Below are 65,863 nucleotides of genomic sequence, written 5' to 3' on the forward strand. Positions count from 1 at the left end.
AGGGATGTGTTTCAGCTCTACCTCTTTTCTGGTCAGACTTCTTTCCCCTTTAATCTGAGGGAGACAGTACTATTACTTATTTATACACACTATTATATGTTTGCATAACCCTAGCATCTCAGAACCTGTCAGAGAACTGGGGACCATACTCTGCCACAGAGAGTAGAAATACAGAACATCTTGACTGGGGATTGGGCACTAATAGAGGTGCAAAAATGTGTAGAGAACAGATATCTGCTGCAAACAAAATCAGATGAAGTTTCGTCTATGTAATTCACAACATCTAAAGCAGACCATGCTCATCATAATCCGAAAGGCTTGTCACAGGAGAGGACGATGAGATGCTAAAGGCTGGCAGGCTCTGACCCTTGCTGTTTGTTAAGTGAGTATATTGAGTTCTCCCTCTGGGAGGTTTGATACAGATACAGAAGTGAACACGTGATATTTCTTCTTCCTGCTTGTATATTTTGGCTTCTATTGCCCTTCCATGAATCTGCACAGACTGCTGGCCTTATCTCTTTGTAACATTTCAGGATTGTTGGCAGATTTTTAAACTCAGAAAAAAATGGAAAGCTGAAAACGAAGCCAAGGAGCTAAGCAGAAGTGTCACGGGGATGTGACAGAGGCACTGTGCCAAGGCAGAAGGGACCAGAAGGTCCCCCTTTATTCAGAGGCAATCACATGTAGTAATATTTCTTTCAGCTATTAGCTTCCTATAATAAATTACAGTGGAAAATCAGCCCTTGGAAAACAATCTTAAAAAATTCTGCCAAAAACTTCACAACAAAGTCTTGCAAGTTTCCAAAATATGATGGAAAATATCCTTTGGGGTCAGCAAGCTGAACTGCAAGCCCTTCCCAGGACTGCAAACAGAAACACAGAGAGATGGAGCCATTCCAACAGAGGCTGCTGGGACCAGAAGCAGCAAGGGAAGAGGCCACAGCAAACTGCTCTCGCTTCAGGCACGGCACTGTCTGCGGGGAGGGCGGCAGCCGCTCCCGAGCAGGGCTGCTATGGCCCAGGTGCCGTTCAACACCTGGCTGATCCTCTGCGTCTTTGCTGGATCCCAGAGGCTGACAGGTAGGAAGGGCACCTGCTAGCGATGTGGCTTCTTGGCTTGGCAAACATGTGTGCAATGCCAGTGGCACTTTGCCTGCTGCTTCAGAGACGGCCATATGCTTCAGCTACCTGTGCTGACATGGGAGAGAGGGTGGTAGCTCAGGTCCCAGCTGGGCTGTTCACTGTGGGAGACATTTGTACTTACTTGCAGGATGAAGACCTGTTGCTATTTTTGGTGGTAGGAGGAGTTTTCTTGGTTTGTTCCTGCAATAATGTTTGTGGATTTTCCAGATGCTTTTCAGAAAAAAAACAACAGCTGTTGAATGATAAAATAAGCAAGGGATATTTTCCCATCTCCAAAGGATATTTATGTTATTATTTCAATACATTATTTGTTATGTTTTAATTTTTGTGGTTTTTTTGTTTTTTTTTTTTGTTTTTTTTTTGTTTTACTCTACTCAAAAATCTAACATTGCATATATTTATAAGACAGGACAGACAGTTACTAATAGCAGCAATTTGGTGGCTATTCAACAGATTCACTGACTTTGCAGCCGATCAGACATCTCTCAGTAGAGAGATCTGCGGAATTAGCAGATCAGTTAGCAGAGAGAAGCAAAGAAATTTTCAGATGATGTAGTATCTTCACCTGAGCTAAAAGCTTTGCTGGCACATCCATGGAGGAGTAGGAAAGGGTAACTACATCCCTGCTCACATTCCAAAGCCACAGCTGGCTTGGATCAGGAAGCCTGCAGCTGTGCAGAGAAACAAACCTCCGCAGCCTGGGAGGTGGCAGGGCACTTCTTCAGGCAACTCGTTCATCTCCCTGAAAAGCTTTCACCAAGAATGGAAAGTTGGAGGGGTGGTTTGGTAGTACTCATCACGCACAGAGAGTATTAAATCTTTATTATGCTTTTTACAAGCACGTGCTGACCTTAACTCTGGAGTACTCAACATAAATTCTCTCTTTTTTATGTAAAAAAGCCTTCATCCATATAAAAATAAAAAAAAAAAAGTGTCAGAGATCTTACTATTTTATACAAGCTTTTTCCGTCTCATCTTTCTTGACCTGCAGAATGCGTATGTAAGAAGTAGAAGAGGGTCTTGATCAACACAGAGAAGGGAGGGAATGCAGCCTGCCTCTCACAGTCCTGGACTGAGGCTACTTTTTCTCCTTTTTTTCATGAAGAAAGAAGTAATAAAGGCAAAACAAATACAGAAAGTTGAAACATTAGAAAAATTAGTAAGTGAACATGGAAGATTTTTTAGGATTAATGTGACCCTTGGTATTAATAAACTCGCATCCCTCTGGCTTCATATCCACTTTTCCCAGTTTAAATAATGTCAGGTGTCCCAGCCATAATGGATCCAGCCAGGTTATTTTGGCCTCACACTCTGCCCCTGCCAGCAGCAGATGCTCAGGGGAGAAGTATGAAAGCAGGAGAAGCATCAGGTTATGTTTCCACCAGCAGGCTGAGGAGCATCCCAGTACGCTCCTTCCGTTGGGCAGCATTACTTTCTTCAGCAAAAACTGCCAAGCAACCAAACCCCATCAGTTCAAAACCCACCCTTGGGCTTTCGTGCTGCCTGTCAAAGCAAGTGCCTTTGCTGCTGTACGCTTTAGCTTTGTTGGCAGGACTAAGGGCCATCACATCCAGAACTTACACTTGTCTCCCTTAACCACTTCTGCTTTTCTTAAAAAGCTTGTTTTGCTCATCAAAATGCCGTGCTCAGCATTTGTTATGCTTGGCAAGCCTTGAGTGACAGCTCAGAAATGTTAAAGATGTTATTGACAACCAAATGACAAAAATAAACAGGAAGGGCCATGGTCTTTCTCTATCAAAATCTGCCTGATATCTTCCAGATGAACATCTTCACAGCAGGGACGTTACTGGTGCCAACACACCCCATCGTAGCCCAGAGGACGCCAACGTCATGTTAGAGGTCTCCTGGGCACTGGGGGCCCGTGGGCTGAGTCACTGTTAGTGCCCATGCTCCCACTGCCCTGCATGTAAAACTCACATGTTCTGCTTGTTCTCATCCCCGCTGGTTTTTGGGAGTGCCTGGAAAATGCATTGTCAATGCCCTAATTGTATTTGTACTCTCTCCCATCATGGGGGGCTCTGACCCTCTCCACAGCATCTCACAGCTCTGGGGTGGGACAAGGGACTCCCCCACCCAAGGCGGCTGCGCCAGGGAGCTGCTGTGGGCGGGACTGCAGTGGGACGTGCAGGGCGGGAGGCGAGAGCTGGATGGCTCCCACAGGGGAACCAAGGCGTGGGGCTGGTCAGAGAAGGGGTGTGGGGCTGACAGAGGAGGACATGGAGTGGGACTGGGCGGGCTGTGGGCAGTGAGTCAGGGAGGGGCTGCTTCTCGGTCCAGCCAGAGATTTGGCAGCATTGCAGGTGGCTTTACAGCTCAGTTATAACTGGAGAAGGGTTTGCGCTGGGCTTCCTGTGCACATGTTGATCTTCTCTTTCAGATGCTCTGGGGAGGGCTGGATATTCAGGCCAATGGGACAATTCGGCTGCAGGATGAAGAGCTGGCGTCCCTGCGTCCGGTACGGCGCTTCATGCAGATTTTAGAGGATGAAGTTCCCAAAACACCATCAGAGATTGAGCATTATCTGAGATATTACTCACTGACTGATAGCCCCTTGCCTCTAACAGAGTTTGATCGTCTCCTTTTCACCAGCCTTTACTGTGCCTATCAGGTTCGCTCCGTACAGGGTTTGGATAAAAATCTCTGGATTAGCTTTTTCTCTCAGCTGGTTGATGAAATATTTCGTGACCTGTGCAAGGGGCTCTGCCCTGCAAATACCACCCTCCTCCTGGCCTCCTGGCCCTGGAAAGAGAAGCCTTTGCACTTAGCATCCCTGAAACATTTCTATCATTCTAACTTGGGAAGGGCCAAGAGAGACACTTAATAGAGAAACTGCCATAGGAAAGGACACACCTGACTTCAGTATTTTGAATGCTTTCCACATTGTTCAGGACCTTGTACAAATATGCCACACCTTTTTGTCCTGCTTTTGGCGTTGCACTGGCAAGCTTCTAAGGTTTTATACACAGTATTTTATTTTTAAATCAAATAGGACAAAACTATAAAGTGCATGTCAACCTTTCCTGTTTTTGTTTTGTTTTGTTTTGTTTGTTTATTTTTGTTTTTAGTGGGCTGTGCTGAAGGAGGCAGTGCTATTTAGATGTTTGATTAATATATATCTTGATCACTGATGCTTACTGAGGAGATGCCCTGGCAATTTTTTTCCAAGATGTTACACTGGTGTCCCAGCTGACTTCAGTTCAAATAATTAAGTTCAGCGTCCTCATATTCCCTGTGTGGTTTCAGCTGAATACAGTATCTTTTTTCCTCTTCAGTAACCAGCTAAGCATATGCTGTTGTGTTTCATGATATAGGTCACATATTTCAGCTTTCTGCTCATGTGGCATCAAATTTTATGTGTCCACAGTAATTTCCCATCTGATGTATTCATTTTTCTTTAAAAAGCAACCTGAAAATGTATGTATTCCATGAAGCTTTCTAGTATTTGCCTATCATATTTACACACATACGTTGCTTTGTGTCGGTTATCAGTTTGGAATATACTTCCTTAAATCTCATTTAAACTCCTAAGGATTGTGACCTAGTTATTTCTTCAGCAGATTTTACCTCCTCTATGAAGTTTTCTGTACAGCTATGACACTTTACAAGACAAATATAATAAATGTACAATCTCTATCCTCAAAATCAGAAATACAACTGTTTTATGGAAAGAGATTATTAACTTTTCTCTGTCTTACATATTGCAGTGTGGAATTAAACAAATTACCTACTTCGGTAGGGTTTTGATTTTATTGTTGTTGTTGTTTATTTCTACTAGCTTTCCTGCTGCCATTACAGGTACATTAATTCTGAACATTCGTTTCATGTGTTTAGATGATGGGATCCATAATTCCCTTTCTATCTTAATTTTCCACGTTCAGCAAAGGAGGCATGTGTGACATTCAAAGTCGGAATTGCTAGCTTCTGACCTAGTTAATTTTTTCCAAGCTGTTGTTCCCCAACAGATGGAAAGGAGAAGTGGTGAGGCAGGAATAAGAATCCTGGAAGCAAGATGCTACAGAGAATGGTTTTAGAGGTCAGGTTAGGGCTGTGACAGGATAAGACAGATTTATGCAGTTCATAAAGCAGGTTGTTTGTTGCTTGGTGGTTTTCTTTTCTGGGGGGTGTGTGTGGTTTTTTGTTTGTTTGTTTGTTTTGTTTTGTTTTGTTTTTCCAAAGGATGTAGGAATTAAGATTAGCATTTTATTTGAAGTATAACTTCTAGTAAACTAGTGTCCCACCCAATGTTTTTCTATTCTTACACTCTTTTTTCACACACCTCCAACCTCTACCATTCATCCTTTTCCCAAGTATGCCCGCAGTCTTTAATGTTTTGGATATGTACGGAGTGATGGAGGTGGGGAGTGGCTGCAGACAAGCCCAATTTGAGCAGAGGACTTCATCAAAAGACTGAGCTGGGATGGCACTAGTGCATGAAGTTATCGTCTTGCTGGAGAATATATTGTCGAAGCTATATGAATGTCTCGCTAAAGGTTGAGGGGGTTGGCTTGGTGATTCAGATGCAAATACACTGTTTTGAATCCAGGATTTTGTTTAAAAGCATTGCTATCTGTTGAGCAGATTACAAATTAGACTCAAGTGATGTCACAAAGTTTTGTGCATGCTCAGGATGATGCACATTTGCAGTTTATGAGACAAACCAGAGTTTAACTCAACTGGAACAGCACCAATCACACTACAATGAAGCCTCCAGCCTCCTGGTTTCTTACTACTCACCTCGGTGAATCCTGCTGTCCGTCGTGACTGCCCTGTAGGAACACACCAGTGCCCTTGACAGCCATACCAATCTCTCTACAGCAGCACTACGGCTTGGTGGAACACAGTGTATGAGAAACCACTGGAACACAGATGCTGAATATATCACTTAATGGTACCTTTTTCCCCATTTTTCACTATGTTACCAATATAGCATATGGCAGGTTAACCATATCCTTGTATTCAAGGAGCTAATTTCTGGAGAATGTAATGCCCCTGAAGTCAACAATGCCATTGCATGGCATGAACCTACTGACACACATGATGAGCCTGCTCCTACCCAAACATTAAGAGATTTAAAAATACATTTTTTATTCTTATGTACCTTACTTCTGAGCTTTAAGAGGATGGTCTGTTCATAGATTTGAGCCCTCATCCTTTATTACAAGACCTAGATGCCCGCTTTTTTGTTTGTTTCTAAATGTATTATTTTGCATTAAATGGAAGTTGAGATTCTCTAAACACAGGTTCTTGATTTCAGCAACTTCAGGTTAAGAAAAGCACCAAATTTCATGAAACTTGCAATAAAATCGTAAGAGGTAAAAACACTTCACACACATGAATGATAAAGAAAGTGTACACCGATGCAGAGTGGCTCAGTGACACATAATGCAGCTCATATGATCACCATGCTTCTTTCTCTCCTGAACTGGTACCTCGGGCAGTGACAAGCACATCAGTCTTAAAAGTAATAACAAATTCCAGTCTGAGAAAATGTTACATATTTTGTATTTTATTACACTCATTTTCATTACATTTATTCCCTCCCCAGATGTGCAAGGAAAGTCACCACATCCCTTGACTTCTGGATGCTGGGGTTCTGCAGTAACATTACTGCAGTGGTTCTCTGATCCTCAGCATCTCACTACACTGCCCCAACCCTGCCCCAAAACTACCTCATGCTTTATGCTTAAATCAAACACCAACACAGGAAACACACATACAACCTGTAGAGACCTTTCTACGGATGAATGGCAGACATAGCAGTGGCCCTGCAGACGGCACAAGCGTGCAGCATAAGGAAAGCACTGGACAGATGATAGCATGCTCAAAGTAGAGGATGATTCTAAAGAGGAGCTACACCCAAGTTCGTGACACCTTGGCTTTTCTTGTGCTCCTTTCACATTGCACTTCATTATTTGACCCTTAGGGTGAGCCGGCACCTGGAAGCCACTTTGGCTGAGCCTCTGAATAGATCAGGAAGCCCGTGAAAGTGATGTACTTGCCATGGTTGCTGTAGGCACCGTAGCCATCGTGCTGATGGCTGTAGAGCCAGACAGTGTCCCCATATTGCAGAGGCAGCATGATACTCTGGCTCTGCATCTCCCGCCTCTTGGAGTGGTTGTCATCATAGATCATAGCCTGCACCTCATTGTGATTCTTCATAAGTTTCACTGACATAGTCTTAAAGGGCATTTTGCCAATGGTGAAGGAGAAATAGTATGCACCTGGTATACGGCATGTGAAGATGCCAGTGGAGGAATTGAAATCTTTTCCAATGTTCACAAACTCTGTGTCAAATGTGATTGGCTCATGCTGAGTTTGCTTGTCATCTGTCCCCAGGACACTTTGTGAGCGGGCAACAGAAAATGCAGACCGAGGGTCTTGTTCCCTGCTTGGTTGATCAGATAACACATGTTGCTGTGAAGCTTCATTCTGCTCTCTGGGAAGTTGCTGAATAGTGTTATGGTGTGGCCTCAGCTCTTGAGAGCTAAGAGCATTCTGGAAGAAGGCAGAAGTGTCTGGATAGATTAGGTAGCCGTTGAAAGTTGTGTAGGGGCCCACGTTGCTGTAAAGAGCGTACTTGGGGTCTCCATGTAAACGCAGCCACACTGTGTCACCATAGTCAAGCTGCAGCATGGCACTTTGGCTGGCTACTTTCCGTTCCTTGCGGTGATGTTCATCATACACAATCACTTGCACCTCATTCTTGTTTCTCATCAGCATGACTGACAAATTTTTCTTTGGATATTTCCCAACAGTGAAGGAGAAGTAGTAGGCTCCAGGGATTCGACAGCGGAACAATCCAGTCTTGGGATCAAAGTCATTGCCAATGTTCACATACACTTTGTCAAAGGTAATGACCATCTCAGAGCTCCCTTCCATGCTGCTGGTTCTGGCCACAGAGAAAGCGGAGCGAAATTCAGTACTAGTGTCTGCTGGAAAGCCATTTATAGGCAGAAAAATCATGCAGCAAAGGAAGCCAAACAGGATCTGAACCTTCAGTGTCATCATTGTATCTGAAAGGAAAAATAAGCATATTTTAGCAGGATTCCTATTAATTTCCAGCTCATGCTCCAGTTGAAACTCAGACCCAGATCTTGCTAAATAGACATGAAGGTCTATGTCCAAATATTGAGAAGTTTCTAGTGCATTCTCTGATCAGTGTTAGGCACCATACCCTAATTCAGATGCCAGCATAATTTTTATGTTTTCCTAGCATGAACTGGACCTCTTTTCCCTCTACTTGTAGGAAGAAAAAAGATCTTCTCCCTTGAAAGCCTGGCTGTCCTACAGTTTGTCTGCAAAACATTGTGCTGCTCACACTGCAGAAGGATCTCAGAGCTTGCTGAGGCTTTGCCAGAGCTCCCTTTTGTAGTGCTTTTATTTATAAGACCAAGGATGAAACAAAGCCCTACACAGACCCTGTATTATACAACTGAGATACAGAGGGGCAGGGAGAAGAGGACATATGCTCTAGAGATTGCCATGCAGACGCCATTCCTCTGCACTGCACGAGCTGTCTCACAGGATGATACGGAAGCTGAAGCCAAGTGAGTGGGTAGACCCCATTATTCAGACAAATTTCACCATCGAACTGTGAAGAGTGTAAAGAAACCAAAAGAGGAGGGATTGCTTAGAGAAGGAAGAAAGACAATCGAGAAAATGAAAGAAATGAGAAAAAAAAAGGAAAACAAAAGATAAATAAAATGCGAGTCTCCCAAAGTCTAGAATCCCTGAGAGAGAACTGAAATGCAAAAAACAAGGAAACAATTCCCTATCTGGATAGAAGACCAGAGAGAAAAAGCTTCTTGTGCTAATAAAAAAAGTGAGGTAAGTTAGGAGCTAATGAGATTTTCTGCTTCGAGTTTCTCTGAATTTTTTTTTGGACTAAGGCCAAAAATCATCTATTAGGGCTTTCAGGCTGAAAACAAAACTGCCAGTCATTGCAGTGAGAAGCTTCTCTCTCTGTCACCTCTCTGTGCTTATTAAAATATCATTCAGGCTGGGAGGCAACTGCCTGGTTTGCAGTCTCCCCCATCTGTCACCTCAGAACTGGTCTCTTGCCAGCCTGCAAACAATGAATTCACAGACCAGCAGAACAGGAGCAAAACATGCTACTCATTGCGGGGAGGAGTGAAGACAAATCCTGAATTAAAAAGCATAAAGAGGTAAATGTTTGAATCAACTGGGATGGCCTAGTAATAGAAGTAAAGCAAAAAATACAAGTAAAGCAAATGGAATGCACATAGACTGTGAAGCGGCAATGGGATCCTGTTTTGGCAAGATGTGATACCTGAATTACTCACCATCAGGAATTTAGCGTGACATACAGTCCATGCTCTTTCACACTTGAGAATAAAACTGAAATCTGAAATGCAGCTCTAATATATATGAACCCAAGAATGAATTAGATTCTTAATTACATGAAAGTGACACACTAGAAAAGACAAAAAGAAATCTCCATCCATGTCCTAATTTTGCATTAGATCACTTCTCTCACAAACATCTCAGTATTTTCCTCTATGCCCCTGAATTCAGAATGTTTTTTTGACTCAGCCTGCTTTTCCTGAATATATAGATGAGACCCCATGGGCTGCACTGAAGAGTGTTGAGAGAGCTGACTGATGTAATATTGAGGCCACTCTCTATTATCTTTTAAAGGTCATGGAGATCAAAGGAGGTCCCTGGTGACTGGAGAAAGGCAAATGTTGCACCTGTCTTCAGAAAGGACAACTGAGACAACCTGATGAACTACAGGCCAGTCGACCCATTAGTCCATTACTTTGGTCCCTGGGAAACTCATGGAGTGTCCTTCTTGGAACACTTTTCTAGCAAAAGGACATGATGTTTAGCATGTGTTGATCAACTAAGGGTAGATCACATCTAACCAAACTGATTGCTTTCTTGTGAGAAGACACCAGTGGATGTCAGCTATCTTTTAGCAAGAGCATTCCTGTACCCAAGTTGTGATGTTACAGTCTAGATAAGTGGACTACTATATAGGTGAAAAACTGTCTGGGTTGCTAGGCTCAAGGGCTAGTGTTCAATATTTAATTTCAAATGTCCTCTTTAATATTTTTTGTCAATGACGTGGAGAAGGAGACAGAATGCCCATACATCAATGTTGCAGATGACACCAAAACAGGGGCTTTGTCAATACACTTGGAGCCACAGCTGCTATTCAGAGGCACCTGGATGGGCTGCAGAAATGGACTAGAAAGGAAATTCAGCAAGAATGAATGCAAATTCCAGTATGCGAGATGGACAAACCCTGTGTATTGGTGCAGGCTGGTGATGAACTGGCTGGGAAGCAATGCTACTGAAAATGATCGAGTCCCGGAGAACAACAGCTTATACCTGAGTCAGTGCTGTGCCCTGCAAGTAATGAAGGCTAACAGCCTACTGGGGTGCATCAACAAAATGTAGCCAGTAACCACAGGTAGTCATTATTGCCTGTTAGTTGGTACTTCAGTGACTCCAGAAGAGGGCAGCCAAGACAATTGGGGTCTGGAGCTCTTGCCCTGTGAGGAGAAGCTGAGGGAACTGGGCTTGTTTAGCCTGGAGAAGAGAAAGCTTTGGGGAGAACTAAGAGTAGCCTTCTAGTACTTATGAAGAGGTTACTGAGACAACAGTAAACAAGTGAAAATTCACTTGCTACTAACACAAGCCATGACACTTACATGGAACTAACCAGCTAATGGCACGGCTGACAGACAATCTTTCCTCCAGTAAATGAATTTAAGAAAGCATGTTCAATGGAACTGTTAGCCATGGCTAATTGCCATGCATCTGCTTCCATGCTGTCTTTATTTTTCCTCACTTTGCCATTTAGTTTGTGAGCTCCTCAGGGCAAAGACTCTTCTGTTCCCATGTCTGTACAGCATTTGGCCATTGCTGCCATTTAAACAATACTAATAAGCCCTAACATCCCACCGAGAACTAAATCCCAAACAGTCCTACTGCGAGCTCATCCTCTGGTTCAGCAGTATTATTTTTGCAGAGTGCAGAGTGCTACATCTAGCATGGCAGCCTCACTTCATCTTCCAGCTTAGAAAGCCATACCCCGAAGGCAAACTTATAAGGGCTATTAGATATTCCTGATTCATACCCATCCATTGCTACCCCAATGATCACCATGGTATGGTCACATGGAGAACCAGGATGACTGTGATACGGCTGCACACTCTTGAGAGAAGAAATTACAGGAAAGGATTTGGCATTTGCATTTTTAGCTACACTAACCAGTCTGGTTCTACAGCACTGCCTGTTCTCCAGAGCTTGCTGAGCGTATAGAGGAGTTAGGGAATATACTGCAACCACGTCACTGCTGACCAAAAAAAAAACAACCAACAAACCAAAAAAACCCACAAAAAGACAAAACAGTTTAATAAACTCTGTAGCAAATCTGACCCTATGTTCCTTCAAATGACCACTATCCTTGTTTCTGTCCCCAAGCTAATTTCTCTGTAATAAGGTCACTTTGAAAAAGGTTGGATCACCCAGTTGCAAAGACTCTCTGCTGCTGCAGTCCCTTATCATCTCTACCCAATAGCTTACTGGTGTGTCATTTAAATAAGGCAGTTAATTATGCCGTGTTTCCATTAGCAAGTTGCTTCCTTGACAGCTCCCACTCACCACTCTCAGGACTATTCAGGTTCTTCATCTATTTAAAATTATTTAGAAAGTATCTAATAACTGCCTCTCACATTAATCTAGTCTAAGAATAATTTGCCAGTCATTAAGAAGACTCAGCTAACTACAGAGCTGCCATAAACAGAGGCAACTCACAGCAACTCTTGGACTCGAGTATTAGCATAGTAACTCTGAAAGATAAAGCTTCCAAAATGCTCTGTTGCTCCCTCAGCAAATGTGTCTGGTCCCCAAGTCTTTTACTAGGATAGCTTTCTTCCAGCATGGAAAAGACTATGAACACTGTGGTATCGGCCTTATGTTCATGCTATGGCATCAGTTTTAAAACTGCAGAGTGAGGTGAAAGACCCAGGCCAGAGGTGCAAAGTGGGTCTTCAGCATGGGTCATGCACGTGTCAAATATAGCAGCTGTTTTATTCTCATTACGTTTACATACAAATCAGGGCCCTTTGTCCCCTACTCTACCATTCCTTATTATGGTAACACTACAGAAGTATGCAATGAACCTAAGCAGACTCAAAGGATAAGCAGGGTATAATACTGCTTTTACATTAGGTAGTACCAACAGGGACATCAGCCCACAGGGAAGTCGAGAAACTAATTTTGGAGTAGGAAGCACAAAATGTGATGGAGCTAAACAGTTCTCAAAGGCACTGACATTAAATTAATGACCTGAAAAGAAGAGGCTAAAATGGTAGTGACTCACATAGCAGAACAGGAGTTGCAAATCTTTTTTTGAAAAGAAAGAGACAGAATTCACCATTTGCATGACCCGGAAATTTTAATAGCTTTGTTCTTGCTGGAGGTGATTTTTCTGTCCTGGAACAGAATCAATCCACCAGTGGAAAGACAATTAGCTTCACTCTTTGACTGAAATCCATGGATTTAGGAAAGGACTTTCAATAATAGAAAGGTCACCCATTTCTAGATTTGTAGGCCAGATATTCTTGTAAAACTCACAAGGCTTTTATTTTTATTCTAAAATATTGAGCGAGCTTCCCTAGTTGTATCTTAGGCAAGAGTTCTTGAATTTCAGAGGGTGTTTTACCCATAAGATTACTGAAGAATGAGATGTAAACCAAAAGTGAAGTAGTGCAGTTGGATTAACTGTTAGTAAAATTTCTTAAAATCCTGTAAGCTGCAAGAGCAAAGCCCTGTTCTTCCTAGATCTCACTCTCATATTTAAGGACAGCTGCAAATGTTTCAATTATCTGAATCACTGAAAGCCTGTGTAATGAACAGCCTTCTTGGACTATGGTTAGCAAGATTTTTTTTTTCCCCAGATACCACATACTGTCTGTTCCACTCATTGGATACAGATTAAGAGCATCAGATAATAATGCAAATGTATCACTTCTTCCAATGTCAGGGAGAAATTAATTGTAGCAGATCCTCAAAAGCAAAATCTGCATAAAGAGTACTGTACAACAGAACCAGGGAATCACTTATGGCTTTAGCCTTTCTCTGCTTTTGATTAATGTGTTTTTTTAACTTTTGGACAATCCTGAGAGGTGAAACATTGCCTGAAGCATTCAAGATGGTTTTTTGGAAGCTATGAGCCACACTTTGAAAGACAGATCTGTATGGTATTACTATAGAAAGTACTTCATTTTAAATGTCTCTTTGATTCAACGGAGACCTTTAACATAATAAACCAGCTTCCGTGTACACAAAGCTGTGGAGAGACAAAAATTCTTTTGAAGTGCTTCCACTCTAGCCATACTCAGGAAAAGGAAATGAAGAGACTGTGTTTTGGCAGAAGACTCTAATGTTATGCTGCACTTCCCAATATTAATTAAACCTGCTATATTTCAACCAAAGCCCTAACAACTCTATTTAAGCTATAATGATGATATGTAAGATGGTAGATGTTCATGGATGAAAATGGAAATAAAATAGTTCTGATATTAAGATTTTTCTTCCTATAATGGCATTCAGATAAATTTGTTACACACATTTGAAGTGCCAGAGTGACACACCGTGTCTTCTGGTTTGGCTACTATGTATATTTTAAAATATATTCATTTAGATAAAGTGATATTTTAGTAGAGAGGATAGCTGAATAAATCCTAGGTGGGAGCAAGGAGTTATTCTAACAGACTAATGCTTTAAAGTGTAATATAATTATTTTTTTTACATCCTTTTCTAAATGAACAAATTGCACAAATCCAACTCTATACCACATGCACACTCCTCAAACAAACAATAAAAACTGTAAAGCAAAGAAACATACACTAACACTGATCAGAAGTGAAAGAACAGAAAACATTGTTAGAACATTTGAGTTTAAACTGTAGTTCATAAAATGTCTTGAATACCTTAAAGTTGTTCTGCACGTGCAGCTAAATAAACTGTTGATAAGCCATCATTGAAATGACACCAGCAGTAAGCAGTGAAAAATCTAGCCATGGAGGGAATGAGTTCAGTGATAAATGTTTTCTGTGAAAGCACAGGCTAGAGAAGATTGGAAACCACAGCTTAAGAAAGCCAAAAGTCTGTTGCTATACAGTGTTTACTTAACATTGCGACACCTAGACAAAAACCACCAAGACCATTTCAACAGCAGGAATTTTTACATGGATCTGGTCACAGTTACAGTAATGCCAAAGTAAAACCATCTCTTTTCCCACCCCCAAACCTTTGGTTTTTTTCCTGTTTTATGTGTGCATTTCTTTCTCCTGGTGTGCCCAAGAGATGCTGAGCCTGTGGAACAAGGCTTTATTGAAGCATCCCATCTCTCCAGGAGGAACTGATTGCTGTGCCAGAAGGCAGATCACACTGGCATAAAGGATTAACAGAGACAGTCTGGCCTGAAATACCAGGTATTATTTCAATAGACAAAATAAAGTAACTGACACTTTGGCATCATATTCCATAAAGATCTCAGTTAAGACAGAAAGACAGGAAGGCTCCCAAAGACAGAGTGGCCAGTGCAAAAGCTACCTCTAAAGAGACAGAAAGGCACAGAGACCTCAGAGAATGGAGTAGAGGGCAATTTCATTGCTCCAGGTGGCTGGGCTGGAAGTTATGTAGTGAGAGGACCTTTCACCCGAGTCCTTTTTTTTTTTGCTTTGGCTGAGGAAGTAAAACCATATGAAGCACAAGGACACTGCCAGACAGACTGCCCTGGCAACAGACCTACTTTTTATTTAAAAATGAACAAGACTCAGTTACAGGAATAGTTTTATTTTAAACTTCTGACCTGGCTTAAGATAATCAGTTACGGTACTTTGCAAAGAAACTGGTAGCCTGCTGAACAGCCCATTGCTGGATTCTGCAGAAGAGCTTTTAAAAGATGCTGACAGTCTAGAAGTCATAGGATAGGGGACATGGCTAATAACAAGCAAATGTATCATAGGATTTCTTACTTTTGCTATCTTATGATAAACTCTGAGGAAACAACAGCACCCCTCCCCCCCACCCCCAAACCTAAAACCAAACCCTGCCAGATTAAAGGTGCTAAAAATGAAAGAATCAGAAAACATTTTGGTTCCATTTTATCATACAACCAGCTGGAATCAACAGGCAAGATCCAGTTAGTACCATAGCAGTGCTAAAGGAGAATGTGAAGAAGGTAAAAGCTACATAAACCATGAAAGGTGCTCATGAAGCAGTGAGGGAGAAAGTTTAGAAGTGTTTGCAGAAGATATTTCTGGGTTGGTGACAAAAAACGGTAACATAAGGAAGGCACAGATGGGTTCAACATCACAGTCTACTCTTTTAATATTTCTTTTAGTAATAGTTTGAGCAGGAAGAATACGAACAGTTCTTCCAAGAACTAAAGAAGCATGGGGACCTTAGAGGGTTGATAAAGAATGAAAAAGCTTTTCAGACAGCCGTGCTGAACACAAGCTGGTTCTTAAGTTTTCCTGAAGTGGTGGTGTAGCTAACATCCTTAGGGATACTTTTTAAAAAAAAAAACATCTCTACATTATCATCAATAGGGTAAACTGAACCGTGAGTGACAAAGTCATAGAGTCATTTAATCATAGAATAATTTGGGAAAAATCTTGAAGTGATCATTTCATGTTTTCCTCTTGTGCCCTCATTAAGAATGAAAACAACTGTTAATAGCAGGTTTATTTGTCCAGGAGCTAATAGGAACCTGTGGAACCTGCACCCATGAAGGTGAACTAAACAGAAAAGACATTTTGACTGTCTATACATTACAGGAATCACAACTTCTGTGTTACACCTTCCTGTTGAAGGTTGTTGTACACGTGATTGTGGAGGTCTTATAAGAGATACTGGAACCTATGGTGTATTCTCAAGGTGTGTTCATTGTCCTCGCTGTAATGGTTTTATGTCCTCAATTTCCTTTCTGTGATTCTGTGCTCCTGCACTTTCATCAGCCAATACATGATTTTCACTTAACTGCTATGTAAGGTCCTAATCAAGAAAAAGGAACATGTTCTAGATTTTTCTTGTGTGTTTCCTTCTCTAGCTGCATAGCCACACCTTCTCTTTCTTTCTCTCCCTTGAGTGGGCATGTAATTTTAACTTTTCCTGGAACTCTGTGCCTGCAATAGTCGCTTCCAACTCATTCCCCCACTCACTGGAATGCTGCCCTCCAGTCATTGCTCCAAGACCTGCCACATCACCCACCTGGGTGAAAGCTAGAGGGAATATGCTGATTCTTGCTGGTTGATCACCAAATTGCAAGTTAGGATGAGCCTGTGGAGCCCAGTAATCGGACCCTAAGGGAATTAATGGATTGCTGAGTGCCAGCTGGGATTACATGCAACAAAAACAAAAAGCATTTTTGTTTCTTAGTCACGTCTGAGCTCACTAACTGCAAAGAGCTGACTTAGTAATGCAACCAAAGATGTTCACAAATTGGGTAGCTCTGGCCCCCGTCTCGATTACCTGCAGTTAACAGGAAACTTTCAGAAGGGATGAGATTCAGTTCCCTTTGCATGATATATCAACTTGTAACACTGTTTCATAAAGGGAAACATAATTGCTCTGATCTTTTTATCCATCAAATGCTGCACATTGAGAAAATGTCACATGCTATTGACTGGTATTTTCTGACAGTAGGCTTTGCAAATTTATCTGAAAAAACTCTGACTGTACTGGGTCATTTGCCTACAGGAATGCTGCTTTCCTTGGGACTTTTTTTCTTGTTTTGACAGGTAAGGCAGGAAAGCATGCGGTCTTTTAACATCTGCCATCACACTCAGCTAAGGATCACCTTCATTTCTTTTCATGCCCTGCTGTTTCATTACTGTGAAGGTACTCAGAGAACACTGTTAATTGCACTGCAGTGCTGCTTTTCACTGCCAACATGCTGCAACATCTCAATTTGGAAATTCACTGAGCTCCAGTTAAATGAAGAAAGTGATCAAAGGCATTAAGATCTGTGTATCTTCCATCTCTGCTCTGTCATCTTCCTTTCTGCTCCTGGTCTCCTTTCAGACCTGGAGCTGGAGACCTGAGAAGAAACAACCACCACGTGCTTAGCACCAAAGCAGAGGCCAATATTATTTCAGAATGAAAACTCTGCTCTGTCAGACTCTGGGGAAAGGGAGGTGTCAGTCAAAGTTCACATACACTAAGGAGTTCTGTTTTCTGGTCCTGTTCTCTAATTGTCTGACATGACAATCCTGTTGCTTTAATTTCCAGTGAATTGGTAGACAGATCAAGAAGCAACCATTCAAAGACTAATCATTGCAGGTGACTACACCCATTTTTGTCACCAAGACTCGTCCCGAGTGGTACAGAAGTTCTTGACTAACAATGAAATTCTACAAAGTGTTCTTTAGTATCTATTTCTTTTAATGAATCAGGTTTATCAAGTTACAGGCCCAGTAGCATTCTTTCCTTTATGTCTACAGTTACACAGTTAAAAGTAGTAAAATAAGTTAGCAAAGTTAGTCATTGTCACATTTATTGGTACTGACCCTTCACAATCAGCAATGTGCAGTTCCCCATTTCCAGTGACTTTTCCTGTCTAATCTCTTGTCATGAGACCTCTCTGAGGAATGCCTATAGATAGCTGGAACTTAGGCCTTTTCAGTTTTTCAGCCATTTTACTAACAACAGTTTCTCAGAAGGCTATAGCTGGTGCAAATGACACATCCCAAAGCTGTGAATTCATAACTGAACTCTTCAGGAAAACCCCAGTTTCTGTTTCCACTTTTAAAACTCTGAGTATATTTTGGTCCATGGATTTAATCAGCTTGTCATCTTCTTCAACAGGGAGCTGTGAAGTTCCTCCCTTAAACCCTGTACATGTCAAGTTTTCACAGTTGTGCTTTGAAACTTGTATTTTTCTGTGACAATCTGACACAGGGGTGCTGCTGCCCACAAGGCAGAGTCTACTACCCTGGCTGGAGGGACAGAGAGAAGCATTTGTTGAACAATCTCCTCAGTACACATAAGGTTTTACAAAGTTTTCCCATATCTCCTTTCTGGCTTTATGTTGTGTCCATTATTTAAGAAATGCCAGTATCCTCATAATGGCAGTAGAAATCTTTGTGTGACTATTTCTGTAAATCTACCATCTGCACTGGGAAGCTGCTGGTAAAAGGCTTTGGCATTACCATCAAAAAGCGCTGCTGGACACTGCTGTTCACTCATCAGTTCCTCATTCACAGTGAGAAAGTGTTCAGAGCCTGTCAAGTGTTCACAGATTCCAGGCTCATCAGCGTGACCAGTCAGTTTCCTCCTAGGCAAAATCGCTTTTGACAGCTTGAAGCTGCTGCCTCTGATTTTTGCTTATAGGAAAAGAATTTTGCTAAAATATGGAAATAAAGACTGCAGTAACCCACTGGCAGGTTTTATGTAACTTTTAGTCCTTAACTAGGCATAACATAAAAGAAAAAAAAATAACAAGAAGGATATAGCTGTTCTGAACACTGTTATTGCAGATGCTTTATTTAAAGCAGGCTTGGATATTGTTACATTGCATTAAATATGCAGCTCATACTGACAGAAGTGCCATTTGCAATAGCCTACACACTTTCCTCACAACCACACTGAGAAATTTCAAGCATGCACCCGAAACCCAAATATTCATATTCAGTTCATATTTCAAACCAGTGCTCCCTCTTCTCAAATTCTTTCAGTCCCCTACCTTCCTTCTAGGTACTTCTGTCTAACTCCTCCAACAGGAGATCACCATTTGAGGAATGCCCTCCAGCATGCTCAGTAGTTTTCTGCCCAGCGTGTCTCAGATTTCCTCACAAGTTTCACAGAGAGCAACCCCTCCACCTACTAGTAAAAAGGAGACTTCTTACTTTAGCTATGCTTTGCTTTATCACTTTCCAGAGCCACCTTTTTCCAAAGCTGAACTTCCTTTGGGTCACGGCAAGCCTGCTTTTGGACACCTTTTCTCTCTCCCAAATAAAGACTGTGTTTCACATACTCATAGGAGTAAAGAAAGCAAAGGGAAGGATGGGAGAAGGAGTGATGAAATAAACTCAGGAAAAGCAATACAAGCTAATGTGAAGCAATGATCAGTCCTTGGGTGGAAGGAACGTGAATTTACTTTGAAATATCTGGGGCATCAAGTGACCGGCTTTCTAAACACATCATTATTTTTCCCAAAAGTGTCCAAGCAGCAAGGGAAGATGAGGGCAGGGGAAAAAGCAATCGAACTTATATAGTGTCACAGTTTGTTCGCACGTGTCCAGAGTAAATAAAAATATGAGGATTTCCATCAATGTATGGATAATTCCAGTCTAATAGTGTTTGAATGACAGCAGATTATAATGCTAATATGCTCCAGTTCACTGAGCAACAGCTCCGTGAAAACAGCCTTGTAAAAAGCACAGCCTAATTCTTCATTTTCTGCTTGTCTTGTTCATTCAACACAGACTCTTTCCAGCAGTTGCTTTGCAGCCTTTCAGTCCCAGAGAGTACCTGTTTTCTTAGAAAAAAATCTCTATTGCCTGGTTGGTCTAAAAAAGACTTGCACTCCTCCTAGTATGTCTTTATCTAAGAGCTTTTCTTTTTGTCTGAGTGGAGAGGTCTAAAGCCTGGGGAGAAAGAAAAATCCTTCTCCCTTTAGGGGATTAAAAAAATGTTTGGTTGGACTCAATGTGTTCTATTTAGGATCTTATATGCAGCTCACCACTACAGCATCCAAAAGAAATGATCATTGCTCTCTTATTTCTCTCTACCTGCCTCCTCACAGAGATCCAGCAGTTTTTCATCATGCACAGGGGACCATCTGTTCTACTTATATTAAACAATATATGTTAAACTATGAATACTATAGGTCCTAGATTTTTTCTCCCTGGAGAAATTCCTAAACATATCAGTTGTAGAACTATGCTTTATTTTATTTCTATTCTGAATTCCATTATTTTATTTCATCTTATCTCTACAAAAGTTTTTTTTGTAGGATGGTCTTTAACTCAAGGAGTAAAATACTAGAAGAGTTTGTCCTTTCAGTTCAGATAATTTTACTTACTGCTAATCCTTATTCATTTTTTCTTCTTCCATATCACTGTTTTCAGCATTCATAGACTCAGTCAAACATCTGTTTCAGAGAAATCAGAATGTCCCATTAGCTATGTCTTCCCCAAAAAGAAAGACCTCTTTTAACCATTTTCTAGTAAGCTCCTACTTTTCTTTTGGGGTCTTTTTAGAAAGAGCTGCACTGTGTTCTTGATGCTGTGCTTACCCTTGGATATCAGACAAACATCAGGATAGGGCCAGCAGACAGCTTTTTTCATTTACATGAAATAAGCACGTTGCCTTAATAAACTGATAGAAGAATGGTCTAGAAGAGAACTTAAGGTGTCAAATAGTCCAAGGTGCATTCCCATAATAGGATGAGTAGCCTAGTTTCATTCTTCACAGACAATTGTCTATCTTGTTCTTAAAATAAGAGTCTTCACAACTTCCCCAGATCAAATATTCAGCAATTTTTATTATCCTAGGTCTTAGAAAATTATTCTTGTAGTCTAAAAAAAAAAAAATCTTCCTTTCTGCTCCTTCCACCATGAGTCCCCCAAAAAGACGTTCCCTCCTCAATTTTGTCTGAAGACTGTAATATTACCCTGAGTGCCTCCTTGTCTTTGGGCTAAATAATTTTAGTTCTTTCAAATTATCTTGTGGGTCACGTTTTTCAGACCTCTGATAAGTCCTTGTCCTAGTTTCAGCTGGGATAATTTTCTTTCTAGTAGCTTCTATAGTGCTGTGTTTTGGATTTAGTATGAGAAAAATGCTGATAATACATTGATGTTTTGGTTGTTGCCAGGTAGTCAATAATTTTTCAACTTCTCATGCTCTGCCAGGTTCACAAAAGGTTGGGAGGGAGCAAAACCAGGACAACTGACCCAAACTGGCCAAAGGGGTGTTCCTTACCATATGATGTCATGCTCAGTATACAAAGTGGAGCTGGCTGCAGGGCAAATACTGCTGCTCAGGACCGAATGGGCCACTGGGTCATGAGTGGTGAGCAACTGCATCATGCACCCCTTGTTTTGTACATTCTATTATTATTTTCATTATTATCTCTTCCTTTGCCACCCTATTAAACTGTACTTATCTCAACCCATGAGGTATTTTTACCTTTCCAATTATCTCCCCCATTTCACTTGCAGGGGGCAGAGCGAGTGGCTGCATGGTCTCAGTTGCTGTCTGGGGTAAAACCACAACAGTTCTGCTGCCCTTCTCTGAACACCCTCCAATTGAATTGCACCTGTCTGAAAGTGTAATAATCAAAATTCCACACAGCATCCAAACTGACGCTGAACAGAGCAGGAAGACTGCTTCACGTCTTTCAGGCTATATGTCTTTTATATATCCTAGCAAGATGTTTGCCTTCATTTGCAACAGCATGACATTGACTCATGTTCAGCTTGTGATCTATCATAACAGTCAGATTCTTCTCTGCAGAGTTGCAACCTACTCATTTGCTTCTCTTGTGCTTATGCAGTTGATTATTCTTGCCTTATTGTGGTACCTTGCATTTATCCCTACCACATTTAATCCATTTTTTTTCCTCGCAGTTCTTCAAATTTGCTGGAATAATTTTTAATTCTAATATTTTCCTCCAGCGTATTTCAAGTCTCACAGTTTTATGTCTCTGGCAAATATGATAAACTCAGTCTTTATATTACCACCCAGGTCATCTAAGAAAACACTGAACAAAAGCAGATCCAGGACACACCAGCACAGCTATCATATCAGTTTTAAGCAGCTTGTGGCCTCTCTGAAGGACTGGCACAGACTAAAAGCATACAGATTATGAGCTCCAAATCTTCTGGTACTATTTAAAGAAGATTTTCCTGTTTAGAAAATCATGTTTACCCAGTTTATAGTCTCCTTCACCTGCTATGCCCTGTGCCTCACCAAAGCAAATATATACAATTAATGTACAACCATGATCAAGAATCTCAACTTTTACTTAAAAATCCCCTCAAATCTCTGACCCTTATGCCACAAAAAATCTTTCAATATGTAAAATTAACAAAAGCCAATTCTGTTAGAATCTACTGGAATACCGAAACAATGGATGAGAAAGACGTGACCAGCTCATTTCACAGATTTAGGGATATATTAGAAATGTGAACATTTATTACATTCACAGTAGTTACACCAGCAGCACATACTAGAAGGGATGCACTGAGGCAGCTAGTTGATTTCAATGGACTAAACATTTTTTTGCATCTGCCCTTGACCAAAGGACTGCAGGTTCCTTTCCTCAGGGCTCATGTGCCAGCTGTGGTGGTCACAACCAGGCACTAACAGACACTAAGCCTTTGTGTACATATGAATAAAGATGATCTGGTATTCCTCCTGACAACAGCAACTTGTCTCTCTCATTTGGCTCTGGCTCTCATTCTAGTAACTACTTCCATAGTCCCCCAGATTCCTTAGCCCAAAATAGACTGTTTTCCTGGCACTGTGACTGAGGCACTAGCACAGCAGAAAACATGCATGCGACAAATTAGCCAGCTGGAGGGTGAAGAGGGAGAAATAGGACTTTATGAATTTGTACTGTTTTCCAGTGGGACCCTAGTAAACAATTATTAGCCTCTGGAGTAGCCACTTACTGCTTGCTCTGTGATCATCTCCTGATTCTGTCTGTGTTACCTCTGCAGGAAACCTCAGACCTTTGATTAGAGGCAGCAGGAATTCTTCCTTTGCTCTCTAACCTGTCTGGAGGAAGTATGTGACTAGAAAGAGGCTTTTCAGAGACAAGAAAGCACTCGAGAAGGCAACGGATTGACAAGAGAGCCAGCAGCACAGCAGTTGTGTATCATGGTCTTCCTTCATTTGAGCATCAGCAAATTTCCTTATAGAATTAGAGAATCATGAATTATTTTAGTTGGAAGAGACCTTCAACATTATGGAGTCCAACCATTAACCTCACTCACGCACTAAAACATGTCCCTAAGAACCTCATTTACACGTTTTTTATACGTGTCCAGGGATGTTGACTCAAACACTTCCCTGGGCAGCCTGTTCTACTGCTTGACAACCCTTTCTGTGAACAAATTTTTCCTAATATCCCATCTAAACCTCCCCTGGTGCAACTTGAGGCTGTTTCCTCTCAACACCCTCCATGCTACAACCTCCCTTCAGGTAGTTGAAGACAGCAATAAGGTCTCTCCTCAGCCTCCTTTTTTCCAGGCTAAACAGCCCCAGTTCCCTCAGCCGCTCCTCACAGGACTTGTTCTCCAGTTCCCTCACCAGCTTCGTTGCCCTTCTCTGAACTCTCGCCAGCACCTCAATGTCTTGTAGTGAGGGGCCCAAAACCGAACACAGTATTTAGGGTGGGGCCTTAGCAACACTGAGTACAGGGAGATGATCACTTCCCTAGACCTTCTGGCCACACTATTTCTGATACAACCCAGGATATTATTGGCCACCTGGGCACATTGCTGGCTCATGTTCAGCCAGTTGTTGACCAGTATCCCCAGATCCTTTTCTTCTAGGCAGCTTTCCAGCCACTCTTTCCTGAGCCTGCAGCGCTGCCTGGGGTTGTTGTGACCCAAGTCCAGGACCCGGCACTTGGCCTTGTTGAACCTCACACAACTGGCCTCAGCCCTTTGATCCAGCCATTTCAGATCCCTCTGTATGGCCTTCCTAACCTCCAGCAGTTCAACACTTCCACCCAACTTGGTGTCATCTGCAGACTTACTGAGGGTGCACTCAATCCACTTGTCCATATAAATGACAAAGAGATTAAAGAGAACTGGGCCCAGCACTGAGCCCTGGGGAACACCACTCATGACCAGCCACCAACTACATTTAACTCCATTCACTACAACAATTTGGACCCGGCCATCCAGCCAGTTCTTTACCCAGTGAAGCGTATGGTCACCCAGGCCATGAGCTGCCAGCTTCTCCAGGAGAATACTGTGGGAAACAGTGTCAAAAGCTTTACTGAAGTTTAAGCACACAACAGCCACAGCCTTTCCCTCATCCACTAAGCAGGTCACCTTGCCATAGAAGGAGATCAGGTTGGTCAAGCAGGACCTGCCTTTCATAAACCCATGTTGACTGGTCCTGATCGCTTGGTTGTCTTGTATGTGCCACGTGATGGCACTCAGGATGATCTGTTCTACGACCTTCTCTGGCACTGAGGTCAGACTGACACACCTGCAATTGCCTGGACTCTCCTTCCAGTCCTTCTTGGAGATGAGCATCACATTTGCAAACTTCCAATCAACTGGGACCTCCCTAGTTAGCCAGGACTGCTGATAAATAATTAAAAGTGGCTTGGTGAGCACCTCTGCCAGCTCTCTCAGTTCCCTTGGGTGCATCCCATCTGGCCTTATAGACTTGTACATTTCTAAGTGGTATAGCAGGTCACTAATCATTTCCTCTTGGATTATTTGGGCTTCATTTTTCTCTCCATCCCTGTCTTCCAGCTCAGAGGTCTGTGTAACTGGAGTGCAACTGATCTTACTGTTAAAGACTGAGGCAAAAAAGGCGTTTAGTATCTCAGCCTTTTCCTTGTCCTTTGTTGCTATGTTTCCTCCTGCATCCACTAGAGGCTGGAGATTCTCCTCAGCCCTCCTTTTATTGTTAATGTATTTATAGAGGCATTTTTTGTTGCCTTTTACAGCAGTAGACAGGCTCAGCTCCAGCTGGGCTTGACCCTTCTCATTTTCTCCCTGCATAACTTCACAACATCCTTGTAGTCCTCTTGAGTAGCCTGCCCCTTCTTCCAAAAGTTATAAATTCTCCTTTTATTCCTAAGTTCCAGCTGCAGCTCTCTGTTCAGTCAGGTCTTCTCTCTACCGGCTTGTCTTTGGCACATGGGGACAGCCTGCTCGTGCGCCTCTAAGATTTCCTTCCTGAAGAGCAACCAGCCTTCCTGGGCTCCTTTGCCCTTCAGGACTGCCTCCCAAGGAACTCTGTCAACCAACTTCCTAAACAGATCAAAGTCTGCCCTTCGGAAGTCCAAGGCAGCAGTTCTGCAGACTGCCCTCCTTACTTCTCCAAGAACAGAAAAATGGATCATTTCATGACTGCTGTGCCCAAGGCGAGCTCTGACCATCACATCACCCATGAGTCCTTTTCTGTTCACAAACAACATCAACAACACTCATCCTGGTTGGGTGGTCTTTAACAGACTCCCATCAGGTTATCTGGATTGTTGATCTTCCCTTGATTCTTACCCATAAACACTCAACCCTATTGTCATCCTCATCAAGCTCTAGAGAATCAAAACTCTCCCTAACATACAGGGCTACCCCACCTCCTCTCCTTCCTTGCCTATCCCTTCTGAAGAGTTTATAGCCATCCAATGCACCACTCCAGTTGTGGGAGTCATCCCACCATGTTTCTGTGATGGTAACTACATCATAGCTTTTCTGCTGCACAATGGCTTCCAGCTCCTCCTGTTTAATGCCCATGTTGTGTGCATTGGTGCAGATCGACTTCAGCTGGGCTACTGATCCTGCCACCTTTCTGGGGAGAGAAGCCTTAATTCCTTTGTGACCACTCTCAGGCACTTCTGTGGTTTCTAACACATCTATAACCCTTGTGTCTTTGCTACTGCATGGCTCTCCATCCCCTACCTCTGCTGAGATGGCAGACTGAAGAGCCTCACTAGCACCCAAACTGAAAGGAAAAATGAAGTCCTGGATTTACTTCAGCTTGGATCTGATGGGCAATGGGATCTATATTAAATTTCCAGGTGTCAATCAAGAAGTAAGAGCTGAAGCTTTTAACCTTTACTGGTTGAAAATCAGAGTCAGGTAGATTCTTTGAAATAATGTGTGACAAAGTATCAAGTTGCCCAGCCTTAATGTGTCTTGCAAGACAGTACAAAGACTCTCACCCTTACAGACCAGTCAGTAAGATGTAATTCTATGGCAGGTGGATCATTATTTTTCTTAACTGTGCACCTTGGATTAGTAGGTATGCTTCATAGTTTGGGCAGTTAACAGCACAGGTAAATGGAATAATTCAGGAGCAAATCCCACCAAATCCTAACATCTGACCTCAGATGCTGGTAATAAAGCTTTAGACATCAGCATTTTTAAGACTCTAGCATTTTAAGCTCTATTTTTGTGCTATTCTCATGTCCTAGAGTCAATGTAGAGATGAGCACATCTTGGAGGACGACATTTCTCAGCTGAGACTATAATATTCTCAGAGGTACTCTTCACCTTGGAAATCTACTGTCACTATCAGATTAGTTCATTTCAATGCTCTCTGCCTACAACTAACCGTAAGAAAGTGGAAATTTTGGCAGAATGACAGTGATCACTTGGAGGATTGTTGCATGTTCACTTTGCACTAGCACTGGTCTCTTTCTTTGGTCTTTATATTGGGTGCTGTGCACAAAAGGTCCAAACTATCTTGGATCTATACACCTTAGACACACAGTATTTTTCTGTGTGGCTGTGTTCAGCTTGATTACTATTTTAGACAAGAGTGAGTATTCCAAGAACTTGGGAGCCTTGCTGCTGTTTGGAAGTATATCTATTATTTAAATGGAGAATTTAAAAGCTATCATACACCCACTTGACTACATGTGACAGTATAGTTATCTTATATTTCCATAAGTACAGCTGCTGCCATTGTAGGTCCACTCAGCCTTCTGTACCTGGAAAATATTAATGGTTCTCAGTTTATCAATGAACATTCTCTACAGAGCACAGCACAATGACAGATGATCACACTAGTAAAACAAAAACAACAACAAACGGGATTCCAAGTTTTGCCGACAAATCTCTGGTTCTATTGTATTTCATTTCTGCACCTGTTTCTTCGTCTACAAAACAGCAAATGTCTACCACACTGACAAATTATGAGATGTAAATCCATTCCATGTCAAAGCCATAGGTTCTCCATTACGGAGATCAAATGTACTTTAGAAGGCTTTCTTTCTTCCAGGTGGAAAATACAAAACTCATTGATAGAGCCTAGTCCAGTAACCATTCAGTACTCTGGTCTCAGCTTTTTAGAGGGGAACAGAGGAACTGAAGAGCGTAATGTTGCCCTATTGGGAATCCTTATTCTTCCTTGACTTACTTACCTTTTACTGCCCTAAATTAACCCTTAAGAATGGCTAGACAAGCAAACAGCTGCCATATGCCTAGATAGGATTGCAGCCTCATTGGCAAAGTATTTCAAAGTCTTGTTACACATCATGTCCCTGGAGAAGAGAAACTGCAGAAGGTTGCAATAGCATCAGAATGAATAATTGAAGCACACTTCATTCAGTATGTGCATAAGCTGAAGGGTCAAAATGCTGCCTTCTAGTCAGCCAGCAGTGCAGAGACTCACCGAGTGTCTGACAGAACCATCATCTGGAAATGCTGACCCACTTCCCTGGGAGCTTTTAGGGAGTGGGCTGAGGAGATGACAATGGGATTGCCAAGTACACAGGGAAGAATTAAGACAGATTATTTGACAGAAAATTGTACATGACAATCAGTCGTGTATGCCAGTCTCAGGAAAACCCTTGGGAGTCAGTTCCCCGAGGAAACTAAAGTACTGGTCCACGCTTAATGCTATTTCCCACCTGAGAAACTGCTCCTGTAGGAATTTTCCAGGATGCCCTTTTCCATGGTCGGCCCCTGGGTGGTTCTCCAACCTCGGCTCCATGCTAAGCGGGGCCAAAATTTCATATCCTTTCCCACATAAACTCTACCCATTTAATACTGGAAATAAAAGGGTGTGTGTGTCTGGATAACTCGGGCATTTCCCGCTATTGTCCAGACTCTCAGCGGGGCCGGCGAAGGTGCGCAGCCAGCCCAGGCTCCCGCCCGCGCCCTGCCCGCCGCCCCGAGGGCCACGGGCTCCAGCTCCGCAGCGTGTCCCGAGCGCCCGCCTTCGCATGAGCGGTGGGAGCCCCGACGGCCTCTCTGCAGCCGCCCGGGCACCGCTCCGTACCGACTGCCTCCTCACAGGCGCCGCCGCGGGGCAGGCCGGCCCTCGCCCCCCTCCTACAGCCGCTGTCCGGACACGGATCCCAATTCCCACACCTTCCCCTCCAGGTGCAGCCCGGCCCCGCCAGCAGCGGCTCCCCCGGCACGGTACCTGCTGCCGCCCCGCGGTGGCGGCTCCGCGGCGGCGGTTGGCGGCGGTTGGCGGCCGGTGCGGCGGTTGGCGGCTCGGGCTGTGCGCGGGGCTGTGCGCGGGGCCGCAGCGCTGCCTGCGCACTGACAGCTCGGGGGCCGCGGCGGCGGTGGGGGCCAGGGCTGGGGAGGGGGGCTCAGGCACCCGGGGCCCCGGCGCCGAATCAGTGACAGGAGGAGGGCCCGGGGGCGGGCGGGAGAGGGGAAGGGGAGGGGGCGGCGGGGCGAAGGGGCTCGGAGCCCCTGTCACAGCCAGCAGCGGGTCGGCCTCCGGGAGGCGACGATGCCCGCGGGCGCTGCGGGCGGGGGAGGAGTGTGAGCGCCGGCACGGGAGGGGGCCGTGGGGAGATGCGGCGGTGTGAGAAAGCCGGGCTCGGCGCCCCGCTGCCTTCCAGGGAGGAGAGGGTGCTGGCAACCGGCACCGTGGGATTATGCAGCAGCCATTCACCACGGCAGCGTCTGCGGCGGCAGAGGGAGGCGGGGGGAGCGCCCTGCGCCGCTCCTCTCCCGGCGCAGGCGGCCGGCGGGAGCACCGGCGGGGTTACCGGGCGGTGAGGGGGCGGCGGCAACGCTGTGGGACCGGCCGTGCCGCGGTGGGGTGGTGGGGAGAGAGGGCAGCGCCCTCCGGTCCCGAGCGAAGCGACCCGCGGGCAGTGCTGCCACGCCGGCGTTCCCGGGCGGGTTGGTGAAGGAGCGGTAATAGCGTCAGTCAGATAAACCATGTAACTGGCGAAAACGACTTGCTTTTGGCTACCTAAGACCATGTTCGTGTCTGACCTTCTCCTGCTCTGGAGATTCGTGAGTCTAAAAGCTGTTTTATTTGGTCCAACGAAATCTCCTATCTCTCTCTAGAAAGCTTGGATTGCTTTAGATCATCACCTAAATAACAAAGCTACTACTTGTTCCTTTGAAGGTCGGCATTGATTTTTGCTGACAGCAAAATAGCAGGCTTTTCACATTACTGTTCAATGTTGAAGAGCAAATTTGGGATTTTGTAAAGTATGTTTATTGTTAGCACTGTAAAATCCAATGTTGACTTCCAGAAAGAAGATGTAAAGATCTGAATGTTTAAAAAAAGTCCTAGCTCTCCAATACCATAGGTCTTTTATTCTCCCATGGCCATCTGCTATGGGAGAAATTTAGATGCTAGTGTACTCATCTCAGAGTACAGATGGAGCAGCTAGTAATACTTTTGCTAGAGGATGGTCCAGCCTTTGTGGCCCTGTGTTGGCACGCTATGCTCTCCAGCCTCTACAGAATCACAGAATCAACTGGGTTGGAAAAGACCTCAGAGATCATAAAGTCCAACCCTTGGTCCAACTTCAGTCCATTGACTAGATCATGGCACTAAGTGCCATGTCCAATCTCAGTTTAAAAACCTCCGGGGACAGTGAGTCCACCACCTCCCTGGGCAGGCCATTCCAATGCCTGATCACTCTCTCTGTAAAGAATTTCTTTCTAATATCCAGCCTAAATTTCCCCTGGCAGAGTTTAAGCCCATGCCCCTTTGTCCTGTTGCTAACTGCCTGGGAGAAGAGACCAGTCCCCACCTGGCCATAACTTCCCTTCAGGTAGTTATAGAGAGTGATGAGGTCACCTCTAAGCCTCCTCCAGACTAAACAACCCCAGCTCCCTCAGCCTCTCCCCATAGGTCTTGTGCTCAAGCCCCTTCACCAGTCTTGTTGCTCTTCTCTGGACCCGCTCCAGTACTTCAATGTCTTTCCTGAACTGAGGGGCCCAGAACTGAACACAATACTCCAGGTGTGGCCTCACCAATGCAGAGTACAGGGGAAGGATCACTTCCCTTGTCCTGCTGACCACGCTATTTTTGATACAGGACAGGATACCATTGGCCTTCTTGGCCACCTGGGCACACTGTTGGCTCATGTTGAGCTTCCTGTCAATTAGTACCCCCATGTCCCTTTCTGCCTGACTGCTCTCCAGCCACTCTGTGCCCAGCCTGGAGCGCTGCAGGGGGTTGTTGTGGCCAAAGTGCAGGACCCGGCACTTGGCCTTGTTGAACTTCATCCCATTGGAATCAACCCATTTTTCCAGTCTATACAGATCCCTTTGCAGAGCCCTCCTGCCTTCCAGCAGGTCGACACTCCCTCCCAGCTTGGTGTCACCAGCAAATTTGCTGATGATGGTCTCAGTCCCCTCATCTAAATCATCATCTCTATCTCCTATTACCCCTCTTGTGGCAGGCACCAGGACTTTCCCATCTGGACTTGTGCACCAATGCATTTGAATCAGTTCTCACAACACTCCTTTCCACTCTCCTCCCTTCCTCACAAGGTGTCAGAGCTCAGGTACACCCATGTACCAGTCATGAGGCCGATCCCCACAAAAGACAGCAAGGGAAAAAAAAAAAAAAAGGAATAGCTTTCCTCAAAGAAGATTGACAGATGGAATAATCAGTAAGTAATTTCCTTTTTAGTGCGAGGACACAGTTTATGGCATAACAAGAACTCTCTTCCACTCTTTCCCTCAATATCATGTCTAGCATGGTGTGCATGTCATATTGAATAACTGCCACCGTACAAATCATCCCTACCTTTCTATCCACCAGCAGCTGCATCTGTCCCTGTGTTATATCTTTCTCCTCCTCTCCTACAGAGCAAAACAAAGAGCACAATGACAAGCAGAATGAGACACAAGAGAGAGACTAACCCTCATGTGGTTCTGGTAACAGCTGTCAACTGAACAGAGTATCCTGATGGGCTCATGTCCAGCTGGTACTGCTGGCTAAACATATTTTGTGCTCTCTTAACAGCATCTTTACACATTGCAAAAGACAGATTAGTCAAGACCCAATTTACTGCTCCTGGAAGAATGAATGAACCACTGACTCCCAGGAGATGAGAATGTTCATCTTGAGCATAGCCCAGACAAATGCATTCCTTTTAATCATCTAGCAACAACACTAGAGATGAGTAATTTATCACGAGTATGACAGAACAGCCCTTCTCAGTATGTATGTTGCCACTGGGGTCAAAGTGATTGACTACAAAGATACTACAGTGTTATAAACTGGGCATATATTTTGCATCGTCCTTTGTAATCCAGATGAGCTGTACCCTGTTCTGCCTCTGCAAATGGTGCCTACACCTCCAGCAGTTTTTCTTTCTCACTGAGGCAATACTGCTACGTGCCTTCTCAGCCCCTGCTGAGGGGAGGCAGAGGGCTGAGAAATGGACTGTACTTCTACCCAGTAGCAGCCAGTGGATTTATTCTTCTTTCCTGGAAAGGTATTGGAACAGAGTAGAGCTGCCTTACCTGTGTGTCCCTAGGAAGTAGGTAGGAGAAGGCAGAGGTTTTGTGAAGAGAAAGGAATACAGTCCCCCAAAATGGAGAAGGAAAAGTGCTAGACCTCCTGGTGCCATCTCATACTGTCACCTTGACTGCAGGTGAGAGTCTTCCCCACAAGGATGTATCCCTTGATGCCCCATGGGTGTATTGGAAAGCTGTTTTGGCGTTAGTATCATGAAAACTCTCATGGCATAACTTATTAATAAATGGCAGCCTTAGAAGTGTAAGATTCAGTGCCACAAAACTCAGTTCAAGACTCCGTGGAAGGTGATGCTCATATTTATTTTAAATAAGACTGATTTCAGTCACTTGTACACATTGACTCCTATTTCATTCACTCATGCACTCACACCAAGAGGTATGTCTAAGTGGTCTGCTCAGGACCATATGTGTGTGTGTGTGACACAAAGGACAGGGGACAATAACTATTGAGTCCTTGATATGTCTCTTAGGTTTGTCTTGAACAGTCATATCAAACTGTAATTTGGACAAGTTCTTTATATTCTCTGGGAGTCAAGCAGTCATTATGACATGATTATGGCTTTGGTTTTGCATTCTTCATCCTCCCTAATTCTTAGGCAAGGCTGCCACCCATCATCTTTGTTTTCTCATTCTGGGTATCTTTGCAGCTGCCTTCCTGTTGAGAGAACAGGAATGGTCCATGTGACTTATTGAAACCTTGTTCCCATTCTCCTGTTATCAGACCCAAAGCTTTCTGCTGCTAAGTCATCTTTCATGTGACCTTACTGAAATGCAGATCTCCTGGTCTTGATGTATGCACATTCCTTATTACCAGTTTTATTGTTGCTGATTGTACCCTTAGTAATCAATATGTGTCATATTTTTAATCCTTGATCTTATTGTATTACTATAAAAATGAGAAATGTCAAAATAAGAAGTAATTCCAACAAGCCTAAGGATTAAAAAGAATGCCTCAAGAATATATAGAGACTCACTAACAGATGAAGCAGCTTATAGTGGGACACTGTAAGGCTAAAAGAAATAAACCTATGCAGTCCATTTTTGGTGTGGTAACAGTTAACAGCAAGGTACCTCAAAATTCTGTATGAGACTGATGCTGGTTTTTATATTTATTACTAACCTGGAAATGTAATGAACAGCTGTTAGCAGATGGCATCACTTGGCTTACAATGAAATCTCAACAGCGAGGATATCATTAATGACTGTCATGGGTGATTAATTAACTGGATTTTTTGAGAGCTCACCTATGAATCCTGTTCTTGGAAATGAAGGGATTTGGTGAGCTTCTGTTTGGTTTGTTTCTTTTCATGGTCTGGGGCTCTGTGATTCTAAATAGACTACTTAAGAGAGATATTCATATTTCCTTTAGAAGAATTCAAAGCCTGAGCCTCGGGGTCATCAGTCATATCAAGAAACTGGAGTGTGTTGTAATAGCAGAAAGCCAAGAGGGGAGATACTCAGAATTTGTTGAAGTCTGGAGTAGGTCCATCTAGAAAGGTAGGTCAGAGGGCAATTATGATTCTTTCTGTAGAGGAGTAGCTCTAGGCCATGTGCATGAATGAGGAGGGAACAACGGTTGTGAACAGTGTTGGATGTATTTTGTTTTCCTTCTTTGCTAGTTCAAAGAGATTTTGGGTGCATGTAGTGCAAGCAGCAGAAATGCAGCATAAGCTATGTTCATGTGACTGAAGTGTAGTCCTGGGCACAGCAGGACAAAATTAATATTCCTTGAATGACTAGATTGGGAATCATTGACAGAGGTCATAGAGAAAATGGTCATCAGCAGGAAACCACAGAAAAGCAGAAACTCATGTAGCTGACTGGCAACTTGTGACATGAGATGAAAAAGCACCTGGAAAACACTCAGCTTATCAAACAGGTGTTAGACTCTCAGCAAGTCACCTACTGAGGAATTTGTCTGGCAAAATGTAACAGAAAATTGCAGGAGATATCTGATGGGAGCTCTTGTTAGGAGGTGAGCAATAGCTGCTAGTGACTCCATGACAGAAAAGGCAGATGAAGCCAACAGCATAGTGATAGCAGGGCAGCACGCTGCAATTTTGCTGTACTTGATAGACACAAATGCTGATCTTTTTCATTGGAGAAACAGCCAAGAAGATAAAATTGACAACAGAAGAAGAAGAAGGTAGAAAAAACATTGTTTGAAGTCAGTGTATGGCACACATAAGGTGGCAAATAATTTAAAGAAAATAAATATTTCACCCGTTTCTCTCCTAAAGCTAGAGTCTGAGAAACAAGGATGAAAAAAAAATGGCAATTCCTGATGACAAAAGAAATTTGATAAAACTGACAACACTGAAATATCAGAACAATTCTCATGACTGAAGTGTTGACTGTGTAGGAAGGGAAGGTGTGGAATAATTCCACAAAAGTTCTGCCAAGCATTTCACTATGACCAAACAGGAAAAGAAGGTCAAAAATCCTCCTGAAAGAAACTAAGTATTTTCCCTTATATTTGAAGAGGTTATCTTATGTTAGAAAGGTGTACAGCTCTGAATCTCACTGGGATACCCACAGACAAGTACACAGGTCTTGCATATAGTCAACAACAGATTAACTGACACCACAGACAAATCTCTCTAACACAGGAGAAAAAAGCGAGCCAGCAAAAAAACCAACAATTGCTTTAAAAGAGTTTGCCTAACACCTCATTCTTATGCATCTACCAAAGAAGAAAACAACACCTTTCCAGGTATCGGCTTTCCCCTTTCTCTTTCAGTCTTTGTCTCTTTTCTGGACAAATATTCTGGAAAATTTAATCCTTTCACATATCAATAGGATACAAGTAAATATCATAACTAAGTCTGGTTATATTCTGTAGTATTGTCCCAATATCAGCTTCTAAAGATGAAGATCAGTTTGCATATGCAGGCAGGAGACATTAACAATACCATTGTACTTGTACCCATTCAGAAGTCCAAACAACCCCTCCCAATTTGTAGATGGTAACTATATAAATGCAGAGGCAATTATTTCCTTAATGCATAAATATCTTAACTAAAATGGTATCCACTGACCGCTAAGTTCAGAGTTTTTCTATATTAATAAAATTTGCCTGAAGTTATTAAGATCTTATGGATCTTTTTACAAAATGATCTTTTATACCCAAGCGAAGATAATATAATTCTAGTTTTTAGGCACATAATAAAACTATATTGAAGTCATCCTGTCTTCAGTGTGTACCTATATATATGTACCTTTGGTTTTCCTACATCTCTCTTGAATTAAATGCTGAAGTATGTGGGTGTTTACCCACAACAATTAAAATTACTTTTCAACTCTGAGCTGTTTTCTCAAAAGTCTGAATGTTAAACTCTTCATCCTCACTCCAAGAGACTAACCAGAACAGAAGAGTTAAAGAAGCTTAGAAAAGTCTTTACAGGATCGATCACCCTTTTCAGTAACTAAGTTCTTCAAACTTTCAGTTTGACAATCTGCATATTAGCAGAACCTCACCATATTCTTCATGCCTATGTGGGTTTAAGATTTGATTCTTCACATTTATTAAATTCTGTAAATCAACAAATCTTTATTACTATAAATTCTCCTTTAGACATCCCTGGGATTCAAGATCTCTCCTTATTGTAAAACTAACACCCCGCCAAGCTGTTTTTACTGATAATAATGCACTCGGTAATTTCGGAACAAAGGTGAGCAGCACTGGTCTAAGCAGTAACCTCTAACTTTTTGCAATTTTTCTTGTCCCTCAAATGTGTTCTTAAATGTTTCAGGAGGAGTATTTAAGCTGTCATGTGGTAACCCACATTAGGAAACAGATTTGTCTGGAAAATAGTCCAAGGAAAAAAAAAATACAATTCATCACCTGGATGAGTTCCCTGGTCCTGTTCATTATGCATTTCCATAAACTGTTGTCCTGGCATCTGTCAGAAATCAGTCAGGGGCAAGGACACCCTCAGGCACCATTGCCAATAGCAGAAATGTTTGGCAACTGGCATCCTCAAACACAAACACAGCCTCCTGCAAATACCATGTTATGTCTCTTTGTAAGGCTTCTGTAAACCTTCTGGATGTGCTTAGGTAGTTCCTTCAACTGTCTTAACATAGTTGTAAATCTTCCCTTTCTCTACATCTGATCCCAGGTCAATGATCAGATTGTGCATGTGCTCCAGCTCTTTAAGACAGCCGTTTTCGCTTCCCCAGTTCTCAATTTAGCACTTAACTGTGTCTGTTGAAAAAAGCCACCAGTCTGCATGTGTTATAAGTCACATTATTTTGAGTGAATAATGACACAACAGAAGTGTCTGCAAGAAATCACCCCTCTATGCTACTCTGCCCACTCAACAGAAGACAGCCATAAAATCTCATTTCTTGAGTGATGATTTCTTCACTATTTTTTATTTCAAACAGTGCTGTGAAATAGGAGACTCCTCTTTCCCATCCCTGTTAAAGCTAACTTTGATTGAACCCCAGATCTCCATAACAAAGTCCAAGGCATTCACTACATGTATGCTTCTAAAAATAATTGGCAATCAGAGGGCAGCACCATTTTTTAAAATGAACAGTGTTTTTTTTGAAGACATCTCCTACATTTGGAAACCACCTTTTCTGTCATTCTTGAGACTTTGGTGCTACAGAAGATGGATCCAAGTCAGTTTTATCATTCAAAAAATAGTTTTCCTTCCAAAAATTTCCCACATAACTGGTATCTGTGGTAAGTTATATGTATTTAACTCAAGAGGCAAAAGAGCTTCACTATTTGAATAAAAATATTTTCCTGATATTCAGATATATACTTGAAATCGTAGGATGAACTTAACACACATTCCATTTATTATAATTATGAATAATTTTATTTTCTTGTTACTCATTGAAGCAAAAATATTGAAGTACAAGTTTTATTCCATTTTCTTCTAAATACTCTACATAACTGGACAAAAACTGTGTTCATGCTCTACTTACTTTGCAATTCTGTCCCTGCCCCTCCCAAAAGACTACAATGTTTTTGATTTGAAAAGGAAGCTTGATCAAATTTCTTCTATTTGATAGTTTCTAATGCTGTACATAATATTTCTTGCATTAAGCTGTTTAGAACCTTTACAGTTCTTCTAAAAATTCCAAACCTTAACAATCAGAGGTTTAATTCCTTACCCAGTATGCTCCAATTCCCCTGAAATCTCACATGTGAATCATGCAATCTCAGATTGCTAGCTCTACAATTTTCTAAGCAATTTAGACATGCAGAAATTGCATAAAAGAAGTGATAGAAATTACAGTGTGTGTACTTTTACGGTGCACTGCTTAAAAAGACAAATACCTGGTATTCCTTCAGAATGCTGAGTGCTTAATATTGCATGAACTGGGTATTTATTGTAAACATTTTTCTCAGTAAAAATTCACTTTCTCTTAAAGAAATAACTAATACCTTGACAGAATGTCTTTGCCATTATGGCCATTGAAGATGACATCTCTTAGACATCTGCACTCCTGTTTACTGTTTGGAAATTAATTTCATTTTCCACAATCTGCCTTCTTTGGATCGATCTTTCTTATACATAAAGTTTTCTCCAAACCTGAGCTTTCAACCCGCAATTTTATGTTATATACCCGAAGGCAAAATCATTTTAAGACACATCTGTTCTGATAAACTAAAAACTACCCACCTCACTGTATACAAGGAAGCTCACATGCTAATATGCATACCACTCAAACAAAAGCCTCACATAGGCTGACTTCAGTATTTATTTCTGATTATCAACATCCTCTAAACATAGCTTCCATTATAATACTCCAAACTATTTTTCCAAATTACTTAAATACAATGGACCATAAACTGAGCCTCCCATCCTAAATGTCTCCAACAAATTAAAAACAGCCTGCACAGCAGCAACCAAACATCTCCTGTGCCCACTCATTGCAGGAAGCAAGGTCATTCTTGATGAATTCTATCAAGTTAAGCTACAGCAACCAGCAGCTTCTTTCTCATCATCCAGCTGTATTTCTGTGTTAAAATTCCTGTCAATTACATTAAAAGTCTGCCCCTCTCCAGAGTGTATCAAAGTTCAAAATAAAACACATCCCTTTCTTCAGTATTTGTCTGTCCAGCTCTTTTCTTGCCAGGGCTGAAAGCAACCTCTCTAAGGTCTGTGTTCTCTCAATTATTTCCCTTTCTTTTAGACTTCTGTGAAATGTTTTTCCCTCTCTTGCTTCACAGAGACAATCGCCGAAGGGAGGAATCCAGGCACTTCTGTGATGCCCTCCAGCTCTCTATGTAACAGGACATTGTGGAGAAAAGCAGGTATTTCATGCAGTAGAACCTTAATTGGATTGTTAGCAGTAAGTGTTCAACACTTATTGATACAAACTATTCAGTACTTCAGTGTTTTATCTCTGCCATTAATATAGTGTCTTCTGATGCACTTGCATGAAGTTCACGTCCAAAGGGACTCACACATCACAGAACCAGATCCGAGGCAGACTTCTGGTCAGGCAAACGGTTCCTGTTCAAGAGAAAGAACATGTGTTGTTGGTTGAAGTGTTATGTTTTCTCTTTCCCTGCCTTACTCTCTCTTCCTTGCACATGGTGACAACGGTGTGTTTGTTGGTGACTGATGCCAAGGAAACAGAAAAGGATCAGGTGACTCCTCTGTGTTCTCTGTTAAAACAATTTGCCCACCCACTGACTTCTTGTTTTTCTTTGCTTTAATGACTACACAACAACTAACCACACAGCTGTGCCTGCATGACTTACATGACAAAATGTGCTTCTGCTGAAGTGTTTTGTGCTGATTTACTTGTAAAATCTGGAACTTTTTCCCCAGCTATTAGCTTCAAGCACAGAAACCCCAAGGCCTACACCTTGAATCTTGCATGTCCTGCCTACTTCATGTCCCAGCTGCCACTTGGGCAGCCTATTCTTAGATCTCCTTTACAGTGCCAACTCTTGCAATGCAATTACCAGTAATGGGGTTAGCCTGTCCTTGAGCCTGCTGCACAGTGACATGAGAAGCTTCGGATTTCTCATATAACTCAGCCCTCCTGGGGGAAAATAATGTATCAGAAAAGCTAAATGGTCTAATTAGCCTCAGCCTCACGATCTGGAAAAGATAGACATCTGACCTGCTTGCTGCCAGTAACAAGAACGTTCTTTCTACATCTCCTCAGAGGCCCGTACATTTCCCAAGGGAGCAGAGTTTAAAAAAAAAGAGACAGAGAAAGAAATAAAGGACAAAGAAAGGCAGCTCAATTCCCTGTTCTGTACTTTTTCTTTCCTCAGAAGCTGGGATTCGTTCCTCTTGGCTTGTCTTCTTCTGGTGGTGCAGCAATTCAGCAAGCAGGTAACAGCTGCAACAGGATCCTATGGCTAGAAGGACTGCAAGCGCTAGACTGCTAGCACAGGAGAAATAGTCCCTAGCTGCCTAGCTTCTGGAGAGGGCTGGCTACGATCCCACCGCATCAGAGAATGAGATCAAGGCAGAGGCAATCAGAGAAAACTCGAAGTTTTTTTCTGCATCCATCTTGGAAAACCTGTTCTTCATACCCTATTTTCCTTTCACCAGCAAAATATAAATCACACCTATAAAAGCCATGCAGGCACTGTCACTCATTTTGAAAAATCCTAGACTCTGATATATATGATTAGCACCATGCTCATTCTGCGAGTAAATCCAAAGACCTGTGTAGTGGCTTCTTGTGAAATTAGGAGCAAGTCTCCCTGAGTAAGAAAATCAGAAGCCATTGCAAAGTAGATGTGATTATAAAGTTTCCTTTCATAGTCTATAATTAAGGTATGCTTACACTAGAGAAAGGATTAGGAATCTAAGGATTCTGGAAGATTCATGCAAACTCAGTTCTGCCTTTTCTTTGTGTACATGAATAGTGTGTTTCATTTCCCCTTCTAGCTTTTTTGTTTTTAGTGCAAGGATATCACTGCACGTATTTACTGCAGACTGGCAACAGCAACAAATGTTTGACACAGCATAAAACCTAATGCTGGATGTCCCAAAATACAAGTAAGTAGGTGCTAAATATAGCCAAGAAACTTCTGAAAATAGTCAAACTTATATGTCGAACTCACAGGAATTTCAGAGGGTTATGAAAGATTGGTAGGTAGGTACTTTGATTAAAACTGAACAGAGAATAGTTTGTAATACATTAGCATCATCTGCTGGATAGTACAGGGAATACAGTTTGGAAACAGTAATACTAAATATGATATATTGCATTATTGTATTTGGCAAGTCATCCAGAATAGGCAGAACAGCTCAAACTCCTTTTTTGGTAACATCTCACATTTGCTTTTCTTTCTGGAACTTTTTCTCTGGTAAAACACGGGGATTAAATATGTTTTTTCTGCCTAGCTTCAAGTAGCAGAAAGTGCTGTGTGATAACTGTAGGAAGAGTGACATTTTGAAATTATGATATAGGCATTTAATTACAAATGTAACCTTTACTAAAAGGGGCTTAATTACTTTAGCTGTAGAACAACTTGAGCATCTTTACAAAGAAACACAGAAAAATAATTCACAGTCACACCTTAGAGAGGAAGCAGGAAATTGGGTTGTGCCAGAAAAAACATAAAGAGCGGTAGGAAATGTTAGTCTTGACTGTCTTGGCTGTAAGGGATGTCAGACATTAATTTGGCAGATTGAAAGAGGGATGCACTTCATGTGAATGGAAAAGACTGTTTAAAACATCAGTAGAACTCTACAGGGAATGTTCTAAATCTCCCCCAAACTGAACAGGTGTTGAGAATCATGAACAGCTACAATAGACGCAGATCAGTTACCATTTTATTACTGGATGTGTTTTTTTGCAAGGACACTGCTGCGTTTTCAGCAGAAGGCCCCGCACCTCGCAGAAGGGCAGTGGAGCTGTGAACTGAAATGGCCAGCCTGCGGTGCCGCCTGCCACACCAGAGCACTGCAGACCCTTCAGAGCCTCAGCCTGTTGCAACATGAGGGCCTTCTGGTACTATAGGGGAGCCAGGGGAGCCCCAGTACTGCTGGTTCTTGTGAAAGGAACTCTCCTTCTTTGAGTTTTGCATTAATCATCTGTCTAAAATTGGGTAATTCTGAGGGATGGGGCATTTTCTTCATCCTCAGGCACAAAGAGTCACTCAGAACAGGGAAGCTTTTCCTTTGACTTTCCCTATGCCCCTATTGCCAGAGCTCGTGGGGGTTCAGAGAGAAGAAAAATGTAATTTCAGGAACATAGGGATGTTACCACAGAACAGATGAGGACGTCTTTATTTTACTATCCTCTGTGACAGAAGACAATGAGTATTGTTATATTTTATACTGTGATTGAATCTAGTATGTCCTACATGGTGTAAAATAAACATAAACTGAGTATTAGTTTGAAGTACTTTATTTTCCAAACACAGAAAAAAACAAACCCATAAATGCTGGAAAAGAAAATGACATCTCATAAAGTCATAAACTTGCATTATATAACACTGCACCACAGCCCCAGCTACTGATCAGCCATGTCTGAGATGAAGCACTGTAGTCCTTTTAAATGCTCATGAATATACATAAACAAATACATAGCCTTTTTGTGTACCTTGCAGCAGGAGGTTTGACTATATAAATGTATTATGCTTTAATAAAATGATTTTTCTGTATGTTTTAAACTTTTAATTTCTAGGAATGTTTTCTTATTTCTTATTTGTTTATTTGTGTTTATGTATGCTGGTATTAACAGCTAAGACTAAAATCTGTAGGAGTTGAGAATGGTGGGTATCCAAGTTCTGTTCCTTTATTGAGTCCCCCAGAGATCCCTATAAGCCTTCCCAGCCTTGACTGGCTTGAATAATTGGTCTTTTTCAGCGTTTTTCCTACTTGTTCCATTTATGCCTTTTTTCCAAAGTTCATAGAAGCTTCACAGAGCCTCATTTCTTTTGAGCTGTTTATATACAGCAATATAGCAGGCAAACAGTCCCAGCCTTAAAATACATAGAGCCCTATTGACAATACAGAAGTGAACTCAGCAAACAAATGGTTAGAGGTGAAGAGTAAGGAAGGTCCAGAATTAATAGCATGAGCATGTTCTGGTGACTGCCTGTAATCCCATGTAGTTTTCCAGTTGCCTAAACATACTTAGATGGTGCTGTTTCATATAAGGTGGCAGAGATGGACTGCAAAAAGGGAGCTAAAGGAGATATTCTTTACTTTTTCCGTGACCCATCCATCACGTATCAAGCTCAATGTAACACAGCACTGAGATATCAGTACAAGCTGTGGAATAAAATGATAGAAGTTGCACACAACAGTAAAGTGAAGGGGTTTCATCAGTGATGGTGTGTGATAAAAGCACCATTATAGAGAAGGGCACTTAGTTATGAGTTCATGCAGCTGAGGAACAGAGGAATAAACTGGCATAGCAGAGGAAAAACAGCACAAAGGAGTTTAGTGGTTGAAGAAGCAAACAGGGAAGATCATGAGGCCATCAACATTTTAAATGACTCTGAGCATGTGTGGCCCAAGAACAGGACAACTCGTATGACAAGTTTTGAGATTTGGTCAAAGAATAGGAGGCCAGGTCTCAGAGATACTATGAGGGTAAACAGAGAGTGACAGCTTGCATATCGGAGCAATATAAAAATCATGGCTTATATATAAAATCATTACTGTATATCTAAATGGCTAGAAAAGTGACTGAATCAGTGTGACTGACAACAAAGGAACATTTGAGTGAACTGGCTGAAGAAAAGAAGCCAGAGAGTCATGGTCAATAGGGCAGAGTCCAGTTGGAGGCCTGTATCTAGTGGAGTGCCTCAAGGGTCAGTACTGGGACCAGTACTATTCAATATATTCATCAACAACTTGGATGAGGGAACAGAGTGCACTGTGGGGTCCTGATGGACAGCAGGATGACCATGAGCCAGCGCTGTGCCCTTGTGGCCAATGGCATCCTGGGGTGCATTAGAAGGGAGGTGGTTAGTAGGTCGAGAGAGGTTCTCCTTCCCCTCTACTCTGCCCTGGTGAGACACACCTGGAGTGTTGTGTCCAGTTCTGGGCCCCTCAGTTCAAGAAGGACAGGGAACTGCTGGAGAGAGTCCAGTGCAGAGCCACAGAGATGATGAACGGAGTGGAGCATCTTCCTTATGAGGAAAGGCTGAGAGAACTGGGGCTTTTTAGCTTGGAGGAGACTGAGGGGTGACCTCGTTAATGTTTATAAATATATAAAGGGTGAGTGTCATGAGGATGGAGCCAGGCTCTTCTCAGTGACAACTGATGTTAAGACAAGGGGTAACTTCTTCTCAGTGAGGGTGTCAGAACATGGGAACAGGGAGGTTGTGGAGTCTCCTACTCTTTTAAAGAGACATTTAAAACCTGCCTGGACACATTCCTGTGTAACCCCATCTAGGTGTTCCTGCTCTGGCAGGGGGATGGGACTAGATGATCTTTTGAGTTCCCTTCCAATCTCTAACATTCTGTGATTCTGTGATCAGTTCAGGTTATGAGCAAGCTACAGAGATGCCAAAGAGAGGACTGCGCAGAGGGAGGGGGGCAAGGAGATGTGAGCTAGATTTTTGAGTCCCTGAGTTGAAACCATGTCACAAAGAGATAGCGTCACGGAAAAGAATCACATTGGATAATAGCTGGAAAAGAAAGGAAAAAATTTATTCATATGGTTCAGACTGTGAACTAGCAGGGAGAAGCATAAGAGAAGGAAATTAAGGTGAACAAGGGATGGAAGGATTTCAAGAAGCAGGGAACAGTGGTCTTAAAGGCTCAAGACAAGATGAATAGGGTAGGAGTTGAGACCCTAAGATTTCCTTAGGATGGTTGATCATTTGAGGCTAGAACACAAAAGGTCCCCTTAAGCATCAACTGACACCTCTCTGTCTTTTCTAAGGGCATGACCTAGCCATTCAGTCCTTCCTTTTCTTCAGAAAGGCAATTAGTATGAGAGAACAAAAAGAAAAATAGCTAAAAATATACAGTGAATCATGGAAAATTATATCTACTAAATTTCACAGTGTACTGCTATTGCCATAGTAACCCTAGTTGCTAGATTACTGCAAGCTGTTTCTTTGCTAAATTTTCCTGGAAGCTTTGCCAATTTTCAGTTTGGTTTCAACATGAAGTTTAATAAAGACTAACTCTGAGAACTCACATTGCCTCTTTCTATTTCTTTTTTTGCCACCTCCCCTTTTTATTCCCCTTTCTAAGAGATAAGTCCTTTAGGGAAGAGTTTTCAAAGGCATCTTTTGCCAAAGGCAAAAATGGACTTATAGTAGGATTTGCACAATCTGTTAAGTTTCTGACTCTTGATTTCCAGTTCAGGGAAATGTAACCCTCTATTGGAAAACAAGGTATGACTTTCTTTCGTTGTTTTTCTTATTTCATCTATTAGAAAAGTCTAGCTCATCAGTAACACAGAACCCTATACCACAAAACAAGAAAGCAAAAAATAGCATGAGAGGGAACATGAAAAGAGACTTTACCTCTTTGTCCTTCACTATTTTTCAAAAACTAATAGCTTCCAACCCTGATAACAATCCCCAATCTGAGAAAGGTAGGAACTATAATTTAAAGAAGGGGACTCAACCAATGGACTTGGTGACAGCTTCTTTCTCAGACATTGTAGAGCAGCATTTCATGTGTGCTTTGAGTTATACATACCTCCAGGTATGTATAACTGGTCCCCTATTTTTTCTCTTATCTTGTGGAAAAATCAGAAAACTAGCATAGGTAATGTATAGTGGCACAAGAGAAAATGATCTGACCAAAAAAGTTGGGAAAACTTTGTGAGTTAAGTTTGGTGTTGATGCCTGCTTTGTAATGCACAATGCAAGAAAAAAAATTCAGGGGAGAACTTTTGTGACAATTGAAATACCAGACGGTTAGATATGAGGGAAAAAAAACCTGGGTGTAAAACCAGGAAGTTACTATTTGGCTTGATTCTCGAGCACCTCAAGCCATAGGCTGACCAGTCAAAGAAGCAACTTTATGAGACATCAGATGCATAAAGAAACTTTCATGCTTGCCATCAGCACATACAGAAATGCAAAAAGGATGTACAATGGATATGTAATCTCCATTGCTTTGAGAGAAAAAAATAACAAGTTAAAAATAGAGCTGAAGGCAGTGCCTCTGGTACAAACAGCTTTCGGAGTCAAAGCTCTTAACCTCTTAAAATATGACTCAGTCATCTACATAAACTTATCTTGGGTAATACAAATATAATTCTTGCTGCTACATCATGCTTTTGAAGAGCCTATGGTTAAATCATAAACTACTGTGTTTCATCTACAAAACAGATCACTAATTTCCTTTTGTTACTGCTCCCTCCTTCTATATGGTAAAGAGGAAGTCAGTAAGTTCTCTGAAAGTGAAGATGTGTTTTCTTCTTACTAAACAAACACACAAACATGTACCAGAAATGAGTATCAGGGAGGACCTGGTAGGAATCAAAGAGCATGCAATAAAACAGGAAAAGAGCAGCTGTACAAAATATATGCATAGTGTCCTTTGAAAGATTGTCTATACAAGTGCTTCTTTTGGTGAGGGAATTTGGCATCACCATCATACCAGCTACAGACAGCTATAGGCTAAGAAAAACTATGGAGAGTAGGAGTGTGATCAGAGACTGACAAAGTTCTCGAATAGGTTACAAAAATTCATAAAACACTGAAAAGTTTTAAAAAAGATCTCAAAATTTGTAAGCAAGAAGCATATTCAAATGTGAGCTCTTTCAGAGGAAAATTATGGTATACACCCACAAGTAGGTCAGCTCTGAATCACTAAATTAATTTCTAGGATTGGGCTAGGAAAAATATTTCATATATTTTATATTTACAAATCTCTCTCTAATCATATTTACACAAGTCAGTTTGGGGTAAACTATCTCAAATTTCCTCTACATCTGCTCTCAAAGAAAGGTCAGTTATCTTTGAGCAGCTGATACACAACAGCTTATTGTTCCAGTGCCTACCCACATGCTGTTACCTAGGAATAAAGTCTGAGAAATGTCTCTTTAACACCAAAATCTAAAATAAGTATTGGATTCAAATTCCTAAAAGGTGAGGAAAAAGTCATCTTGCATTTAAATTAATCTTTCCAACTCCCCTGCACAGTAAGCATCCATTAATGCTGCAGGATGATGAGCTGTCAGGCAAAATAAAAAAATCCCCCAATCCCTCCCAGGCTTACAGAACACGATGCAAGATCTGTCCAGGACTCCCAGGAAGGGATCCTGGGGTTAAATGTCAAGTCACGGCCATGTTTTTATGATGAAACGTATAAGGAAATTGGAGAAACATGTCAGATGCTAATATTTTAAAGTGTATTAGAAGTGAAAGGCTAAGGTTGTCAAAAATTTTGATAGCCTGGGCCGCCTTCTTGCTCTGTGCAGCCACATAAAATTGTTGTAATCCCTCCCACGTTTTGATTCCTTCAATTAATATTTCTTGTCAAACTATGTAGCCAGATGACACACAATGTGTTGTAAAAGAAAAGGAGGGTTTCCAAGAGAATTATTAAGCCAATAGATTGGCGCTCCTCCTTTGTCTTTTAGAATTGTGGTGACTTTGCAGGGGAAATCTTGTTTATGCAAATCCTTGTCAGTGTAATAACATTTCTCAGGTCACACATTGTGAATTTTATGAAGGACAGAAAAGATGCTTTGCCTTACTGGAATTCTCCCCAATACACCTCAAATCTAAAACTGTGTGGTGACTTTCCCTGCAAGTTACTGGAAAGGGAGGAAATAGAGAACCAGTAAGGTTTCTCCATTTGACCCAACGGGGCCAAATTCCAGGGAGGGGTAATCCAGAGAGAGGTGTCTGAATTAGGGACTGCTCTTGTTTTTTTCAGTCTAGTTTTCTTATACAACAAAGATCATGTGATTGTGAGGAGAGAGACATCCACTTAAGAGGCATTAGCTGGCTAGGGAGACAGCCTGGAAATCCTGAACAGAGCATTGGCTCAAATATAATTGCAAACTACTAACCCAGTGAACTGCTCTGCCCTTTGTCCAGCTAAGCAAGTAGAAACTGGTGGGGTAATCTATCCGCTGGTACTGAGGGAGTGGAAGAAAGGAGGAAAATGTGAGGACAAAGTTTGTAGGTCACTAGGTCTCATTCTTTCTGCTACTGATAAAACAACTTCTTTGTTAAAAAGATAGAAAGCCAAGGGCTTTTCTTGATGCTCCTCTCACATTTTAGAGTTCTTTGTTGCAGAGGAGTGAGTAGAAATGCAAAGCATGTTCTGTGCTTAACGGATGGCCCTTACTGACATCCAAAAACATGCAGAAATCCCAAAGCAACCAGATTACCTCTTGAACTGCAGGACAATTACTGTCAACTACCTTTGACATTGCAACGTGTGTTTTGTTCCTTTCAGTCTTCTAGTTCCTTGGGTAAATAGGTTGCAAATATATGAGACTTGACCTGATCCAAAATGCTCCTATCATTAGAGAACAGCAATACATAAATGCAGGCAGATCTGCACTCTTGCAGAACTAATACATACATATTGTTTTGAATTTGTTCTTGTTTGAATTTCATATACCAAATCAAAGCAGTAGTTAACTTCTGAGTTATATTACATTTTTTTATCATGACGATGGGTTTTAAACTGATTTTCCTACTAGTGACCAGTTCCTCATGATATAAAGTTAGTCAACAGGTCTTAAGACAAACTCCAACAATGCTTCTTGAATTGCTATTAATTTTAAGCAGTCACAGGATTTACAAGGTTTGTAGTCTGATTAAATACGTGAACTGTCTATTAGTGCAGCAGGCATAATAGAGCATTGACCCTGACAGACCAAAACTAACATCGTCAACACAACAGACACTTGATTCATATAGTGTATTTCCCTGGAAACAGATGTCCTTTTATCAGCACTTCACATACAGGCAACAGAGGTTCTGTTGCATTCTTCTGAGTGTTTGCCTGGTGATTTTCAGTCTACCGACCCTGGAAACTATCTTCTGTCTTTCACAATGACTATCAGTTAAAGCTGGTTGAAGGTGAATGGACGTTATGTAAGGACAGTTATGGAAAGGCTGCTCTCAAGAATATGAAAATCTGCTGAGGGATATGATATTAGGCTGGATCACCATTAACTAGATCACAAAAAAATGATTACAGTGAATCCTGGATGCCTAAATCAAACACCTTTTGTTTTGATAGTGTGGGTGTAAACAGCACGCAGACGTTGCCTTCTTCCCTAAAACCAGAATTCACTGGGGCAATGATTTCCTGAACAAAAAAACATTAACTGATCTTACAGGTGCTTCCTTTAATAGTTGCCGCGTTTCTGAGACAGCAGCATGAGAGCTTGCTTAGAGCAAGATTTCTGACTTCATCAGCTTGCTGAACAGCTGAACAGCTTGCTGGACAGAAGTGGACTCTTTCTTCCCTACATGCTCTGTCTCCAATGCCAAAAAGAAGAGATGTGGCTCTAAGTGGCCTCAATACACCGAAGGCTCTCTACATTCTGCCTTCAAGACAGCTTTGTCCAGGCTACACTGCTAATTCACAGTGGGAAGCAGATCAGGTATGGTCAGTCTGACAAGCTTTGAGCCACAGGCATAATCTGAGAATACTGCTGTTCTCCACAGGACTTGTGCAGCCTTAGAGACTGCGGATAATTTCTCACTCTTCCTCAGCCTTCACATGGTTTCACTGAGCTGCAGGTTGTATCACAGTTCCAGAGTGACTCTGATGCACTGAATGGACGAGACACTGGAAAACTATTTTCTGAATCCACAGAGGTGGGGGAAGCATGCCATACAGGGTATTTAAGCTTTGAAAGTGTAAGAAAATAGGGACTATTTCTGTTATGCAGAACTGTCAGCAAATACACTTTGCATGGTTTTTCCCATTTCTGTGATGTATTTCCTACAACATGCAGTAGATGGCAGGAGCCAATCAAATAATTTTACTGTAATTTTTGTAGGAGGAAATAAGTTGATCAGACTTACCTGTGTTAGATTCTCATGTTTAATTTAAAATAATTTTACAGCAGCCTTTTTCTGGTTTTGGATATTCTTAATGTGGATAATATTTCTCCAGTTGTAAGGTTTATTTCTTTTTTAATGTCACTTGTATTATTAAAAGATTAGTCTTCCAAAATTGTGTTGATATTTCAGATTTTTTAATGAGCTCTGAGATTTACTAGACAAGTTTCATAAATTTCTTAACTTAAACTACACTTAAGGTTCTGGTTCTAAGACATGTGAAATATTTACTTCCATGTTATTTGTATTTGATTGCATTAGTCATTCTGCAAACAACAGAAGAGAAACATGCTTAAGGCATTAAAAACAAAGAACATCTCAGAATTATAGAGATCATAGGTCCAAATATTCAGTTGCAAAGGATAAACCCCCTTAAATTAACCCCTCCAACCTTAATAAAAAAGGAACTGTTTTGCTTTCTGACTATCAATCCAGATTGCTAAGGAAATACTTTATTTTTTTTTTTTAAGTGATGAGCAAACTTGTAACTATGGGGAGTGTAACGGTCGATTCTCAGAATTATTACATCTTGCAATTCAAAGGGATCCAACAGAGAAACATAAACAATGATTATGAGAATTTCTTCTTTGAATTTGGCCTGGTCCAGCTGGCGGCCCAGGGACTGTGTGATACACTGAGCCCATCCCAGCTTCCTGGGAGGAGACAAGTGTGTGTTTGATAGAGTGTGCTCTTTGCCCAACCAGCCGAATGTATTGGCTTGTGCTTGCACAGGTTGGGGGCTTTAAGACTGAATTTTCATGGGAGAAGAGAGCGAGGCTGCAGCCCTGCCTGCCTCCTCTCACACAGGAGCACAATGCTGCGCCTGCAACCCATGTGTGGCCTGTGAAGCCGCCATCTGTCCTGTGCTGCTGGAAGAACTGAACTGTGTTGCCTTAAGATATCAGAGAATGGGTGGTTCATTGTGCAAGTGTGGAACCAGGCAGCAATTAAAATTAGTGTTACTTTAACTGAACCTGAAAGTCCCGTAATGCCATTATTTCCAGCTATCACTGTCTGGATTATCAGTTATCTCAGGTGTGACTCACGTAAACATCTGGCTAAAAGGAAGAGCTACCACCAGCCCTTTTTCAGTGAATAAACAAATGTTCTCATTGATGTGGATTACCTGGGGATTGACTGTTACTGTATATTTGTCAATGTAAGCTTAACTGATAAATCTAGTTTAACATGAAGGAGGAGTTATAAAGAAACAATTTCCACTTCAAAGTACAGCATTTTAAAACATACTTTCTGTTAAATGTACTTGTACCCTTGTAGATAAGCAAGACCACTCCATCAGCCTTCCTGGGCTTTGGCTGTCAGGGACTCGGACAGAGACTTTGCCTGTGCCCGTGGCCAGCGCTGACCCGTGCAGCTGCAGCCTGGGCTGAGGCTGCTGTGCAGGAGCTCTGTGAGGCAGAGCTGCGAGGAGCCTCACTGGGGGCATCTGCTTAGGCTCAGGCCCTTCCTCAGTCCTGGCCTGAGCCATGTTGTTGCTGTGTAGCCTGGCCATGTACCTTCCCGAGCCAGATTCACTTGAGGGTCTTTCCTAGTGAGACAGTGAAATGCAAATATAATTCTAATTACTGAAAGGGTAGTTTCTTATATCTAAAACTGACATAGTTTCAGCAATTAAGCTGCTAGAAGTGCTTATCTTAGACTGGGTCTGCTAAATCTCCATGATAAACTGAGTAACCCTGGACTGCACTGTTTTCTCAACAGGATCCCAGTACTGGTTTTGTTATTTTGCTGGTCAACTGCTGAAGGCAGAAATGTATTTCATTTACATCCTCTCTGGTCAAAGAAGACACCTGTTTGCATTCACGTGCTATAAAGAAGTTATAATATACCTCATCAAAAGATGAATGTTTACTCCTCCTCTATCTTTATCTGGGGGAGGGAGGAAAGACGCATTTTGTTTAAACCCCATATTATAAACTTAATAGAGCTGCAATGTATTATTAGCATTAATAGCTTTAGCAAGAGAATGTAGAAGTTTTTGAAAGAGGAGAGAATGATTTATGGAACAGTTGATAACAACATGATACAGTGGAGTAGAACGGAGGCAGACCTCAAAAACCTCAGATACATAGCGATGGTATTTCTTCCGGGATGTGTAATCAGTGACAGTCACATTTATTATACTGCTGAATTTCTATTCATTTTTGAATGACGTATAAGCTCAGGAAGCCACTGGCCACTGCCTGGTACACTGAGTCATACAGGCAGGCATTGCACTGCTTAAAATATACTTTTCTCAGCTCTGCAGCTCCTCTGTTCTAATGAAGCTGTACAGGTCTCTGGCCATAGTACTCCAAAGCTTGTCCCTCAAAATCAAGCAACTGTATGCAGATTCCCTTGCAGTCTGTTCAAACACGGGGGGGCCATGTCCCCCCAAACCTCACGATTCCTCACAATGGATCTGTTGCAACTGTAAACGTGGAATTGGGCCGTTATGATGGGACCACCTGTGAGACTGAGACACCATGAAGACTCAAAGCACCAACTAGGCTTTTTGTTAACAACTAAAGTTCAAGCACTTACCAAACCTATTGGATAGATCTTCAGAATACAATACTGTGAATCTGATGCCATTTTGGCTTGGAGGGCACTGTCTTGGTTCATATTTTCCAAGATTAAGATCACCTGGATTCAGAGCCTTTTGATGAAGAAGGCTGGAAATGAAGTGCACATCTTGTCCTGACCTCTAGCCCCTGGTGTATCACTGCTGTTTGTAGGCCTTTCAGCACAAACCAGGATGAGTGTGGTCCAAAGAATTACTTCTTCTTCTTCTTATAGGTGTAAGCCAGCTCATTTTGGCCCGACCAGATGGATGTTACCTATTTGCAGACTTGGTGCCAGTTACTTGTTTCCTTCTAATAATTGCAGACTTGGAACCATTATCTCAGTTTTACAATTTTTATGCAACTATATCAAGCAACCAGATATTACAAAATCTTTTGTTTCCTGAGCTAAATGAAGCAGTCTTGTGGCATGACTGGGTGTGAGACAAAAATAATATGTCTCACAAATAGACCTTCATGCTACATATCCTCCCCAAAACACTTACACACAAATTTAATTTCCTTCCTTTGGCACTCTGTGAAATACCCTCTACTCCACAGTTTCTTCTGCCACTGCTTTCTCAAAATTACAGCTTGTCTGGATACAAGATGTATTTTTAAAAAGCTTTTTCAAAGCACTTAGCTTCATAAAGCTCTAGTGGAAGTGGTGAGAATTTTTTAATGAATCCTAAAGGCAGCCTAGAGGCTGCACTGACCCAAACACCACATTTTTAACTGAACTTACATCCTTAGTCGAGCTGTGATCTCTCTCTCCACCCTGGACCTTCCTCACCTATACTCAGGCTCTCTCCATCTCTCCACTTTGATCTACCTACATAGTTACATCAATTTCAATTGCAAAACAATACTTACTAATTTAGCCAGATAGCTGCATTTTTTAATTGAACAACCTATAGTAACAGCATTGTGTCAGACTGACAGCATTTCTAACCTTACATTGTGAGATCTACAAGACAATCTTAACAATTTAGGAAGACATTATTTTGGGGGTTTATGAATCATTAGGTAGGGCTCAGATTGTGTGAACTTGGGGGAAGAAAACAGAAGAAAGAAGGGCCATGTGCAATGTATTTGTATCACTGGTTATAGACAGATTTTTCAGAAGTGAAACTAAAACTCACTACATTATTTTCAGATAAAAATTATTGCTGATTTAAAACAGTTCCTTAAATCTATGTCTACAAAACTGAAAGGCTAGTGGACTGCTATTCACAGAGAAAGAGGAGGAATAGAAGACTGACTATCTTCACTTTAGATATTTTTGTATTTCTAAACTATCATTAAAATGTCACAATCCCACTGCAGTCCTGCTCACTTCAGGATTTTCTCTCTTATCACAGCAGTCGGTAGGCTTGGGATCTTTGCTTTTCTTGCCATTGTGCACAATTTAACACCACCATCAGAGGAGGATAATGATTGCACATTACAGAAGGTTTTTGTGTTTTCAGCTTCACATGCCTGAGTGTAACTGAATCTGTTAGTGATTTAAATTATTCCCTTAACTTTTCAAGGTTTCAAAGAGCTTTCTGCTCTTCCTCCAGTAATAATTACAGACTGTGGTAAATGAGCTCACTTTCTCTGAGGGGACCGGAAAGGCCATATTTACAGACAAATGCAAGAGAGAAAGGACTGATAAATTTATGTTAAATTTTCATACCTCAGTGCTCTGACAGGTCACTGCCCAATTTCTAAATTGAAATCTATCATTGAATTGGTGCTAATTAGTCATATACAAGCCCCTAGCAGAGGCCAGAAGCTTAACAGGTCTTGGAGAACAAACTTCTTTCATGCTCTTAAAGGTGATCTCTCCAGATCAGTGCAAAGGCTGAAGAAGACAGCATGTGGGGCCCTGCCATTCCAAGGGCCAACAGAATAACCTGGGGGAGAGCTGGGCGGACATATTCAGTGAAACTACATGCACCAATCTGAGATTCAATCTAGCTTCCTTGGGAGCAGCTGGAGGAGGAGCCAGAATACTCGTAAGGAACCAGCAGGTATTTGCTTAAATGTTCCTCATGCCATTATCTCAGAAGACATTAGACACCCTTCTCAAATCCGAGGTGGCAGGGAGGGTCCAGAAGACATCAGTACTCCTTCCTACAAGAATCATAGGTGTTGTCTTGATACATGAGACAGAAAACTCCTGGTTGCTTCTCTGCCCTTCAGAAGTTAATAATAAGTCCTCCCTACATCACAGGAATATGGCAGGGAAGCAGCAGCTCAAAAATCATATTCTCTATTTCTGTGGCAGGGAAAGCCTGGGACTTTCCTGGTGGGGCATCCTGCAGATGCCAGTCCCTCTTCTGTCCTTTTCAAAGACTTGAAACACTTCCATCTTCGTCCATGGCAGATGAACACAGGAGAGCAGCAGAATATGAATAGTTGCAGGAGGGTACTGTTCTGCAACTTGCTGTCATAGCTGTATGAAGGCAGGAAAGTGCACCAGAGACCAGAGATACATGTATATTAGGGCAAAAGAATGCCACAGTGCATTTGAGAGCTTTCAGATCAGCAAAGGGATGTTTTGTGTCTGTGCACAAAAGGCTTTCTAGCTGCACCAACTTAATTCTAAGTGAGATAGTCTTGAAATCATTGGGAATTATTTTTAAAAGTTTAACATGAATGAGAACATGACCTCTGGACCTGAGTTTGAACAGAGACTCCTGATTCTGGACTCAGCTGTGGCCCAGTTTGGATCCATGAGCTCATGATGTTTTCTAACTCTGTGTTTGCTGGTAGTTTTACGGTGTTGTGTTTTTGTTGTTGTTGGTTTTTTTTTTGGTTTGTTTTTTTTTTTTTGGTGAGTGTAAGAAAGACTGCTTAGCTAGTGCTCAAAAGGCTTGTTCCCTGTGTTGTTAGGTTATCTTCCCTCCAACTCTGAAACTGCCCCACCTACTTGCTTCCCAGGATTTCTTCTCATGTAAGTCTCTTTCTCTGTTCTCCCATTAGACAGGTCATTTCTGTAGCCGAACTCACCGTTGTCAAAAGACCTTTTCAGAGCTCATCTCCAGTTGTGGTATGATTAATTTATGGTGCAGGTTTACTTTCATTTATGTTTTATTTCCAATTCCAAGCCCTAACCAATCTCACACAAAACCTTTTAGCTGCCTAGTTATATGCAAACCACCTCTGTTTGATTGCTGATTCAAAGCCATCCATTATCACTTAGATTATTCTTGGGGTTCCAGTTAATGGATGGAACCCTCCATTCCTTTGCAGCATTCACTGTCCACAGCTTAGACTGGGACTCCTCCACAATGAGTGCCTGACATATGGAGGTGAAGTGACCTCTAGTAAGTTGACATTTGTTTCCTGTAAGTTTAAACCCTGATTACTCAAAAAGCCCCTGCATTCTTTCCACCCTCATCAAACATTCCTCTCACATCAGATGAGTTAATTTGTTTCCATTAAAGATGAAAGCCCCAGCTATATGAGGATCTGGTTCAACAAACCCTTTTACTAGCATTTTTATATTAAATGGTTTTGATATAAATGCACTACAATAGATCCTCTCCTCTTTCTGCTGCCTCCACCTTATAGCAACTTATCAAAATGGTACAGACCAACCTCTTGCTGTATATTTTTTTCTCCCTGCTTCCTACTCACACAGAAATATGGGGCCATTTATTTTTTATGCATATATTTATGGAAACATATACTTTCTTAATTAGCTATTATTTTATTTTAAGAGGATGCCATCACTATAAAAATCATACTAAAATGTTAAAGTTGCCAGCTAGTATTGAAAGAATTAAAATTATTTATATCTCATCATTAGCGGTGTTTTGTTTTTCACTCATCTTGGGGTATGCATGCTGAAAATAGACCAGTAAGTTTCACTTCTGCTTAAGACTTTTTTATTCTTTTGCACTAGAACAAGGCCACTTTGAATAGGCTGCAAACACAGAAATTATATTTGCAGTATATTTACTATGGAATTATGGAGTAAGAGCTGGTTCTGAAAGACTGTTCTGTATATTTTGAGTTTTACAAAACCAAAGACTTGGTATTCTATCAGAACACAGAGTTTTAAACCATCATCCAAAAGGCATGGCCGGCTGCCTGTAGCTATTTTATTTCATTGTACCAGAGGAAGGAAAACAAAGGTAAAGTGAAATATATTTTAAAATTCTCTCTGACTTCTGGTATGTGTCTGTGTTGTGAGATTGAGTGACAACATGAGAAGTTCTACTACCTTTGGATGCTACTGACTACAAGCTTGAATCTCATTCAGAATAATCTATGCTTCAGTCCAGGTTGCTATTAATTATATCTTCAATTTGGCTTGCAAATGCTAAACCTTAGTGTATTGCGTTTGCATGGTGAGTTTTGGTAGCAGGGATGCTACAGGGGTGGCTTCTGTGGGAAGCTGCTAGAAGCTTACCCTGTGTCCGATAGAGACAACAGCAGCTGGCTCCAAGACAGACCCACTGCTGGCCAAGGCCAAGGTCATCAGCAATGGTGGTAATGCCTCTGTGATAACATATTTAAGAAAAGGAATAAAAATACTGCTCAACATGGTAGTATTCAGAAGAGAGGAATGAGAAGATGTGAGCGAAACAACTCTGCAGGCAGCAATGTCAGTGCAGAAGGAAGGGGAGCAGCTGCTCCAGGTACCAGAGCAGAGATTCCTCTGTGATGCAGACCCCGGTGAGGCTGCTGTTTGCCTGCAGCCCATGGGGGTCCATGGTGGAGCAGAGATCCACCTGCAGCCCATGGAGGACCCCACACCGCAGCAGGTGGATGCCCGATGGAGGCTGTGACCCCATGGAGACCCCATGCTAGAGCCTGCACCAGGCAGGACCTGTGGACTCCTGGAGAGAGGAGCCCAGGGTAAAGCAGGTTTGCTGGCAGGACTTGTGACCCATGCTGGAACAGTGTCTTCCTGAAGGACTTCACCCCGTAGAAAGGACCCACACTGGAACAGTTCGTGAAGAACTGCACCCTGTGGGAAAGAGTCATGCTGGAGAAGTTCATGGAGAACTGTCTCCTGTGGGAGGGACTCAACCTTGGAGCAGGGGAGGAGTGTGAGGAGTTCTCCCCTGAGGACTAAGGAGCAGCAGAGACAGTGTGTGATGAACTGACCACAACCTCTGTTCCATTCCCCCTGTGCTGCTGCAGGGGACGAGGTAGAGAATTCAGGAGTAAAGTTAAGCCTGGGAAGAAGGAAGGGGTGGGGGAACGTGTCTTAAGATTTAGTTTTTATTTTCTCATTATGCTACTCTGATTTGATTGGTAATAAATTAAATTAATTTTCCCCAAGTCAAGTCTGTTTTGCCTCTGACGGGAAGTGGTGAAGTGATTTCTCTTTGTCCTTATCTTGACCCACGAGCCTTTCATTATATTTTCTCTCCCCTGTCCAGCTTCAGAGGAGGAGAAATAGAGTGGTTGTGGTGCGTACCTGGCATCCAGCAGGGTCAACCCACCACACTTGACTGTGTAATAGGGACTTATCCAGCCAAGTAAACCAAAATGGCAAAAATGGCTGCAAATTTTGGGCTATTGCAAATGGTTCATCAAATCTGTTTGTGTTGAAATGCATTTTTGACCTTAAGAAAAAGATGGGACGTAGGCTGGTGTTGCAGATACAGATTTGATCTAAAACTAACTATGTAAGGGCCTCCTGGAGCAGCATCTCTTAGGTCTGCTGGCTGCTCTCTGTATGCTGTGAAGGGAAAATAATAGAGATCTGCAGGTAAGTGGGGGTGACTACTCTTGAAGTATTTTCCTGTGATTTGTTAATTTACTACATCATCTCACATTTTCCCCTGCCTGTCCTGCAGCTGGCCTATATTGAACCATCTCCATTCAATGATAGCCACCCTGCCCTTGGAATCCAAGGAGTCAAACTAGCTTTAGAAGCTTCTTTGTAGTCGAAAAACTAAACCCTCTGGTGCTTTGAAACTTTAGCTTGGGCATATAAAAATAACAAAGAAGAGTAATACTGAAACAGATTCGTCTATGCATGAGCGGTCTTAATTCTTAGCAAGATTGACAATCTTGCAGGGCCTGCAAACCAGGGGTGGAAGTGCCTGAACGCTTTTTTTTTTTTTTAAAAAAAAGTATATTTGCCTTTCCATATAAGGCTACCAGAATTGTAAGTTTCATTTATGCATCTTATGAACTATATGTTCATAAGCATATTTAATAAATTAGTTCTTAATAACCTTGCATAGAATGGAGGCATCACATGTCATTTTAGGAGCTTTGTTGACATCATGAAAGCAGACCAAAGAGATACTTAACACACCAGCAAACAGCAATGCAAAGGATCTGCCCCTGTTTGGTGTACTTTCAGCAAAGGCATCTTCCAGAAATACAGATCTGAGTGTTCTCAAGAACAGTCAGTTTTATATTCCCTGATATCTATTTTGCTGTGGAAGAAACTATTTCAAGTTTGAAAAGGAATTAGTAAGAACTGGTTCCAGTTGGTTGTTTGAAGCACACCTACCAAGACCGCAAGAATTCCAAATTTGCTCACATTGAAGAAACTTTCCTGTTTACAACCAGCTAAAGTTGTACATATGATGCTGAAGCTACAGTGACATGATTTTTCTGTAGAATACAAATAAGGGAGGAAATATGGATTTCTTTAGTAGGGTGATAAACAGATCAATACTACATGAAAGAGATATCGATGGGTATGAAATTTATGTAGTGAAGCATGCTCCTTTTATAATTTTGAAATTAACAGAATTTCACACTGTAACTTACATAGAGAGATTTTATTTAGAATAAACTGAAATTTTACAAGGATGGTCAGAAGAAAGCAGAGATTTAAAGCACAAACTGGTATGATACCATCACTTCAAGGGAGAAATTATTAAGCTGGACATTTCACTAACAGAAGAGTGAGGGCTTATCCTAGTAGCACAGAGAAAATAAGTAACTGCTGACATACAAACTAGCCATCTGGGAAAATAAAAATGTAATCAAATGAGAAGTAGTACTTCATTCCACTTGGAAGGAGCATTCAGATAAGATATGCAACATGATATCCATAATTGCTTCTGAAAATAATAAACAAAAAACTGATCTATAGTAATGCATACCTGCACAATCGTAGCAAAATCTGGATAGTGGGGCTTATTTTGAGTATGACAGAGAAATGTATTTATGGCTAATTGGATTATATTCTAAAATCATGGAACTGACGCAACTATTGAATGCTGATTTCTGAGATAAAATCAGAGTTTGCAAGGCAGGACAAATGTAAGGTTCTGAGGACTGACAGGGAGCACCAACTCTCATGCAGAGTTTCAGACATCCAGTAAGATCTGCCAGTTCCAGCACAGCCTTTCCTTGTCAAGGTGTCCTCAGAATAATGAGGAAGCTGAGAGAAACTTCACTAAAAAAACTCAGCATGGCAGTACAAAATTCAGATTTACTACTATGTAGATCTGCAGGATAAATACGGATTTAACTTAGCAGGAGACCTCCAAATACTACAGGGTGTTTCAAAAAGATGGACCCAACATGTTACAGTTACACAAAAATTTGCAAACAGTTTAACGACTTACCAAGTTTTAGTAACCTTTTAAAAATTGCTCAGTGTTCCCTCCACCTGCTGCACGGTCTGTGAGACTTTCACTCATGGGCAGTTTGTGATTGCAGTGATACAGTAATTTCAAATTGGGTCAATCTTTTTGAAACTCCCTGTAGATGTGCACAAGAAAATGTAGGAAAAAGAAGACACTGAAATCTTATCCTGGCAGATACACTAAACCTTTTAGTAAACACAGAACAAATACAAGTTTTTTTCCAGGAGCTGCAGAATAAATACAGCCTGACTTCTCATGGATCTATATAGTTTGAATGTCTAAGTACTACCTCTTCCTCCCAGCAACAACCCTAGCTGCCCCCAAGCTCCAGAGACTGTCCGGCTTTAAGCCATTTGCTGACAAACAGAATGTGTAACAGTTCAGTTCTTCCTGCATGTCCCTCGATTTTCTCCTGCCTAGCACAAGACATGTAGAAACCTAATTATCCTTGAAACTTCCACTATTCTTTTGAATTTAGATATCAAACCTGGGTCCCAGCTTATATAATAATTGGTAGGAGATGAGTTAAAATGCAAAAAAACAGCTTAGGGAAGGAGTTGAAAAAAGCCTTGGATCATCCTAGATACTATAACATCAACTGTTGTTCCAGTTGTTAATTGAAAATGTCAAGGATTAGTGGGAACACAAGGAATAAGAATTGATTCCTCAGATTCCTGATGGTAGGAAAAGAAACAGCAGCCTACTTTGCAAATTCCTGAGATTCTTGGAACAGATTTAGGAACAGCAGTGAAAATGCTTACTATATAGCTGCATAACTATATGAAAAGCTATAATAAGTGGCAACGGTTTTTGTTTGCCTTTTTGCATTCTTGCCAAAGATCATTTTTCACTCCAAGGACATTACTGAGAAAGCTGACTATGAATGTTAAGGCCCTACAGCTACTGCTCAGAGGAAGAGGCAGAGTAGGGAAGAAAGAGTTTAACATAGTCAGTCGATGCCTTGGCTGTTACTCCTAAAGAAATGTAAAGAATTTTGTAGTGGGATGCATACATCATCATATCACCCTTTCATAACGTTGCTTGATTGACCAAGAACTTGTTCCAGTAAGTAGTTTTTATATTGCTTACCTTCTAGTTATATTGAGAACAGTTACAACTCACATGAATTTTCCAAATGTCAAATACTATGTTAATAAATTATTATTCTACTGCCCATAGGTCAGCACTTGTGAATTTTTACAGCTGATTCAGTTTCTCACTTTTAACAACATTTAACTGAAGAAGTCTTTTATATTAGTCCTGAATTCCCAGAAAAGAAAAATATTCAGGATTTACCAGATGAGTCACCAGTGAACATGAAGGAAGTTCATGACTGATTAACATTATACATTAGAGAGTAACCTGTATTTAAAACTTCAGCTACTAGTAGTTTGTGTTAATGAAGGACCCTGATACCTGAGTTGATACAGGACTGGTACCAGGCAGATTTTGTAGAGGTGATATATGTACTTTCAGATGTCTTGGCATGTATCACAGAGCTAAGTTTTGTATTTCAAGAGCTGGAATTTGACATTGCAATTGTACAGGTGTTAGTAAATCATTGGTGTCATCTTCAGAGAGAAGTAAAGATGACAGCCACCATTGGATGAGAAACAGCTTACTTTACATTATATACAGTGAATGCAAACTGCATTGGAAACTGATTAAGTGGTGCAGGTGGTACTTCTCACTCTCCTCTTTTGCAAAGAATGGTAAATCTATAGGGGAAATGCCATGAGATATTCAACTCTATAATATCAGCAACTAGAGCAGGCTAATCATGTACCCTGTATAACAAAGCTAAAAAGCTGTTTGGAGCATCCCGAGTCTCACTTCCCATCAGATCTGAAACCACCCTTTCCTTCATAAATATCACAGAGAAAGACAAGGACAGACGTAATTAAAGCCACAGGTGAAGTTTCATTGCTGTCCCTCCCCACTTCGTAGCACTCCTGGAGCGGGTTTCTCTGAGGAAAGCCTGAAACAAGATATGCCTGGCTGCCCTCCTGCCTTTCCAAGCGGCTTGCGGATTGCTTCTGGGCACTAGGATTTTCATTTCACAAATTCTGAGGATGTGTCTTTTCATTGCTAACCCTGTGACAACGTGACTGAAGTAGTGCCACTGCTCCTGCTGCCCTGGTAGCAGGCTAGTGGCGTCTGATTGAAACAGGTCACCCTCTCCTGGCTGCTACTGAGCGCACTGGGCCAGCATTGAAGAAGCTCTGTTAATTTCAAGTGGCAGGCACCTTTCCCCAGATACGAGGAAAACAGGAGTATATTTTGAGAGACACTACAGAAGCGTGCTATAATAATTTGTGCTAAAAAGGAAATGCTTTGAATGGCCAAGAGTGGGTAGACATTTTGAAATGGCCTTGGTTAATCTATTGCAAATCTGCAAATAAAACCGGGCCCAGAAAGAGAGTAGTTCCAAATAATGTCAGATTAGGAGAGGTAGCTGCTTTTTACTAAATGAGTTTCTATAAAAAAAGTAATTGTTGTCTGTTTTTTGTTGCTTTCCTACAGAGAAGAAAACATGGCAGTGTATGGCACAAAGCAAAAAACATTTCTAGACTGAGCTGAAGGTTTGATTGCAAGCTTTGTGCAGCTGATTGGCACAGACAAGCAAAAACATGCTCAGTGCTGTTTGGATAAAAAGCATGCAATTGATGATTTATAATCCAGATTCAGTGTCTCAGCACAATTTATTTGGCTTGCAACCTCATCCCGAACATTTCCTCCCTGAAGACCCTTTGGATGTGGGCATATGCCCCACTTTATGCTATAGAGAGGTGCACTCACTTGGCAAAACTACACAAGAACACGGATGTGAAGGCTGGTCATATGAATATGGTATATCTGAACTATGTTTAGTCTGCTGGATATGTCCATGCCACGGACAGCCTGGCTTTTAGCCAGTGATGGGAGAGCTTTGCATTGATTTTCATTGGTAGAGGCTAGTAATTTCTCTGTTTCACTGTCTGGATGTGTAGTGTGAGTTTACATTTGGTTTTGGGTTTCAGCTCTCCTGGCAGCCCAACTGCAGGCATGTATTTAGTTATTTGTGGGGGGAAAAGGAGGAATCAAAGGTGGCTGGACAAGGTGGTAGCTAAAATGGCCCCTTCTGTGCTGGTGGCTGTAAGAACTAGTGTGTCTCGACTATTGCACTCCTTGGGCACAAGATGTGCCTCTGAAGAACAGGAATAATGACTGAATTTGAGCCTCCTCAGCTGATGGACATTCATGTCTTACACATACGACGATTTAGTCTGATTTTTGGAATGATCTCAAAAAATGCCAAATCTTTGAGGCACTGTGGAGAGTGAATTGCTGTCTTGCCTCTGAAGCTAGTTATGTCAAATGACAGGTGAGGTTCTCTTTGGGGGGCAAAGTTAGACTCCTGTAATTCCTGCTGTGTCTAGAAGCCTGCAATCTCAATTATTTTATTTCTGTGTTGTTGATGGCTATGAGGGTGCTCTGTGTGGGTGCAGGAAGATTTCAGTTGCCTTTACGTCCATAGATATAAATAAGCACTGCTCTGGGGATGCTGTCACCCACTCTGAGTTTCCACAGACCTGCAGGAACAGGGAATTGCTGTAATACTGTCTTGTCTTACTTTACTCACTTTGCTGGTGAAGATTTAGCAGGCCAGGCTTACACAGGTTATGGAGACCTTTTACACAGAAAACATTGTTGTGCATTCCTTTTCCATCCATCATTGTGGTTCCACCAAAGATGAGCTGCAGCTGTCAGCAGGTCCCAAAGCTGTAAGAGTAACCCTTTCCACCCGTTCCAAGTCTCAGCATGGAAAAGTTTAGAGCAGCAGTGTGGTCTCCTAGATTTACAGTGATGTCTGAGAGACATGGATTAATTTTCCAGCTTTGTTTTCCAATTGGGGCAAAATCTGTCTGTGAGATTTTGAACCTACTCCATGTGTCAAATACTTTTCTTACAACACTTGAAAAGCTGGCACTAGCATAATGGAATGTCTGCCTGATAAAGATCTGTATTTCTGTCCTGCTTTTTGTATTTTTAGGCATATATGATATCTTATCTAATTTGTATGAAGGCCCCCACATGCTCAGCTGAAGTAAGACACGAGCACACATTCACCTGGTGATTCCCACTCAGCAGGAGGAAATTCATATTCCTCCACTGGGCACCACTGTGTCACCCACCTGCCCATGCTCAGGGTGTCACTCAGGGGTGCGTTACGTCTGACCCTGGCGCCTGGTGGCCAGGGAACTAGCATGTACAGCAAAAAGATGGCTCTTGGCACCCTGCTGACACTGTGATTTAGTGTACTGGAGATATAGGGTGTAATTTTGCTATATTTGCTTTCTATTTGGTGAATGTGGCAATAGGATTGTAATGATTGTTCTGTGCCTAACTAATTCTCATCTCCACATCAGCAGCCTATCTTTTGCCATTCTGACAAAACCCAGAATCGTTATTTCCAGAACTTTGTCAAATGTGTTTCTTAAGGGTGAATAACTTGCTGTCATTCACCCTTCCAATTTGTGCCTGTTTGCACAATTAAAAAAAATGTATCCAGACATTTGTGCTAGAAAATAATATGCTGAACAAATCGAAGATTGCCTGGACTGACATATATTGCCTGGGAAATCTCTGCTGATGGAGTTTTCTGTGTATGTATCAGGAATTTTGGCTCTCTGTTGTAGTACTGTCTGCCTCATCGCAGTCCCTTACCCCAACTTTTTCAAGTTAAAGGACTCAGAAATGCTAAAGCTGAGCAGTCTACAAGATATTAGAGGGCAGAACAGTCTAGAAATGCTAGCCAAGTAATTGTAAAAAATTTTTTGTGTATTTTATTGAAAATCCACATCAAATTCATATCCCTTGTCCTTGCCTTCAAGGCTGTAAACAACTCTGCCCACACGTTTCTGCCCACAAGTCCACTTGCTGTTTTTGCCAATCTTGTCTCTCAACTGCTCCTTTTTTGTCTCTCTCACACAGGACTTTGTGCTGGGATTCCTCCCTGCCCCAGGGCTTCCAACATCTGTGATGTCTGTGTGTATATATACATATATTACATACTGTTATATTGTATATATTTATGTATTATCATATGCATATATAAAATGTGATCTCCCTTTCAACTGTTCCTTATAACTGACATCTTACCCCAAAGGCAAAAGCTCCATTGCTCCCTTCACTTCCTTTGTGATACAAGAATTTATCCCTGAATGAGAACTTTGTGTGTGTGTTTTGTGACTCTGGAGAAAGGATTGCATCTAAACTATTATATTTGCCTAAAGTGTCATCTCTATGATAAGGTGTAATAACAGATGCACAGTACCTGAACTTGGAAGGTCAACTAGTAGTAGCCTGAAGCTAAAAACCAAACTGCCTAGTCTACCTGTAAGGGAAAGTCCTTAACTGATGTTTCAAAGCCATATGTAACGTTTTGGTAGCACAGAGAACATGCTGGCAAGTACTCCAGGCGGAATTGATAGAATAAGAAACTTGAGTGCAAGACCCTGTGGAATGCTTTCCCAGTGACAGGCTGACGATGCCAATCCTGACGGTGCGTACTGGAAAGGAGACTACCAAGAGGTCATCTACATGGTATCAGCATTTCCCCACATACACTTCTGGTATGAGACTGGAAGAACTGCTGAGTGGCAATTAGTTATTCCTCTGTTGTGTGGGGTTTCCCATTGCAAGAACATTTGGTTATAAAGTTCTTCCTGAGTGCTTTTACCTGATGCTAAAAGTAACACACAAACTGACCAAGAGATTATTTCTTAAGAAGTACTTCCTCTCACTATTCTTTCCTCTTCCAGTTTGGTAACACTTGAAATATAATTTTTGAACTATACAGTCCTTTGTCTTTAGGACTTGAAAGAGCCATTGCTTTTTCATTTGTATAAGCCTCTTAAAGGCAGTGATAAAAATGACAGTAAAGACAGAAGTTAGACAGGAGACTGAAGAACCAGTGAAATAGCTGACATGTATCTGATCTTGCAACATGAAGTACAAGGGGGTCAGGATGACAGTCTCCCTTTAAGGGCCTTGATAAATATTCCAAACACTGTGTTAGAGAGAGACATTGTGGTTTGAGCTTTTCCAGAACTGTAATCAGCTTTATTTTTTTGTGAAATTAAAACCATGTAGAAATTTGGAGCTGAGGTTCTTTGCATCAGTGTCCTGAAAATTTTTGGTAGGCTATCTTAAAATTACAACTTGGGTTTGGTCCCTTTAATTTATGTTTCTCCCCTGCCATTGTGCTTTACTACAGTTTCATGAGGAGATCTGTGCATATGCAATCTTCGTTTTAACGTCAATTTTCCATGCAAAATAATTTTAGAGTTGCAAATCTAAGCATCTAGAATTTGAAAATGTAAGATTAAATCAACACATTCTTCTTCTAGAATATGTCTCCTTCTGCTGTCCCTATTGACTCTGAAGATCTTTTGCTTTTAAATTATGTGTGAAGTATGCTCTGACCCCGTGGGGAAAGATGTGCATCCCTGTGGAGCTTCAGTGAGTCATTGTCAAGAAAAACTGTGCAGAGGTCTCCCGAAAACTTGACATCTATTTTTGTACAAGGTAGAGAAATTAGGATGAACTGAAAATGTTAGTGTGAGAAAACACATCATTAAAGTTGTGTCCTTCTTTTGGGGAAGTTAGAAGGAATTCTGGGATAGGTAAAATTATCTTCTGCAGTGTTTGCAGAGGACATTATGCAGCAGTGAATGCTGCATTTCTGGCACAGGGTGGTTTCTGCAGCGATGTAATGCTCTGCAGCTTGGCCCAGTCCAGCCACTCTCGTGCACATTGCAGTAGTTGTGTTATGTAGCAAGGAAAGGGCTCAGATTTGTACCTGTTGGTTCTCTGCCCCTTGCATTCAAATGGGATGTTTCCTCTTCCACTGTGGCTTAAGAACAGTTTAACTTAGATAAGCTGTCATGTGTACCAAAAGGCAGTAAAGTAGGAAGTGTGAAGAATTGTTATCTAACAACAAGTAAGCTGCTGAACTGGCATATTGGGAAGGTTGATTCCCTTGCATGTGCCAAGAAGGAGAATGAATAATCCTTCAAAGTACTAAACAATAGTATTAAATTATTTGAAAGGATTTAATTTTCTGCAAAACCAGACAACCCACACCCCACTTGATCCGAGACATCAGGTAGTCAGGAAAAATTGAAATTTGAC

The 65,863-nt window shown here is 41.7% G+C and overlaps 2 protein-coding genes across 3 annotated transcripts; one reads left to right on the top strand and one right to left on the bottom strand.

The window, feature by feature from the left end:
* Positions 1-941: 941 nt before the first annotated feature.
* FAM180B (family with sequence similarity 180 member B) lies at positions 942-4,883 on the top strand. The gene is made up of 3 exons (XM_082058328.1): positions 942-1,080; positions 2,924-3,003; positions 3,542-4,883. The coding sequence occupies exons 1-3, from the start codon at positions 1,014-1,016 to the stop codon at positions 3,983-3,985; spliced, it is 591 nt and encodes a 196-aa protein (XP_081914454.1). The 5' UTR covers positions 942-1,013; the 3' UTR covers positions 3,986-4,883.
* A 1,801-nt stretch (positions 4,884-6,684) lies between these two features.
* On the bottom strand, positions 6,685-28,399 carry C1QTNF4 (C1q and TNF related 4). Of its 2 annotated transcripts, XM_082057898.1 has the most exons (3): positions 28,276-28,348; positions 20,231-20,299; positions 6,685-8,177 (listed from the first exon to the last, which is right to left on the bottom strand). In XM_082057898.1, exon 3 carries the CDS (start codon positions 8,170-8,172, stop codon positions 7,084-7,086), a length of 1,089 nt encoding a protein of 362 aa, XP_081914024.1. In that variant the 5' UTR covers positions 8,173-8,177; positions 20,231-20,299; positions 28,276-28,348; the 3' UTR covers positions 6,685-7,083. The 2 variants fall into 2 exon arrangements, with proteins under 2 accessions (XP_081914024.1, XP_081914023.1); XM_082057897.1 differs by lacking the exon at positions 20,231-20,299 and having other exon boundaries at positions 28,276-28,399.
* Between the last annotated feature and the right edge of the window lie 37,464 nt (positions 28,400-65,863).

Source organism: Streptopelia decaocto, assembly GCF_964273445.1.
Source record: "Streptopelia decaocto genome assembly, chromosome: 7".
NCBI classification, from domain to species: Eukaryota; Metazoa; Chordata; class Aves; order Columbiformes; family Columbidae; genus Streptopelia; species Streptopelia decaocto.

Excerpts from the sequence above, each read along its gene's own strand:
- C1QTNF4 (XM_082057897.1), bottom strand. The coding sequence starts at position 8,172 with ATGATGACACTGAAGGTTCAGATCCTGTTTGGCTTCCTTTGCTGCATG.
- FAM180B (XM_082058328.1), top strand. The coding sequence starts at position 1,014 with ATGGCCCAGGTGCCGTTCAACACCTGGCTGATCCTCTGCGTCTTTGCT. Across the intron at positions 1,081-2,923 it reads TGGATCCCAGAGGCTGACAG|ATGAACATCTTCACAGCAGG; the intron begins GTAGGAAGGGCA and ends GATATCTTCCAG. Across the intron at positions 3,004-3,541 it reads ACGCCAACGTCATGTTAGAG|ATGCTCTGGGGAGGGCTGGA; the intron begins GTCTCCTGGGCA and ends CTTCTCTTTCAG.